The sequence below is a fragment of the Triticum urartu genome, chromosome 6A (assembly GCF_056163025.1).
Source record: "Triticum urartu cultivar PI428250 chromosome 6A, HENAU_Tu73, whole genome shotgun sequence".
Classification (NCBI taxonomy): domain Eukaryota; kingdom Viridiplantae; phylum Streptophyta; class Magnoliopsida; order Poales; family Poaceae; genus Triticum; species Triticum urartu.
The window spans coordinates 111,945,611-112,016,610 of record NC_141878.1 but is presented as its reverse complement, the minus strand read 5'-3'; the positions used below and the strand labels follow the sequence as shown (position 1 = coordinate 112,016,610).

The 71,000-nt window shown below is 46.0% G+C and overlaps 3 protein-coding genes, 1 long non-coding RNA gene, 1 other non-coding gene and 2 pseudogenes across 6 annotated transcripts; 4 read left to right on the top strand and 3 right to left on the bottom strand.

The window, feature by feature from the left end:
* Positions 1-1,906: 1,906 nt before the first annotated feature.
* Positions 1,907-4,171, bottom strand: LOC147964347 (uncharacterized; annotated as a pseudogene).
* Positions 4,172-19,924: 15,753 nt separating this feature from the next.
* Positions 19,925-36,197, top strand: LOC125517257 (RNA helicase, ATP-dependent, SK12/DOB1 protein). Of its 2 annotated transcripts, none has more exons than XM_048682436.2 (22): positions 19,925-20,273; positions 20,369-20,893; positions 21,001-21,078; positions 21,162-21,246; positions 21,701-21,903; positions 22,056-22,163; positions 23,115-23,216; positions 23,574-23,774; positions 24,049-24,159; positions 25,772-25,839; positions 26,855-27,221; positions 27,473-27,628; positions 27,704-27,814; positions 29,205-29,258; positions 30,074-30,331; positions 31,507-31,616; positions 32,579-32,732; positions 33,520-33,979; positions 34,482-34,696; positions 35,195-35,433; positions 35,616-35,742; positions 35,831-36,197. In XM_048682436.2, exons 1-22 carry the CDS (start codon positions 20,148-20,150, stop codon positions 36,041-36,043), a joined length of 4,071 nt encoding a protein of 1,356 aa, XP_048538393.2. In that variant the 5' UTR covers positions 19,925-20,147; the 3' UTR covers positions 36,044-36,197. The 2 variants fall into 2 exon arrangements, with proteins under 2 accessions (XP_048538393.2, XP_048538392.2); XM_048682435.2 differs by having other exon boundaries at positions 21,162-21,309.
* A 79-nt stretch (positions 36,198-36,276) lies between these two features.
* On the bottom strand, positions 36,277-38,136 carry LOC125517258 (protein SUPPRESSOR OF K(+) TRANSPORT GROWTH DEFECT 1-like). The gene is made up of 7 exons (XM_087526870.1): positions 38,003-38,136; positions 37,572-37,770; positions 37,272-37,340; positions 37,070-37,144; positions 36,861-36,959; positions 36,605-36,766; positions 36,277-36,512 (listed from the first exon to the last, which is right to left on the bottom strand). The coding sequence occupies exons 2-7, from the start codon at positions 37,698-37,700 to the stop codon at positions 36,387-36,389; spliced, it is 660 nt and encodes a 219-aa protein (XP_087382996.1). The 5' UTR covers positions 37,701-37,770; positions 38,003-38,136; the 3' UTR covers positions 36,277-36,386.
* Positions 38,137-38,490: 354 nt separating this feature from the next.
* Positions 38,491-39,461, bottom strand: LOC147964346 (vacuolar protein sorting-associated protein). Its single transcript, XM_087526871.1, is given in 3 exon segments — positions 38,491-38,626; positions 38,716-38,918; positions 38,920-39,461. Coding segments are annotated over 3 exon segments (483 nt in total). The 5' UTR covers positions 39,177-39,461; the 3' UTR covers positions 38,491-38,603.
* An 80-nt stretch (positions 39,462-39,541) lies between these two features.
* On the top strand, positions 39,542-39,737 carry LOC125517832 (U2 spliceosomal RNA). The gene has a single exon (XR_007287833.2). It is a non-coding gene; the product is annotated as a U2 spliceosomal RNA (small nuclear RNA).
* A 4,552-nt stretch (positions 39,738-44,289) lies between these two features.
* On the top strand, positions 44,290-44,474 carry LOC125517845 (U2 spliceosomal RNA; annotated as a pseudogene).
* Positions 44,475-53,510: 9,036 nt separating this feature from the next.
* LOC147964345 (uncharacterized) lies at positions 53,511-62,419 on the top strand. The gene is made up of 2 exons (XR_015607527.1): positions 53,511-60,857; positions 62,133-62,419. It is a non-coding gene; the product is annotated as an uncharacterized LOC147964345 (long non-coding RNA).
* Positions 62,420-71,000: the final 8,581 nt, after the last annotated feature.

Sequence of the window (71,000 nt, the reverse complement as noted above, 5' to 3'; positions counted from 1 at the left end):
CGATGGAGACAGCGTGCCAAGTTGCGAATGTACATAAAGTTATCATGGATGGTCCTCTTCTTGATAAAAGCACTTTGCGTGTTGGAGACGAGCGCTGACATGTGGGGGGCAAGGCGAGCCGCCATCATCTTCGCGATGATATTTGCAACCGCATGGATGAGACTAATGGGGCGAAAGTCCGATATGTCCTCCGCCCCATCTTTTTTTGGGATGAGCGCAATGTTGGCCGAGTTTAGCCAGTGAAGGTTGGAAACATGCAGAGTTGAAAAACTGTTGATCGCATTCATCATCTCTGGCTTGATGATGTCCCAACATTCCTTGAAGAAAACGCCAGTGAAACCATCGGGTCTCGGAGCTTTATCGCCAGGAAGATCATGGATGGCAGCCCGGACTTCCTCCTCAGTGAACAAGGTTCCTAAGTCTGATAGATCTCTAGTCGACGGCGGTATGCAATCCCAGTTGAAGTCCTTGGAACACGGAGGGGCCTTTCCAATGGCCCTCGAGAAGTGACTCTTGATGATCTCTTCCTTGTGATCATGATTGGTGACCCACCCATTGTTATGTTTAAGGCGGTGAATGAAATTCTTCCTGCGGCGATGGTTTATTCCGAGGTGGAAGAAGCGAGTATTTGCATCCCCCTCTTTGAGGACGGTAATTCGCGAACTTTGCCTCTTTCTTGCCCGCTCGAGGATTGCCAAGGCCACCACTTTTCTTTTAAGCTCCTTTCTGAGGTTCCATTCACTCGGGCTGAGCTGTCTTTGCTCTTGCGCGACATCAAGCCGGAGGATGATTTCGAGGGCCATGTGTAGCTGGACTTTATGGTTAGAGAAGATAGCCTTGCTCCGGGTCCATAGGCGTTGGCTCGTTCTTTTTAGCTTGTGGAAAAGCACTTGGTAGGCTTAGTGTGCGTCATTTCTTCACCCCAGGCATCTTGGACAGTCTTCTTAAAGTTAGGCATCTTGATCCAAAAGTTTTCAAAATGGAAAGTTTTTGGCCGTTTGGGTCCCTTATCACATGTCAGGAGAAGGGGGCAATGATCTGAGAGCGAGGACGAAAGAGCATGTAGAATGTGTGAACCAAAGTCAACATCCCAATCCTCATTGCAGAAAAAAATTATCTAGCTTGCTCAAGGTTGGGTTGACCTGCTCATTGCTCCAAGTAAATTTCCTATTCTGAAGATGGATCTCTTTTAGCTCACATGTGCTTAGAGTGTTTCGGAAGTGCACGAGGCGGCTACGGTCAACATTTGTGCGGTTCTTGTCCCTAGCGCGGAATACTTGGTTGAAGTCCCCAGTGACCAGCCATCTTGTACCCTGATGTGGTTTCAGGTTTACAAGTTCTTGGAAAAAGGCTTCTTTCAGGTTGCTTCGAGTCGGTCCATACACAGTTGTCAGCTGGAAGGAGGTGGTGGTATTGATCAGGGTGATGCTGACAGAGAGACTGAAAGTTCCAACGACAATATTGTCCACCTTGATCGAATTTTCATTCCATAGGAGAAGGATTCCTCCCTTTGTACCATCAGTCGGCTTCTCTGCAAAGCTTTTCAACCTCTGGCCTCCAAGGAAGGCAGCCAGGAAAGGGTCAATTGCAGCTAGCTTTGTTTCCTGAAGACAAACAAGGTTGCACGGGGTCGCAGCGATTGTCTCATGAACGGCGGCTCGACGGTTTGGACAATTTAGACCTTGGACATTCCAATTTAGGATGGTAAGAGAATTTTCATTCATTGCAAACAGTTGCTACATCAGTGCTATCACGAAGCACAAATAGGAGCCTTGCCAAGGCAACAACTTCAGTTAGCCGTAGAGCTAAGCTACAAACAAGCATAGGTAAAGCAGAGGACAATACATCATGAAAGAGGCAGCTAGACATGGGCAACAAGGCTACATCAACAGCAGAGGTTGTATCTTCAAACAGATGCAGTGGCATCCACACCGTCTTGGCTTTGAAGCTCCGGGCCAGCATCACCCCCGTGGTCCAGCAGTGCGTCCTCAACAGCAGAGGCAAGGTCGCAGTCGAGCCTGAACAAAGCGCGAAGAGCAGCAACAGCAATGTCAGGCAGTTGGCCATTGAAGAGGGCCACAAACTTGGAGATGGCCGCTTCAGTGACCTTCTCTCCTTCTTCAATGACGCCCATGCGCTGGCAAAGTAACCTTTCAGCTAGGAGCGCAAAGGGCATGTCCCTGTTTTTAGCTTGAAGTCTAGGACTGTTGCGGATCAAGTTCAGTCCTATAGCTCCCGCAAGCGTCTTCCTCCTAGCAGCGGGTGGCCTTGGCGGTGTGGAGTTGGGCGTTGGCAGGATCGCGCAAGGTCGAGGCACAAAGAGAGGAGTGTCAGACACAGCAGCAGTTGCATCACTCCTCACAAGCAAGTCTTCAGCCATCACAGGAGCAGGCTGATGGAGAGGTGTGCGGGGGCTTGGCGGTTGGGGGCTTGCACCTATCAGCAAGGCAGCCCGGGAGCCCTCAATCCAACCTGGAGGTGCATCAGGGGACACCTGTGAGCCCAGGCATGGGGCGAAGCGACGCAGCCATTCTGGGACCGCCGATGTTGGTTGCAGCTCAATGACATCGCGAGAAGTGGTGCGGGGAGAGGGTGGTGGGGATCTTCCGCGGTTGTCTTCTGTCCTCGGGATGATGACCGCCTCACATGAGCGTGAGCGCCGCTCTGGAGCGGCCTCACGATGTCGAGCCCTTCTGCCAGATGCAGGGATCACCGCACCACCAGGGAGGCATTGCACCTTTGAGTCATCAATCTTCCTAGCATCAGGAGCCATGGAAGCCGAACAGCGGCGCCTGCCGTCATCGCGGCGGCCACGAGAGTCTTGATCATCATGCCTCCGATCATCACGTGAGTTGCTGCCGCGTTCCTCATCTCGATGGGGCACCCGTGAGCGGCTTCTAAATAGCCGGTCACGCCAAGAAGCTGATCGGCGGTCGCCCCGCCTACCTTGTCCATCTTGGTCATCATCTCTGTCTCGGTCATCATCACGCCTTCTGTGGTCATCTCGGTCACTGCGATGATCATCCACGTCTTGGCGAGCACGTGAGCGGGCCTCGCCATCCACCACCCCCAGGCGCCAGTGGAAGGGAGGATGCGTGCGCGGGCGCCGAGGGATCCTGCCTTCAGCATCCGGAGCGAAGTCTTCTATCAGGTCCAGATGGACCAGCACCCGGCGCTTGAGTCCCTGCCGTCCCACCACCGGATTAGGGGCGTTGCCCGCCGGCGGCTGGTTGCAGGTGAAGGTAACCTGCTGCACCTTTGGAATCTTGCTTGTGTCTGCTGACCACACCCACATGTTGAGGGTTGCGGCGTCTTCACACTGGACAGAGGCAATGTCGAAGTAGTGGAGGAAGGTGTCGGGCCCCAGCACCTGAGCTGCGACGGCGTCATTCCAGGCGTTGAGCGGCACGTTCTCCAGGCATAGGTGGACATGGTAGTCGGCCTGCACCGCGTCGGCGTGAGCGTTGAGGCGCCACTTGGCAATGTGGATGTCCAGGTTGCCGTAGTCTGGGCTGTAGTAGGAGAACCTGCCTGGGGCAGCCGTCGCCATGTCTCAGTGGTGTTGGTAGTCGAACCTGACGAGAAAGTCTTCTGGGTAGAAGGGCACCACTCTGATGTGCTTGCGGTCAACACCGGCGGTCGCAGCGACAGCCTCTCTGATAACAGAGGCACTGACAGCCGGGCGGTTGCCTCCAAGCCAGGCCACCGCCGCTAGGTTGGCGAGGCTGGCAGCCTGAGCATCCATCTCCGGCATGGAGACCACCACCACATGGCCCTCCGCCGGCCGCAGCGACGGATCACCAACGCGAGGCATGCCCAATCCGGGCTGCAGAGGAGCAACACCGCGGGGGTTTGGAGGAGCAGGCGGGGTAGTCTGGAGCGGTGGTGGAGGCTGAGGACGGTCTTGCGGTGGAGGAGGGGGCGAGTTGGAGCACTGGCGCGCACAGCGACCACTTTGTCTGCAAATCAGGCACTTGTAAGGATCTCTACAGTCGATCTTGCAATGCCCCTTCTCCAGGCACTTATGGCAGATTCTTCGGCGACGCTTGACAAAAGCTCTGCCCGTTGGAGGGGAAAATAAAGGCGCGGCCCGGCGTCTTGAATGCCGGTGGTTGGGCGACGCAACTCTCCACCAGTACGGAGCCTTAACCACATGCCACTCCTCCTCCGAGCTGGACTCCATCTCCACCGGTACCCTTGAAGGCGCCCGCAGCAGCGCAGGGCTCGAGGGAGCGGAGAGCCGCGCCTCCTGCTGTGCAGCAATGAAGACCGAGTTGGGCGCCGTCTTGATGCATGGCCTTGGAACGCCATGAATGAGGGGCAGAGGCCTTGGGCGCTGCAAATCTTCCGTAGCAGCAAAGCAAACCTTGCGGATGGGACCTGTCAAGGCCGGAGCAATAATAGCTGGAGGATCCTCCGGCTGCGAATCCGGAACACAGGAGGAGCCAGAGGAGACAGCCAGCCGCACCGGGGATTCGAGATCTAGATCGGTCTCGGCCAGCTGCGGGAACAGAGCCGGAACCAGACTCCGACGCGCGACCCACGGGGTGGAGAAGCCCGGCGGGAACCGCGGTGAGGGAGGGGAGCAGCTGGGCCGGGGGGGGGGGGAGGCAGAGCAGCGGCGGCGGCGGCGGTGGCTGCGGGCGCCGGAGCAGCGCGTCGCGGGAGCGTGGGCGGAGGCATTTTTACACACGAACATGTCATTTTCTGAAAATTGCATTTATAACCTATTTCACATCCAAGTATTGCACATGTGAACAACTAGTAATGGGGCGAAGAGCTAGTAAGAGATACTTTTCTAACAATAGATGTGAAATAGAATTCTGAACATTCCCTTAGTTGTTGAATCGATGGAAGACTTTGTTGCCCGGAACAACACAGAAACTAGGTCTTTTTAGTTCGTTCAGCTTATACCACGGAATGATAGTTTCAACATTGTCATAAGCTTGGACCAACAATGGTTAATCAACCTCCAAAATAAGACCTGCGTGGAGCAAAGTTCGGTCGTCGAGAGTAGGCCCCAAAGTAAAAAAAACTTTTCTTGGAGACTTATGGAAAACAACATTGTTGTATCGTTCTTGCCAATTGACATATCTAGAGCACTAGCTCATGTCTGTTTTGTAAAATCCATTGTGAAGATACACAGCATGCCTTCTTTTAATATCCTAAAGTGGTAGAAATCTGCCACTATTTCTGGTCTTTCTGGAGCTGTCTGCCGAGCCGTTGGACCCAATGACACGGGTTAATTTTTTTTTTTGAGTCACTTTTGGATTAAGAAAAATCGAAATCGCACCTTTTTGGCGACGTGAATTAGTTGCCAACACCCCATGGTACTTGTGGTGGGAGAGACGTCATGCAGTCCATGGCAAAAATATCAAGAAGCCAGTGCGCTTGGGCCGATCCATTCCTGCATTAGCTCTAAATTATTGAAAAGTTGCAAAAAATTGTCTATACCTAGGACGGTTGGCTGGATGAAGCCAATGACGGGATTGACCAAATTAAATGTTGATTTTTGCGTTCTCTATTGATGTAGGTACGAAATCCAAATAACCAGTAGTTCGAGATGAGCATGGTTCATTTCCTGCGGCGAGTTTTCACCCAACCATGATGTGACGTGCTCTCGACAGAAGATACAACTCTTCATGATGATTGCATCCTGGTCGGACAGATAAACTACAACCGTATAGTTGTTAACAATGATTGCCTTGACCTTATCAATGTAGTGCAAGATGGAGGAAACTCTATTGAAGCTACCGCGACTACATATGAACATTGTAGTAGCTTAGTTAAGGAGAAGTGAGGACAGCACTCCAGCCCCGTGTCCCCCCCCCCCCCCCCCCCCCCCCCGCGGGCGACTCGGGCGCCCAACCCTACCCGCCGCCGAACCCAACCCCCACCTCCTTCCTCTCCTCCCGCCGCCGCCGGGCAAAGCCCACGCGGTGCCGGCGGCGGCGGGATCTTGTTTGACCTTGTCTGGAACAGGGGCCGCGGGGGGCTGCTTCTTCAGGCACGGAGGCGGAGCTCGGCGGCCGGCGCGTCGGGTGGCGCGTGCTGGTGGTCGGTGCAAGGCGGCGCGGCCTGCTGTCCGGTGGCGGCACGTCACGGTGGAGCGCGCGGGCCGGTGGCGGCGCAGTGTTCTTCGCGGCGGTGCTTGTTCTGGTCAGATCCGCGCCGGCTGATCTGAGGCGGCGGCCTCGCTAGGGCGGACGGCGCTCCTCCGGCGGCGGGGAGTGCTTGTCGGTGAGGTAGACCTGATCTCCTCGGCTGTGCGGGCAGCGAGGTCCCGGTGGGCGCTGGTCATGGCGCGGGGAGGCCCCGGGCTCCCCTCGTCAGATCGGAGGCGATCTGGTCCGCTCGTGTTGCATGACCTCCGGCCAGCCTGGATCTCCGGCGTGCACGCGCCTGCTGATGTTGTGTCTGGTTCGGAGGTGGCGGCAGGGTGCTTGGCCGGGGGAAACCCTTGGCCGCCGGTGGCGGTCACGGCGTCGATGGCGTCCCGGACGCCATTCCCTCCTTGGTGGCGGCGCCGAGGCTAAACCTCCCTTGCCTCTCCCCTTCCCCTGCGCCCGGGTGAAAACCCTAGCCCCGGTGGCTAAGCGGCGGCGGCGCCGACTTGGGTATGGGGATGCTGGGTGTGCATGACGAGCTTTATCTGGTTCCTGGTGGCGGCTTGTCTGATCTACCGCGTCGCTGCTCCGGGCATGTCTCGTGACTGCGATGCTTATCTTCCAGCCGTGTTTTCGATGGCGACCTCGCCCTTCCTCACCTTGTACTTGCCGTGGTGGAGCGATTCTTCATCTCACTCATTGATGGCGGCGGAGATCGGCGGCATGGCGCTGTCGAGGCTCGGCGTCCGATGCGCGGAGATGGACTCGCGCAGGAGGAGGTAGCTGTCTGGCGTCATGGTGACGTCGATGGCAGAAGTGGCCTTCACAAAGTAGAAGACTCAATATAATCTGAAGACGGGCTTGTGGAAGATGGCGGCGACGACACAAGAGTGTGTCTGACCGGATTGTGCCCTAGACCCGGTATGTGGCTCGGCTGGGGCTTCCGGCTTTTGATATTAGGTTTAGATGAGTGGTTTGGGTAGTGGCCCCGATAGCATCCCTTCATCATATGGATAAAAGTAGCGGCATGTGTTGCCAGGATGGTGGATTCAGGTATATTGTTTGTAATACTTTGTAAGGTCCTCGAGAATAATTAATAAAGTGACCGTATGCATCTCCCAGATGCAGAGGCCGGAGGTCATCCTTCTTTTCTGGAAAAAAAAAGTTAAGGAGAAGTGCATCGATGGCTGCAGCGGCATCTGAACCCACCCCATCGATGGCGCGCGTGTCTTCACGATTCGGGACATGATAGTTGGCTAGTTAGAGTATATGCCGGGGGAGTGAGTGGGGGTACCGTTTTAGTAGCGTATATAGGTATACGAAGCACACACACTTACATGAGACCCTGACACAAATGCAAGAACACACTTCATTTCTCAGTACCAAGCCGACCATTTGTCACTGGGCATTCTAGTCTTTTTTACCATGTCTAATTAGGATCGCGTAACAATACAGCGCTCGACACCATCACACCAGGCGCCATGTTTGAGTTTGCTCGCGGTCGTTTGTCTTTCTCATCCCAAAAAGCAGCGTGCCGAGATGTCTTGGAGTTTGTCCTCTTCTCACCGTGTTCAGTCACATCTTTACCATTTGCTGCTCGTCCTGTGTTCAAGATGCCCCTAAACACGGCGTCGCTTGGAGAAGGACCACTGCCACTCAAACAACAACCGACATCACTGCTCAAACAACCTGAATCACTTCATGCTCGGGGACAAGGGGCAAATTCTCAGATGTGCCGGCATGCAATCCAGCTCCCGAACAGCGAACGACGGCGGACGAATCTGACAACACCATGGAAAAAGAATAGTACCAAACCGAAAGGAGGAGACGAGGGAGGGATTCACTCGCCCGTCAGCCATGGTGGTTGTCGCCCCCTCTCCAATCACCGGAACAAGCTCCGTTTGGGACTTGGTATTGCGTGTCTGCAAGTCGAGCTCTCCTACGGTACCCTGAAATTAACATGGACCCTTCATTTGTCCTAATCCAGTGGTTAAGATTGGATGGTACTCCAATACGTGTACCCAGGAGTACCATCACTAATTACCCGGGAGTACCATAAGTTGAGGGGCAAAAGTGTCACAGAATAACTTTCTGAAAGAACAATATATCGCGTCGTGTATTTCGGCTCGGATGAATCGCCCGCTGCTCGCCGGACCGGCCATAGCTGCGATGCGCCAGTGCGACGTTGGAAAGGGCCAACTTGGGTGGAGAACTGTAGCCTGAGGCGAGAGGCCATGAAGCAAGAACATGTGGAGATGCAGAATACTTTTTGACCTGGATTTGGATGCAAGGTAGTATCGTACCGAACAAAATCTCCTCCCGCAAGATCTGAATGCAAAGGTAGCAAGTATCAAAGGTCGAAAGAATTAATGGACGTATGAATAAACGGGATAGGAGTCGACTATCCCTAAGGTCAATTTGATAGATCGTGTCGCCGTAGATTTCTAGAACAGACCAACCCGTAATTCACATATTCCCTTGCACATGCGCTGCTAATGCCTCCAGCGATGTAGACCATGGCCGAACTTGGGTGAGATTCGCGGAGTAAAACATGTATCCTTGTTTGGTAGGAAGAAGACGATGGCGGACGGCGGCGTGCGCGTCAACGGGGTCGATCTAATCTGAGAAATTATATTACGATCAAACACCAATTAATTAGCACGGTGAAAAGACTAAAGTAACCCTATAGATGAGCGGCCAGATTTTCTAGGTACTCCGAGCTTGCTCTATGGAGTATCAGGGTACCATAAAAACTCTCCTGCAAGTCAGTCTTTGACTTTGAATCGCTCTATGACCCGTGGGGGCGGACGTGTAGACCCACACATAAGGTACACGCCACCCCCTCATGTAGCAGAGAGAGATTACTATGAGTAATGAATACCATATTACACTTTACATAGTTTGTGAACCATTCTTCTCTACCAAGACAGGCACCTTGTATGCCCTGGACCTGTATTATCGCTTGTATCTTGAATAAATACTAGACCAACAATGCATAACTCGCATATCACCGTGAAAAAATGTGTGGTCAAATTGCAACGTCTAGATGCCGCTGTTGGGGAACGCAGTAATTTCAAAAATTTCCTACGCACACGCAAGATCATGGTGATGCATAGCAACGAGAGGGGAGAGTATCGTCTACGTACCCTCGTAGATCGTAAGCGGAAGCGTTATGAGAACGCGGTTGATGTAGTCGTACGTCTTCACGATCCGACAGATCCAAGTACCGAACGTACGACACCTCCGAGTTCAGCACACGTTCAGCTCGGTGATGTCCCACGAACTCACGATCCAGCAGAGCTTCGCGGGAGAGTTCCGTCAGCACAACGGCGTGATGACGGTGATGATGATGCTACCGACGCAGGGCTTCGCCTAAGCACCGCTACGATATGACCGAGATGGATTATGGTGGAGGGGGGCACCGCACACGGCTGAAAGATCAACTAATCAACTTGTGTCCTAGGGTGCCCCCTCCCCACGTATATAAAAGAGGGAGGAGAGGTCGGCCGGCCTCTCTAAGCGCGCCAAACGGGGGGGAATCCTACTCCTAGTACTCCTTTCCTAATCCTACTAGGAGGGAGAAGGAAGTAGAAGGGGAGGAGAAGGAAAGAGGGGGCGCAGCCCCTCCCCTAGTCTAATTCGGACTAGGCCCATGGGGGACGCGCGACCAGCCCTCGTGGCTTCTCCTCTTTTTCCCTTAAAACCCACTAAGGCCCATATGTACTCCTGTATTCCCGTAACTCCCCTGGTACTCCGAAAAATACCCTGATCGCTCGGAACCTTTCCGATGTCCGAATATAGCATTCCAATATATCGATCTTTACAACTCAATCATTTCGAGACTCCTCGTCATGTCTGTGATCTCATCCGGGACTCCGAACAACCTTCGGTACATCAAATCACATAAACTCATAATATCAATCATCACCGAATGTTAAGCGTGCGGACCCTACGAGTTCGAGAACTATGTAGACATGACCGAGACATGTCTCCTGTCAATAACCAATAGAGGAACCTGGATGCTCATATTGGCTCCTACATATTCTATGAAGATATTTATCGGTCAAACCGCATAACGGTATACGTTGTTTCCTTTGTCATCGGTATGTTACTTACCCGAGATTTGATCGTCGGTATCTCAATACCTAGTTCAATCTCGTTACCGACAAGTCTCTTTACTCGTTCTGTAATGCTACATCCCGTAACTAACTCATTAGCTCTATTGCTTGCAAGGCTTATAGTGATGTACATTACCGAAAGGGCCCAGAGATACCTCTCCGACAATCGGAGTGACAAATCCTAATCTTGATCCATGCCAACTCAACAAACACCATCGGAGACACCTGTAGAGCACCTTTATAATCACCCAGTTACGTTGTGATGTTTGGTAGCACACAAAGTGTTCCTCCGGTATTCGAGAGTTGCATGATCTCATAGTCATAGGAACATGTATAGTTATGGAGGAAGCAATAGCAACAAACTAAACGATCATCGTGCTAAGCTAACGGATGGGTCAAGTCAATCACATCATTCTCTAATGATGTGATCTCGTTAATCAAATAACAACTCATGTCTATGGTTAGAAAACATAACCATCATTGATTCAACGAGCTAGTCAAGTAGAGGCAAACTAGTGACACTCTGTTTCTCTATGTATTCACACATGTACTAAGTTTCCGGTTAATACAATTCTAGCATGAATAATAAACATTTATCATGATACAAGGAAATATAAATAACAACTTTATTATTGCCTCTAGGGCATATTTCCTACAGTCTCCCACTTGCACTAAAGTCAATAATCTAGTTCATATCGTCATGTGATTTAACACCAATAGTTCACATCTTTATGTGATTAGTCCACATCTCCATGTGACTAAGCCCCAAAGGGTTTACTAGAGTCAATAATCTAGTTCACATCGCTATGTGATTAACACCCAAAGAGTGATCATGTTTTGCTTGTGAGAGAAATTTAGTCAATGGGTCTGCCACATTCAGAGCCATATGTATTTTGCAAATTTTCTATGTCTACAATGCTTTGCACGGAGCTACTCTAGCTAATTGCTCCCACTTTTAATATGTATCTAGATCGAGACTTAGAATCATCCAGATCGGTGTCAAAGCTTGCATCGACATAACTCTTTATGACGAACTCTTTGTCACCTCCATAACCGAGAAACATTTCCTTATTCCACTGGGGATATTTTTGACCGCTGTCCAGTGATCCACTCCTGGATCGCTATTGTATCCTCTTGCCAAACTTATGGTGAGGTACACAATAGGTCTGGTACACAGCATAGCATACTTTATAGAACCTATGACTGAGGTATAGGGAATGACTTTTCATTCTTTTTATACTTTCTGCTTTGGTCGGGTTTTGAGTCTTTACTCAACTTCACACCTTGCAACACAGGCAAGAACTCCTTCTTTGACCGTTCCATTTTGAACTACTTCAAAATCTTGTCAAGGTACGTACTCATTGAAAATATATCAAGCGTCTTGATCTATCTCTATAGATCTTGATGCTCAATATGTAAGTAGCTTCACCGAGGTCTTTCTTTGAAAAACTCCTTTCAAACACTCCTTTATGCTTTCCAGAAAATTTTATATTATTTTCGATCAACAATATGTCATTCACATATACTTATTAGAAATGATGTAGTGCTCCCACTCACTTTCTTGTAAATACAGACTTCACCGCAAGTCTGTATAAAACCATATGCTTTGATCACTTTATCAAAGCATATATTCCAACTCTGAGATGCTTGCACCAGTCCATAGATGAATCGCTGGAGCTTGCTCACTTTGTTAGTACCTTTAGGATTGACAAAACCTTATGGTTGCATCATATACAAATCCATTAAGAAATGCAATTTTGACATCCATTTGCTAGATTTCATAAAATGCGGCAATTGCTAACATGATCCGGACAGACTTTTAAGCATCGATACGAGTGAGAAAATCTCATCGTAGTCAACACCTTGAACTTGTCGAAAACATTTTGTGACAATTTGAGCTTTGTAGATAGTAACACTACTATCAGCGTCTGTCTTCCTCTCGAAGATCCATTTATTCTTAATGACTCACCGATCATCGGGCAAGACAATCAAAGTCCATACTTTGTTCTCATACATGGATCTCATCTCAGATTTCATGGCCTCAAGCCATTTCGCGGAATCTGGGCTCATCATCGCTTCCTCATAGTTCGTAGATTCGTCATGGTCAAGTAACATGACATCCAGAACAGGATTACCGTACCACTCTGGTGCGGATCTCACTCTGGTTGACCTATGAGGTTCGGTAGTAACTTGATCTGAAGTTACATGATCATCATCATTAGCTTCCTCACTAATTGGTGTAGGAGTCACAGAAACAGATTTCTGCGATGAACTACTTTCCAATAAGGGAGCAGGTACAGTTATCTCATCAAGTTCTACTTTCCTCCCACTCACTTCTTTCAAGATAAACTCCTTCTCTAGAAAGGATCCATTTTTAGCAACGAATGTCTTGCCTTCGGATCTGTGATAGAAAGTGTACCCAACCGTTTCCTTTGAGTATCCTATGAAGACACATTTCTCCGATTTGGGTTTGAGCTTATCAAGATGAAACTTTTTCACATAAACATCGCAACCCCAAACTTTAAGAGACAACAACTTTGGTTTCCTGCCAAACCACACTTCATATGGCGTCGTCTCAACGGATTTAGATGGTGCCCTATTTAACGTGAATGCAGCTGTCTCTAATGCATAATCCAAAACGATAGTGGTAATCGGTAAGAGACATCATATAGATTGCACCATATCTAATAAAGTACGGTTACGATGTTCGGACACACCATTACGTTGTGGTGTTCCACGTGGCGTGAGTTGCGAAACTATTCCGCATTGTTTCAAATGAAGACCAAACTCGTAACTCAAATATTTTCCTCCATGATCAGATCGTAGAAACTTTATTTTCTTATTACGATGATTTTCCACTTCACTCTGAAATTATTTGAACTTTTCAAATATTTCTGATTTATATTTTATCAAGAAGATATACCCATATCTTACTCAAATCATCTCTGAAGGTCAGAAAATAACATACCCGCCGCGAGCCTCAACACTTATCAGACTGCATACATCAGTATGTATTATTTCCAACAAGTCTGTTGCTCGCTCCATTGTTTCGGAAAACGGAGTCTTAGTCATCTTGCCCATGAGGCATGGTTCGCAAGCATCAACTAATTCATAATCAAGTGATTCCAAAAGCCCGTCAGCATGGATTTTCTTCATGCGCTTTACACCAATATGACCTAAACGGCAGTGCCACAAATAAGTTGCACTATCATTATTAACTTTGCATCTTTTGGCTTCAATATTATGAATATGTTTATCACTATGATCGAGATTCAATAAACCATTCACCTTGGGTGTATGACCATTGAAGGTTTTATTCATGTAAACAGAACAACAATTATTCTCTAACTTTAAATGAATAATTGTATTGCAATAAACATGATCAAATCATATTCATGCTTAACGCAAACACCAAATAACATTTATTTAGGTTCAACACCAATCCCGAAGGTGTAGGGAGTGTACGATGATGATCATATCAATCTTGGAACCACTTCCAACACACATCGTCACTTCACCCTTAACTAGTCTATGTTCATTCTGCAACTCCCGTTTCGAGTTACTAATCTCAGCAACTAAACTAGTATCAAATACCGAGGGGTTGCTATAAAAACTACTAAGTACACATCAATAACATGTATATCAAATATACCTTTGTTCACTTTGCCATCCTTCTTATCCGCCAAATACTTGGGGCAGTTCTGCTTCCAGTGACCAGTCTCTTTGCAGTAGAAGCACTTAGTTTCAGGCTTAGGTCTAAACTTAGGCTTCTCCACTTGAGCAGCAAATTGCTTACCGTTCTTTTTGAAGTTCCCCTTCTTCCCTTTGCCCTTTTCTTGAAACTAGTGGTCTTGTCAACCATCAACACTTGATGCTTTTCTTGATTTCTACCTTCGTCGATTTAAGCATCACGAAGAGCTTGGGAATCGTTTCCGTTATCCCTTGCATATTATAGTTCATCACGAAGTTCCAGTAAGTTGGTGATAGTTGTTGGGTTTCGTAGTAATTTTAAAAAAATTCCTACGCACACGCAAGATCATGGTGATGCATAGCAACGAGAGGGGAGAGTGTGATCTACGTACCCTTGTAGATCGACAACGGAAGCGTTTGGTTGATGTAGTCGTACGTCTCCACGGCCCGACCGATCAAGCGCCGAAACTACGGCACCTCCGAGTTCTAGCACACGTTCAGCTTGATGACGATCCCCGGACTCCGATCCAGCAAAGTGTCGGGGAAGAGTTCCGTTAGCACGACGGCGTGGTGACGATCTTGATGCACTACCATCGCAGGGCTTCGCCTAAGCACCGCTACAATATTATCGAGGACTATGATGGAAGGGGGCACCGCACACGGCTAAGAATATGATCACGTGGATCAACTTGTGTCTATGGGGTGCCTCTTGCCTCCGTATATAAAGGATCCAAGGGGGGGTGCGGCCGGCCCTAGTAGTAGGCGCGCAGGAGGAGTCCTACTCCTATCGGGAGTAGGACTCCCCTCCCTTTCCTTGTCCAAGTAGGAGAGGGGGAAGGAAGGGAGAGAGGAGAGGGGGGCGCCGCCCCTCCCTCCTTGTCCAATTCGGACTAGGGGGAGAGGGGGCGCGCGGCCTGCCCTGGCCGCCCCTCCTCTTCTCCACTTTAGGCCCATGAGGCCCATTAACCCCCCGGGGGGTTCCGGTAACCCCCCGGTACTCCAGTTTTATCCGAAACTTTCCCAGAACACTTTCGGTGTCCGAATATAGTCGTCCAATATATCAATATTTATGCCTCGACCATTTCAAGACTCCTCGTCATGTCCGTGATCACATCCGGGACTCCGAACTAACTTCGGTACATCAAAACTCATAAACTCATAATATAACTGTCATCGAAACCTTAAGCGTGCGGACCCTACGGGTTCGAGAACAATGTAGACATGACCGAGACACGTCTCCGGTCAATAACCAATAGCGGAACCTAGATGCTCATATTGGCTCCTACATATTCTACGAAGATCTTTATCGGTCAGACCGCATAACAACATACGTTGTTCCCTTTGTCATCGGTATGTTACTTGCCCGAGATTCGATCGTCGGTACCTCAATACCTAGTTCAATCTCGTTACCGGCAAGTCTCTTTACTCGTTCCTTAATACATCATCTCGCAACTAACTCATTAGTTGCAATGCTTGCAAGGCTTATGTGATGTGTATTACCGAGAGGGCCCAGAGATACCTCTCCGACAATCGGAGTGACAAATCATAATCTCGAAATACGCCAACCCAACATGTACCTCTGGAGACACCTGTAGAGTACCTTTATAATCACCCATTTACGTTGTGACGTTTGGTAGCACACAAAGTGTTCCTCCGGCAAACGGGAGTTGCATAATCTCATAGTCATAGGAACATGTATAAGTCATGAAGAAAGCAATAGCAACATACTAAACGATCGGGTGCTAAGCTAATGGAATGGGTCATGTCAATCAGATCATTCACCTAATGATGTGATCCCGTTAATCAAATAACAACTCTTTGTTCATGGTTAGGAAACATAACCATCTTTGATCAACGAGCTAGTCAAGTAGAGGCATACTAGTGACACTCTGTTTGTCTATGTATTCACACATGTATTATGTTTCCGGTTAATACAATTCTAGCATGAATAATAAACATTTATCATGATATAAGGAAATAAATAATAACTTTATTATTGCCTCTAGGGCATATTTCCTTCAATAGTGACTAGAGAACTCTGTCAATCACTATCTTATCTGGAAGATTAACTCCCACTTGATTTAAGTGATTGTAGTACTCAGACATTCTGAGCACATGCTCACTAGCTGAGCTATTCTCCTCCATCTTGTAGGCAAAGTGCTTGTCAAAGGTCTCATACCTTTCGAAATTGGCATGAGTTTGAAATACTAATTTTAACTCTTGGAACAGCTCATATGCTCTGTGGTGTTCAAAATATCTTTGAAGCCCCGATTCCAAACCGTAAATCATGGTGCACTAAACTATCACATAGTCATCATATCGAGCTTGCCAAACGTTTATAACATCTGCATCTGCTCCTACAATCGGTCTGTCACCTAGCGGTGCATCAAGGACATAATTCTTCTGTGCAGCAATGAGGATAATCCTCACATCACGGATCCAATCCGCATCATTGCTACTAACATCTTTCAACTTAGTTTTTCTCTAGGAACATATCAAAATAAACGGGGAGCTACATCGCGAGCTATTGATCTACAACATAGTTATGCAAATACTATCAAGACTAAGTTCATGATAAATTAAAGTTTAATTAATCATATTACTTAAGAACTCCCACTTAGATAGACATCCCTCTACTCATCTAAGTGATCACGTGATCCATATCAACTAAACCATGCCCGATCATCACGTGAGATGGAGTAGTTTTCAATGGTGAACATCACTATGTTGATCATATCTACTATATGATTCACGCTCGACCTTTCGGTCTCAGTGTTCCGAGGCCATATCTGCATATGCTAGGCTCGTCAAGTTTAACCCGAGTATTTCTGCGTGTGCAAAACTGGCTTGCACCCGTTGTATATGAACATAGAGCTTATCACACCCGATCATCACGTGGTGTCTCGGCACGACGAACTTTGGCAACGATGCATACTCAGGAAGAACACTTGTACCTTGAAATTTAGTGAGAGATCATCTTATAATGCTACCGCCGAACTAAGCAAAATAAGATGCATAAAGGATAAACATCACATGCAATCAAAATATGTGACATGATATGGCCATGATCATCTTGCGCCTTTGATCTCCATCTCCAAAGTACCGTCATGATCTCTATCATCACCGACATGACACCATGATCTCCATCATCTTGATCTCTATCAACGTGTCGTCACATGGTCGTCTCGCCAACTATTGCTCTTGCAACTATTGCCATCGCATAGCGATAAAGTAAAGCAATTATTTGGCGCTTGCATCTTATGCAATAGAGAGACAACCATAAGGCTTCTGCCAGTTGCCGATAACTTCAACAAAACATGATCATCTCATACAACAATTTATATCTCATAATGTCTTGACCATATCACATCACAACATGCCCTGCAAAAACAAGTTAGACGTCCTCTACTTTGTTGTTGCAAGTTTTACGTGGCTGCTACGGGCTGAGCAAGAATCGTTCTTACCTACGCATCAAAAACCACAACGCGGTATAGTGATTGCTTTTTGATCTTCAGAAAGAACCCTGTTCATTGAATCCGATTCAACTAAAGTTGGAGAAACAGACACCCACTAGCCACCTGTGTGCGAAGCACGTTGGTAGAACCAGTCTCGCGTAAGCGTACGCGTAATGTCGGTCTGAGCCGCTTCATCCAATAATGCCGCTGAATCGAGAATCAACTAGTGACGGCAAGCAATATGTATATACCCACGCCCACAACTCTTTTGTGTTCTACTTGTGCATATAACATCTACGCATAAACCTGGCTCGGATACCACTGTTGGGGAATGCAGTAATTTTAAAAAATTCCTACGCACACGCAAGATCATGGTGATGCATAGCAACGAGAGGGGAAAGTATTGTCTACGTACCCTCGTAGACCGTAAGCGGAAGCGTTATGAGAACGTGGTTGATGTAGTCGTACGTCTTCACGATCCGATCGATCCAATTACCGAACGTACGTCACCTCCGAGTTCAGCTCACGTTTAGCTCGGTGACATCCCACGAACTTACGATCCAGCAGAGTTTCGCGGGAGAGTTCCGTCAGCACGACGGCGTGATGACGGTGATGATGATACTACCGACACAGGGCTTCACCTAAGCACCACTACGATATGACCGAGGTGGATTATGGTGGAGGGGGCACCGCACACGGCTAAAAGATCAACTGATCAACTTGTGTCCTAGGGTGCCCCCTCCCCACGTATATAAAGGAGGGAGGGGAGGCCGGCCGGCCTCTCTAAACGCGCCAAAGGGGGGAGGAATCCTCCTCCTAGTAGGAGTAGGATTCCTCCTTTCCTAGTCCTACTAGGAGGGGGAAGGAAGGAGAAGGGGAGGAGAAGGAAAGAGGGGGCGCAGCCCCTCCCCTAGTCCAATTCGGACTAGGCCCATGGGGGCGCGCGGCCAGCCCTCGTGGCTTCTCCTATTTTCCCCTTAAAGCCCACTAAGGCCCATATGTACTCCCGCATTCCCGTAACTCCCCCGGTACTCCGAAAAATACCCGAATCATTCGGAACCTTTCCGATGTCCGAATATAGCATTCCAATATATCAATCTTTACGGCTCGATCATTTAGAGACTCCTCGTCATGTCCGTGATCTCATCCGGGACTCCGAACAACCTTCGGTACATCAAATCACATAAACTCATAATACCAATCATCACCGAACGTTAAGCATGCGGACGCTACGGGTTCGAGAACTATGTAGACATAACCGAGACATGTCTCCGGTTAATAACCAATAGAGGAACCTGGATGCTCATATTGGCTCCTACATATTTTGCGAAAATCTTTATCGGTCAAACCGCATAACGGTATACGTTGTTTCCTTTGTCATCGGTATGTTACTTGCCCGAGATTCGATTGTCGGTATCTCAATACCTAGTTCAATCTCGTTACCGGCAAGTCTCTTTACTCGTTCCGTAATGCTACACCCCGCAACTAACTCATTAGCTCTATTGCTTGCAAGTCTTATAGTGATGTACATTACCGAGAGGGCACAGAGATACCTCTCCGACAATCGGAGTGACAAATCATAATCTTGATTCATTCCAACTCAACAAACACCATCGGAGACACCTGTAGAGCACCTTTATAATTACCCATTTACGTTGTGATGTTTGGTAGCACACAAAGTGTTCCTCCAGTATTCGGGAGTTGCATGATCTCATAGTCATAGGGACATGTATAATTATGGAGAAAGCAATAACAACAAACTAAATGATCATCGTGCTAAGCTAACGGATGGGTCAAGTCAATCACATCATTCTCTAATGATGTGATCCCGTTAATCAAATGACAACTCATGTCTATGGTTAGGAAACATAACCATCATTGATTCAACGAGCTAGTTAAGTAGAGGCAAACTAGTGACACTCTGTTTGTCTATGTATTCACACATGTACTAAGTTTCCGGTTAATACAATTATAGCATGAATAATAAACATTTATCATGATATAAGGAAATATAAATAACAACTTTATTATTGCCTTTAGGGCATAATTCCTTCAGCCGCTGCGTCCAGGACGTCTGCATTCCTTAGTTAAGGACGTTCAGGACGTCCATACTCCTTAGTTAAGGGCTTTGCTGAAATTAAAGCAATGCCATGGCTTACTCTGTTGTTTGGCATGAGTAGCCCCCTGATTATCTTGTAATCTCCCTTGCAAATGATGTACGGTTTTTTTAATGATCAATAAAGTTTGTTTTGACATGATAATTAATAATGTTGTTGCGCATAAGCTAGCTAAGATAGGGTTAGGGGAAGAACTTCGTAAGGTCTGGTTCGGTGTTCCTCCAGATTGCATTCTGGATGTTATTTCGGACGAGATTTCAAACTTCGTTGATTAAATATAAAGCGGCAATATTAACACTCAAAAAATAAAATAAAAATAAAATTGCCATGTGGTTTTCCCTAAGAAAAACGCAGTCTTCCCTCAAAAAAGAAAAAAGAAAAAAAAGGAAAACGTAGTCATATCGCGCCGGTTGGACATGCTCTAATCTGGTCGAGTCGCACCGCGTAGCCGAGCGGGCGAAGCGAGACGACTAGCCAGAGTGACCCGACGCATCGGAGTATGCGAGCAGCCGAGCCGACGCCATCCCCACCCCCCATCTCCGGCGCCGCCCCGTGGCCCCAACTCCGGCCGCCGCTTAGCTCCGCCCGCGCCCTATTAAGCTTGTGAAGAAGCAGAGTTCAGTGGAGAGATTAACGGACCGCCTCGTCGCGGGGGTCTCGATGGACGACCTCACCCCATCGCCGGCGAGCGAGGTGCCGTTCCGCATCAGCTTCTCCGGCCACGGCGGCCACCTCCGCCTCGACCCTACCCCCCACCCGCCCAGCCCCGTGCCCGACTTCGTCCTGGTACGCGACCCCCCAAACTCCGTCCCGCACTGCACGTTTTTACTCAGTGCGAAGTCTGAACCCTAAACCCACCGATGCTGTAATGGCAACCGCAGCCGCCGGCTTACCCGCCCGAGAGTCCCAGCAGCGTGAAGGAGTACCTCGAGGCCAATTACCTCAACCCCGAGCTCTATGTCCCTACCGCGGCCAATGACGGCAGGGTGTGGGATGTGGACTGGTTCGACCTCGCCAGGCCGCCTCTGGAGCCCTCTGCCCCGCGCACCATGCTCGTCCCCGCCTGGGAGCCACCTTTTCGTCGACGATCGTTGTCGTCGTCTGAGCAGCAAGTTTGGGACCCTGAGTCTGTGCAGATGGAGATGAGCCAAGTGTTTGACTCGGGGACTGGGGGGATGGTGCCACGAATGCCAGGCCCGGCGAAGGACTTTGTGAGGGGTAGAGTCAACAGCCGGCCATTCCGCCCGGGAGGCCTGCAGGACGATGCAGCTGAGGCGGCAGCATTGGAGAAGGCATTTCCAGAGGGTGCGCGGAATGGTGATTGGGTGCGTGAGCTTATGAGTAGTGGCCCTGCTCTAAATGCTCCGCCAGGGTTCCCCAAGGGATTGGACTTAGGCCAGTTGAAGGTGCGATCCTTGTTAAATATCAAAGTGTGTGTTTATTTTACTAAGGAATGATATGGGTGTTCTAAACTGGGGCAGTAACAACTAAGAACTCCTGTCTTATGTTATAGGAGTATAACAGCCACTGGAAGTGTTTCCGGGATGGTGAGCATGTCGAGGAACGTGCATCTTCATCAAATGACACAACGGTAACCAGCTTAAATGCTTACGGTTCAACATCCACATCCCTGCAGTTTTGGCATTATATTCTGATTGCCCCATGGTTCTGCAGGATAAGTACTCGGTGCAGTTTGATGATTTGTTCAAGATGGCTTGGGAGGAAGATGATGTCAACATTGTGCCACATGAAGATGATGGTGAGCAATTGGCTGGAGATGAGGGAACCAACGTGATGTACTTCATATGTTCAAGTCACATGAGTATATTCTCTTTTTTTGAATCGCAGCAGTTACTTTCTATACCTACAGATATGCCATTTTGACTTTTCACAGTATCAATGCAATAATTTGAATATGTTTTTTAATACTAGCAAAAGACAAAAGAAATGTATTATGAAAGCATTTCTAAGATAGACCAAAGTTTGAAAATGCAGTCCGCAAGGATCACACAAAAACCTACACTTAGAGATGGAATATGAAGTAATTGATAAAATGCCCGTTACTACTATGTATAGAGTATGGTTTCTTGTGAAAAAAAACATATATAAATTACGGTTACTTAAAGAAAAAACTGTATATAGGCTACATGTGTTTCTCAATGCTATTAAGTCTTATCCGGTTCCGTGTTAATCCTCCCATTTCCCATTTGTAGATGTCAATGAACGAAAGGTTGATAAGTTGCAAGATGCTTCTGAAACTCTTACAATGGCAGACACTGACAAACAGGAAGCTAATGTCAGAGGAGATATTTCTGAAGCTCAAACGGACTTGGATAAAATGTTATCATCTGAAGTGAAAGATACCCGCAGAGAAACAAGTGGATTAGTTGATGATAAGCCAGCACAGGAGGGCACGGTAGGCGCACATTAATAAAAAAAATGCGACTCTTTGCATCTGTTGTGTTTCTTATTCCATTATCTTCATTGGTGCTTGGTGTTGCAGAAGCAGCAACATTTCTGAAGAAAACCGAACCACTGATTGTTATTTGTTTCCATTTCACTCAATAGGATTGGGCACTCGTTGTTGGGGATAATTCTATTGTGACAAACTTCCACAAACTTGTTCCAGATATGGCAATTGAATATCCCTTTGAATTGGATAAGTTCCAGAAGGAGGTAAAATTCTCATTAGCATCTGTACCTTTATCTGAATATTTGAAGTTTCCTATGCTGATGAGCATCTAGTGTGTTATGCTGTTTAAGAGCATGAACCACATTTCTTTTAACATGATGTTCAATAGGCACAACCATGCCACATGCTTGTGTAGTGGTTCATGCACCAGTAAATCGGTGATAGTGTGGTACCATATCTCTGTGCTTTGACCGTCTACACCATTTGCCTTGTCAATTACCATGAACAGAAAACATCCAATTTCAATTTACCTAGCAACTATATGAAAGAATTTTTAAATTTGTATTGGTATTACTTAGGATGGCACAAACTTTCTTTGTGCATGCGAGCTATCAACATTAAGAAACTTGAAGCTGTCGTCTTAACCTTCCCCTTATGCCCTGAAAACTGTGAATAACTATGTGTTTTGAAGTCTCAACCATAGTTCTGACAAAGCTCATTCACATTTTGAAGGGCTTCAGGTTTATGCATGATACAGAATTATGTGCTAAGAACTAATAAATTTGCACTCATATGATTTTACCACCATCTTGTGAAATACTGAGAGGTCGATAGACTAGGAGTCTAGGAATTCAGCATCCCTTCCAAATTCTCTATCCATCACATGCACTCATGCAGACACTTGTGTTCATACTTACGGCTCACACATTGACTACATATGGAAACAAATTATGTATTATGATAGCTGCAAATGGTACATTCCATTTCTATTTGTTCCTTGTCTTTGGCCCTTTTGGGACACAAGACTGCCATATAAATTTCGAACGAAAGGAAACATGAAGCAAGAAGGGGTGTCCCCTTCATATACTTCCTATCAAAGTTATGCATACAAGCAAGAGCAATCCCTAATTGCTATCACCTTATGGTTAGAATAGTATGGTACTTAATGCTTGATACAATTGCTAACCTGTATTCTTTGTATTTACCATAAATAGGCTATATATTATCTTGAGAAGGGGGAATCAGTCTTTGTGGCAGCCCATACATCAGCAGGAAAGACGGTTGTTGCAGAGTATGCCTTTGCTTTAGCATCAAAAGTACGGCTGACTTCACTGATTCTTTTCTGTATATTTTTTCGAAACTGCGGCCTTTCATTCTTCTTATTTACTCTGTTATTTGCGGTTAGCAATGTGCTTGACAGCAATGTGCTTGAGTTAGGAGATCTCTAGCTTACTATTTATTACCTATAGCTGCTTTGAGAAGTACACAGTATTCCTGAATCACGCTCACTTTTACTTTTGTTAGTAGATTTATGTCTAGAGTATTGCATACTTTGTTACACTATTTCTCTATGTACTGTAGCAGTTTATTCAGGCCCTCCCAAACATATTATGACATGTCTCGATAGAAGGAATGTAAGTGTGGACACTATGATAACAGACGTTATTGTGCAGCATTGCACCAGGGCTGTCTATACTGCTCCCATTAAGACTATCAGCAACCAGAAATACCGAGATTTCTGCGGGAAGTTTGATGTGGGACTTCTTACTGGAGATGTTAGCATCAGACCAGAGGCAACTTGCTTAATTATGACAACAGAAATATTGCGCTCAATGCTCTACAGAGGTGCTGATATTATACGGGATATTGAATGGGTATGTCATTGCATTTCTGATTATTTTTTCTTAGTGTAATATGCTCTGTTTTTCACTTTTCACTTCACATTTTTGCAATCTTGTTAAGGGCTTGTTCGGTTAATCCCCACCACAAGGGGATTGGAGAGGATTGGAGGGGTTTGAGGTGGATTTTGACTTGCTGGGGATTTAATTCCTTCCAATCCCCTTCGAACCCCTTGAAATCCTAAGCAACCGAACAAGGCCTAAGGGATCATGCTTCATGTTTCTGATGTGTGATTAATGATTCAATCAGGTAATATTTGATGAAGTGCATTATGTGAATGATGCCGAGAGAGGTGTAGTTTGGGAGGAAGTTATTATAATGCTCCCAAAGCACATTAACATTGTCCTCCTTTCAGCAACGGTATGGATCGAGTGAAAACTGCAATTTTATTACGACTGTTGCAATCAACCAAATATGTTATATATAGTATTGATGTTAACTGTTACCCAGTAATAGTTGAGTCATGCCAATTATGCAAGAATGGCATGTCATTAATTTAGTACTCCCTCCATTCCTAAATATAGTGCATATAAGCTTTTTAGAGATATTCCGCAATGTAGTGTGTATCTCCCTCCCCAAGCGATTTTGGACGAAACTACCCTCCCACCAAACCGAACAGCCAGCGCCCCAGCCCACCGCTTCACTCGCATCTCTCTCTTCCTTATCCCTTCGTCTCGCGGCTTTTCCCACCTGCCTCACCACCGATCTGCCACCTCTGTTGCTGATCCCCACTGATCCCTACCTCCATTGCGACGACACAGTAGATCGAGTTGCTTCTAGGCAAGAGGGCCGAGGTTGACGGACGAGGTGCTGCACAAATCGGCAAGCGGGAGCTCCAGCGCTGCGGCCGTAGTACGCCGCACGGAGGGCGAGCTCCAACACGTGAAGCTCAGTGGCACAGAGCAGGTTCACCAGCCACAGGAGCTCCAGCGTGAGCACGCGCACGCGAGCATCAACGGGGCAGAGCATGTTCTCCACCGACTGGGGGGGGGGGGGGGGAATCACGGCCACCAGCCCGTTCAACACGTGCAGCTGCGCACCGTGTCTGGCAGCAGCGAGAATCGATGGGCGGCGGCAAGATTCGACTAGCAGCTGAAGCAACGCGCCCGTGTCCGGTTTCTGGGCGGCCACCGCGTGCATGTATGGCTGGCGACGGCGACACTGGTTGAAGGATGAAGGAGGGTGAGGGGGAGGAGAGGAGGAAGAAGATGGGGAAGAGCCAAAAAAAGGAGCCGCCTGACGAACGACGGCGCTGGAGGAGGAGCCGCCTAACGAACGGCAGCGCTGGAGGAGGAGACGGCTGACGACGGCACCACCGGAGTCTAGCTAGCATCGGCAACGCTGATGGGTGGAGTACGAACTAGTACTACTACTTGGACCTGGGCTGGGATAGAGATGGAGTGGGGGCTTTCTCGTCCAAAATTTGATGCCAGCACACTCATTGGTATATGGGCTAAAAACTATGCGCACTAGATATTGGAATGGAGGGAGTACATAATAGTTCAGACTTCTCTTCAGAACAGGGAATACTAGTACTATTCAGCTGCCTTTGGATTCTTAATTGATACTGAAGATCTTAAGGTGATTTGGTCGTAGCATTATGGCAAGTATGTGTAAGTTTCATAGTATCGAAGATTGTCTGATTGTGTAAGTTTCATAGCAAGCAAGTATGGTCTTATGATCCAGGAACCTAGATTATGTCATACATGTACAGGAATGCAATTTATTTGCTGGTTATGGTTATGCAAGTTTTTGGCTGCTACAGTATTCAACCACACCTATTACTGGCTGTAGCAACCGCTTAATGATAAGCAATGGTTAATGTGAAAATTTGATTACAAACTAACACATTAAATATATTGGAAAAGTGCGTTTCACTGTTGTGCTACGAAAAATCTGAAGTTTGATATTCCATATTATTTCGTTCATGTTCAGGTTTACTTTAGGCTTGACTTTTTAATTATTCTGCCAGGTTCCGAATACAGTTGAATTTGCTGACTGGATTGGCCGAACAAAACAGAAGAAAATTCGTGTCACATCGTAAGTGTAACGTGCTATAATTTTGAAGCGGGGGAAAAATGTACAGTTTACCCTTGAACCTATTTGATTTTGCTCCTCTAATCTAGTTTTGTTAATTCCAACCAGCCCCTCTACTATAGTATTTTGTGCAATAAAAATCTTGATAACTGTTTCTGTTGGTATAAGCATATAAGCTAATTATGATGATCCTATTAGGCCCTTTTTTTCACATGTATAATAAATTAATAACATGTCATATGACCTATTAATGGTCCACGCCTACTAAAACTTGCTAGCTGTATGGATGAGGAGGTGCACGCTTGGATCCCGGAGAAGTAATCAACATGCACGCACATATGATGATATTACATACACATGCTATGTTAATCACCTTTATGTAGTTTGATTGAGCCAGTAATTTGTTAGAGGGCCTGGCCGCGTGGATCATGGAGATAATTCAGGTGGTAGTGGCTTGCATGATTAGCTGGTTACCTATTTGATTCATCTTTCAGTGGAACAAAATGTGTCATTTGGTGTTAAACATTTTCCTATCGCAAGTGTGTATTTGTCCCTGAGAGGCTGAGAGAGAATGCAAATACACTCAGAGAGATAGAGGGAGGAGTTGAATTACACAGGATGGAGTTGAGTAGCTAGAGGAAACAGTCAGGGTACTGCGTTCCTTTGACATGTTTATAGTGGGAGCTGAGTTCTGCTTCTTGCCCTCTCATTTTTCCCTAAAGTAGGGGTATTTTTGAAACACTCTTCTTACTCTAGTATACGGACAACAATTTGCCCTTCCCCGATATGGGGGGCATAACACAGATACCTTTTTGGCTTGGTTGCACATAATTGGACAGTGTAGGAGCTTCAACAATATTGGGCTCTAGGTGAGGTTAAATAATTCAGCGCCTTACAGTGTAATTTTACATTCTTAACTGCACTTTTGTAATAACATGCTTCCTGTTCTTAAGCTCTTTCAACATATACTTTGTCATATCACAATTTGCATCACCGTATGACCACTATATTTCACCAGGACTAACAAAAGGCCCGTTCCCCTCGAGCATTGCCTGTTCTACTCTGGAGAGGTATACAAAGTATGTGAGAAGGATATATTTCTTACTCAAGGATTTAGAGACGCCAAGGACGCTTTCAAAATGAAAAATGCAAAAAAGTTTGGAGCGAAACCTGGAACAAAATCAGGAACTCCTGCAGTACGTGCTGGAACTCAAGGCAGAAATCCAGACACGTCTAGTAAAGGGAGAGATCAGAAGCACCCAAAGCACCACCAAACCAATTCAGGAGCAGCAGCAATTCAGCAAAGCACCTCAGGGTCAAGGAGATCTGAGTCTTCATTCTGGATGCCGCTTATAAATAACCTTTTGAAGAAATCACTTGTGCCTGTATGTGAGAAAGATTGCTTTTGACATCTCTCCATGTTTTAATTCACGACAAGTTCTTTGGACCTCATGTTCTTCTGCTTTGAAATGTTACTTTTCATTGTGCATTCTGAACCTAATACTCCATTGTAGAATAACAATTTATCTTATCATTTTTTGGTCATGAACATAATTTTCCTTTATCTATTGTACTATTGTATGTTACTTAACATTTGACATGACCTTTTCTGATCATTTCTAGGGTTCTTCTGCAGGTGGTAATTTTTTGCTTCTCAAAGAACAGGTGTGATAGGTCAGCAGATAGCATGTTTGGTGCTGATCTCACCAGTAGTTCTGATAAAAGCGAAATCCGTGTCTTCTGTGATAAGGCCTTTTCGCGCCTCAAAGGATCCGACAGGAACCTTCCTCAGGTTATCCAATAGCAAAGTTTTTGACTGGTTAACTTAACTTTGTTTTAATGCTATAGATTTTGACATCTTTGTTAGGTCGTAGGAATACAAAGCCTTCTGCGAAGAGGAATTGGAGTTCACCATGCTGGGCTTCTTCCTATTGTGAAAGAAGTAGTTGAGATGCTGTTTTGTCGCGGTGTGATCAAGGTTAAGCTTTGAACATCTAACTGATATTTCTTCTTTGGAAAAGGTTCACTGTGGTCCGCAAACCCCTTATAGTATAGTGCCTAGCGCACTTAACATTGTCAACTATAAAACCTGAAATCTGAGGTCTGACCTTCCTAACATTAAAAATTGGTGGAAATAACCCTCTATGGTGGTTTTGCATGGTGGTGTTTTCACGGTTGCAGCGATTTTGAACACATGGAGCTCCAACGTGGATAGGTTAGAATATTGGACAACCACACCATCATGGCCCCGCATGTCATCTTCTTCCTCCTCCCGCCTTCTGTCTCTGTCTCTCCTGGCCTGCCCCCCCCCCCCCCCCCCCCCCCCAAACATCTGCCCTAGCTCCGCCAGTGGCCACCGCCACCTGCTCCTCTTTGTTAGGCATCACCTCCTTACTCGATGGCCGCGTGCTCCTCCATGCCTTCCAGAGCTCGCTACACTCCGCACTGACTCGGAGCAGGATGAAGCTCCCGTGTGCCATGGCATGATGGAACTATCTCCTCAACCTGAGCGCGGATCTGGAGCTGATAATGATTGACCCGTATGCTGCTTGTGTCTCGAGTCCAGTGGTGCAGGTCTGCTGCTCACATGGAGCCGAGCTCATCTCAAATACTGCCAACTAGCATTGTACTCTTCCTCCCAGCTGATTTTCCGATCGTCTCCAATGGTGTCTCTCGCCTGAAGAGAGTGAGTGAAACATGATGCTATGTGTCCATGTGGGGTCCTGACATGGCTGTGCAGTCTTCCTACTTATCTAAGCCGGAGCTCCACCTGTGGAGAGCTATTAGCACAGTTGCAAAACCACCTCGCGAAACCGCTCTAAAGGGTTTTCTGCACTGGTTTTGGAAGCTGGGAAGATCAGATGTCAGGTTTGATAGTTGAGAGGTTTAAGTGCGCCACGTATTATACTTGTGAGGGTAAACTGGACTTCTCTTTTCGTCTTTCAGTTACATGTTAGAAACTGATGTACTAAGCTACCAGGATTTTAACTACTCCATTGTCATCTATCTACTTTTTGTCTTAATAGTTGCACTTCTTGAAGCCTGAAGGGAAACATTCATGGACGGTCCATATGATGTAGGATATTTGCTAGATGTAAACAAAGTATAAAACTATAAATGCTTACTAGTGAGTAGTGGCTACTAGTTGGCAGTTGTGCACTGTGCTCGAATAATCATTGCCGAACCAGTATCATGGGGACAATTTGTTTAGCTTGAGTGAGCTAACAGTGAAATGATTGTTTGGTTCAAACCACAGTGTTGTCAGCTACTAGCTAAACAGTTATATTTTAAAATAGCATGTGCTGCTGCAGTTATATTTTATAAATTAACCGAGTGGGAACCTTTTGACTTGCTTAAACTCGTTGCAGGTACTGTTTTCCACTGAGACATTTGCAATGGGTGTTAATGCTCCTGCAAGAACGGTGAGTTCTTTTTTGTTTCTTCTCTCATACGGAGGGTTTCAGTATTTCTGTATCTTGTGTTCAGACTTCATATTTCTATTATACTTAAACTAAGCATGGTCGACCCACTCGTAGTTTTACTTATATTTGTATATTTGAACTGTGGTAATGAAACCAATCAATTGTCTCCTCATTTTTTGAATTGACTGCAATGTGCTAATGATGCATATCTTATACTTAGTGTAAACTAACATCATTCATTCTGGCTGGTAGCTGCTATACCTTAGCAATTAATTCTAATTGCAGCGAGGTGCTAATGGTCATTTTGTTATGTTTTATAGTTCAGAACCTTGGAAGTCCTTTTTCGATTTATTCATGTGGGAAGCATGAAGTAGTCACCACTTAACACTCACCTCACTGAGATTTGGGATATAACTGTCAATTTTTTGTCTTGGCATGTGTATTGGGAGTTTGGGACAATAATATCTAGTGATTGTATTATGGTTTGCGGTCACTTCTCTTGAATATGCTTTGGACTAGACCAATTTTAATGTATTGTTAGTATCTTGCCAACATTGATTGACAGGTTTCTTTTTCTAAATATATTTTGCAGTTTGCTGTTGACAGTTACACATAATGTCCAGTGTTTAGTTTGTGCAAACATAAATGTAGTCAGGCTGATGCACATAGTGTTTTTTCTTATTTCTGTGCGCCATTTGGAATCAAGCTAATTGTTGCTCATGCTTAGTTTATATGTTTGAGCTTACCATGCCTTTTAAGCCCAAGATTCTGATAAACTGCTCTGTGCCTCCGACTAAACCTTGCAAATTCAACAGGTCGTGTTTGATACTTTAAGGAAGTTTGATGGAAAGGAACATCGAAGGTTACTTCCAGGGGAATATATTCAAATGGCTGGACGAGCTGGTAGGAGAGGACTAGATACCATAGGTACAGTGATAATGATGTGCCGTGATGAAATTCCTGAGGAAAGTGATCTGAAAAATCTTCTTGTTGGAAAACCAACTCGACTGGAATCTCAGTTTCGACTAACATACACTATGATACTACATCTTCTACGTGTGGAGGAACTTAAGGTATACCTCTCACTGTCGACTAGAAAAGTTTCCTGCTCAGCCATGTTATTTGAATAAGTTTTGTAGTTAGATGTGGGTGTATTTCCTGTGGCCAACCATCTTTCAATTTCCCGAGCTCATGGGGCACATGCACATGCTCTGAAATATATATGTTTCAACTTTCAACTCTGGATACTCAAAATTGCAACATAAACTCGACATATATGTCCCTCTTGCTAAACTGCTCAAATCAGCTTATTTCCTCTTATACAATCTTCTTTCTTGAGCTTATCGGCGCTGAAGCACATGCATTGCGAATATATATGTTTGAATTATAGACCAAAAACTGAAATAAGGTAGAAATATATGTTGCTCTTGCTTCTGTTAGACATGTATATATTAGCTGTCTGATATCCCTATTGTTTTAAGGGGTTTAGTGCATTTTTTCTTTGCCTGTATACTGGCTATGGCCTCATGAGAATACAAGTTCCTATTCCTAACAGCTGCACTGCTCAACTCAGGTTATTTACTTGTTAAAACACAGTATATTGTCAATCCATGTTTTGATAAATATGTTGACCAGAGAGTCTGTATTCGGGGGTAACACCTTGTACCTGGCATGGGTTGGTGCCCCCATTATCTCTACCATTGGATGTGCATTGAGATCTGCGCACATTCTCTTACCACAAATATATCGTGAGAGCATGTGCACAAATCTCGAGGTATTGTTTGAATGGCTGACACAGTGGAAGCACCCAGCCATACATACAAGCAGAAAATCGACTCATGTATTCAACTAAATTTCTTGAATTGCAGTCTGCTTAATTTGCATTACTGTTTGATGTGAGGTCGCGGGCAGTTGCAATTGGCACTGGTTCTGAATGAGCATAAGATGGAAGTATAATTGATTGCATTGTCGTTAATGTTATTATCAGCTGGAAATACTCAATACTTGATAAAACTTTGTTAAGTTTAATTTTCTTTTCTCCTAGGCATACTGACTTTACTATCAGTATATATTTTTTGCTTTGGGAGACGCTAGAATGCGTCTTGATGTATTTCATGGAAAGAATAATGCCCAAGGCCAAAAGGCCCTACAGAGGGCGTGACTGTCTTAGATCGATGTGTGCCACTATGCTCTTTTTAAAATGTTCCAGAGGAAACAGGATATCCTTCACAGATGCATTGTCTTGTAGGTGGAGGACATGCTTAAGAGAAGTTTCGCAGAATTCCATGCACAAAAGGATTTGCCTCAGAAGGAAAAGCTGCTTCTGCAAATGCTACGTCAACCTACAAAGACAATCGAGTGAGACATCAACCCTTCTTTACCAAATTGTATTAACACGGTTGGTGCCAATATTTGATATTCTTGCACTAATGTTTAATTTATGGGTTGGGTATCTAATTTGTGGAACTACAACCCTTGGTAGAATAGACCCAGCACAGCTTTAGAGTAATTGGCACTGCAAATATGTGATAGAAAATACTGTAGTTGGCAAATGTGTTGATCTAGTCTCATTTTTTGGATATGCAAAAACGACCATCTATTCCTAGAGGACTAATCTTTGTTCGTCTGTCCAAGTTGGCAAATGAGTAAATACGCAGCAATATCTTATAACCAAATCTTGGAGTAGTCTGTTGGACTTGGTTACAGAAGATAAAAAAGATAAAAAAAACCGTAGTTACAGAAATGCAGACATTTATTTACTTAGTCCTCTACCTCCCAGGCTCCCAGTCATGAACTGTACATCTAGCCCCCAAAAGGATGGGAGTGTGGCAATATAGTCATTTTCTGCAGCACCTTGCAGGACTAGATGTACAGTTGGGTTGATCCAGGGCACATATCATAGAATCAGTGATCTTTGGTTGTCATCAAATGCTAAGCTGATATGTTTGGTGCTTGGTATTTTCTTTTGTATACAGTTAATAAACAAATAAACATACAGCTCAGTAGATAGAGTGTTTGTTTCCTATGCAGAAGGTCGTAGGTTTTACCCCTACTTGGCGCGGTTCAGTTTTTTTCCTCCTTGTTAACAACCTTGTTAACAATCATTCGTTGGGCCTTTTGGGGGCTTTCTTATTTAGTATACATTTTCATCATTTTTTTCGCAGTGTTATCTATATAGCACTATGAAGCATGTAATTCGTTTTTGGTAAAGCACTAACCATATGGTGTAATAATAAAAAAAAGTTGCAAGATCGTATATTACATGCAATAAATTATCCTATCTGCATCATAATTTATTAAATTCATTCTTAAATCATCAGGTGCATAAAAGGAGAGCCTTCTATTGAAGAATATTACGATATGTTTCTAGAAGCCGAAGAACACAGGGAATTTGTCACAGAAGCAATTATGCAGTTGCACACTACTCAGCAGTTCCTTGCGCCTGGAAGATTGGTGGTTGTTAAATCCAAATCTGTATGTATTCATTCTATTGGGTTGCATTTTATGCATGCTTTATTTTTTCTGTTCATCCTTTCAATGATTTTTTTGTTTACTTATCCTGTCACAAATAAGAATTCAATTTTGCGACCTTTTATTAAACAAATAAGGATCCCATACCAAGGGGAGAAATCCTTCAATTCAGGAGACATGGGTATACACACAAGTAGCTTACTGGAGTTGAGCTTGGCCCAAATTCAATCTTGTGTTTGAAATTAAGCTTGATATCTGCATCTTCTTGATTCAAAACTGAACTAAATTTCTGTTGGACCCCAATTAGCTTACCACCTTTGAGCTTCTTTCTCAGCACCTCCAGTTTGAATGATAAGAACTTTGACCAGCCATTTTAAGCAAGCTACATTAACTGTGGACTTCTTGTGGCACTTCTATGTAATTTATTTGATTCGACGCAAGTAAGTCTGTCACTTCTATATAATGAATCGAATTTAGAGGTCATCCAGGGGCTCACTGGTAGCACCATGGTTAGTGGGATATACAGCTTGGGTTCGGTCCTCACTTGTTCCTTAATTAAATCAGTTCTTTGTTCCTTCTAGACGTCACCCATTTAATCTACTTGATTTCATATAGGTTCTAATATTGAAACATCTTTTCTACGCTTCTACCATGGATTCTGATAAACCACAGTAGGCTTGAGGATAAAGCGGTGCTTTGCGCTTGCTTAGTTCTCCTACTTTTATTACAAATGGTTACTGGCACAACAGTGGCATCTTTTCCGCATTATAATGTGTATGTTATATGGCAGGATGATGATCACTTGCTTGGCGTAATTGTGAAAAATCCATCCACTACACTAAAGCAGTATGTTGTTCTTGTACTGACCGGTGATTGCCCTTCATCTGCGCTAGCCCCTAATTTATCCAGTCAAAATGAGAAGGGGCCAGGGGATTCTCAAGGATATTTTATTATCCCGCCGAAAGGAAAACGTGGCATGGATGATGATTTTTTCTCTTCCTCTAGAACACGAAAAAGTTCAGGTGTTATCAATATAAAGCTACCATACACGGGGGACGCATCTGGAATGGGTTTTGAAGTAAGAGCTGTGGAGAATAAAGAGATTATTAGTATATGTACAAGCAAAATAAAGATTGATCAAGTCGGACTCCTTGAAGACATTAGCAAAACAGCTTACGCTAAAACAGTTCAAATGCTTATTAAAGAGCAGACAGATGGAAAGTATCCTCCTGCGCTAGATGCAATAAAAGGTACAGATATTCTGCGATGGCTAAACTGCCATATATAATCTTGTGCTATTCCATTAAAGGTCAAATCAGATTAGAAAAAAGACCTTGTCTGCATGCTGATTATTGTGTTCATCTAGTATGTTCCAATTCGTTTATAGTCAATCTTGTAAGTAGAATAAGTTACAGGGCTATGGTGTATGTGTTCTCATGGCGTATACTTCCCTCAACTCCTAAGGTGTTTGTGCTAAAAAGACTTGAGCAAGAATTATTGAAGTTGCAACTAGGATAAGGCAAAAAAAATGTGATCATATAACTCTTAATTTTCACTATCTTATTAGTACAGTAGAACTTATCTTGAGTTCCCTGATGTAACATCAGCATTTGATGATTTACCTAACCTTTGTGAATTTATTTAGGCGTTTCTTTTGATTGGAAAGAGCTCAATAATCTTTTAATGCTCTGTTCCACTTCCTGCACTTGATTTATCAACTGTTTTGACTTGTTTATTTTCGATGCAATGCAGACCTAAAAATGAAAGACATGGATCAAGTTAAAAGATACCATGCACATAACAACCTACTGGAAGTAATGTCTAAAAACAAGTGCCATGGTTGTATAAAATTGAAGGAACATAAGTCAATGATGAAGGATCAAAAGGTGCACAAGGATGAGCTGGATCAACTGAAATACCAAATGTCAGATGAGGCACTTCAGCAGATGCCACAGTTTCAAGGCAGAGTAAGACTTTACATATTTTTTCTTGTTCTTGTGGGTAGATTAGAAAAAAAAAGTAAGTTCCTTAAGCAACCATATCTATTATTTCTGGCACAACAGAATCCAAGGGGATTGGGAAACTTAAAATTTCGTAAGTTCTCCAATCATTTCTGATCTGGGTCTGCACATGAGGTTTTTGGTTTCTATCCTACTGTATTGAAAGTTGAAACAACAGTTTGGTTTTGAGTATAAATCACGAGGCTAGTGTTTTTTCATGGAATGTGTTTATGTAGGCTCAGTCCAAACAGAATATCATAATTGGCATGCGGAGTGGTCCAGTTACACATGTTTGTGTTTGGGAACTGTCATAGTTGATTAGTTACCGTGGATTGCTCAAAAGGCCACAACCAGGATACCAAGAGGGAAATATCATTTCTTGGAGTGTGGACCACATGCACCTCAATTAATATTTTGACCCTTTAAGATTTCTGTTATAACAATTTTATTTTTCCATGTGTGCAGATCGATGTACTAAAGGAGATCCATTACATCGATTCCGATCTTGTTGTGCAACTTAAGGGCCGAGTGGCATGTGAAATGAACTCTGGTGAAGAGTTAATATCAACAGAGTGTTTATTTGAAAATCAGTTGGATGAATTAGAACCCGAAGAAGCTGTGGCTATTATGTCTGCATTTGTTTTCCAACAACGGAACGCGTCAGAACCATCTCTCACTCCGAAACTGGCTGATGCCAAAAGGAGGTTAGTTTCTTTTTGTTGCCTTCTTCTAGTGCTTATCTCTCCAGCACACCTTGTGTCTTGGACCCGGTAACGTTGCTAAGTACGTACTACCTCTGTTTCTTACATTAATGAACAGAGGGTGTAATTGCTTACATGATACATACCTCAAGTACCTTTTGTTCTTCTCTCTGTCTCCGTATTAGGCTCTATGACACGGCAATCAGCTTAGGACAGCTCCAAAAGAGGCACGAGGTGCCTGTGGATCCTGAGGAGTATGCACGTGATAATCTCAAGTTTGGTCTTGTTGAGGTTGTCTACGAATGGGCAAAGGTATTACCACTACACACATCTTGGTAGGAACTCTTTCTGTGGGATGGGTGTAAAATTCTAACTCTTTTTCTGCCGCGTCGATGTGCAGGGAACGCCTTTTGCGGACATATGTGAGCTGACAGATGTATCTGAAGGGCTGATTGTAAGAACAATTGTGCGGTTGGATGAAACATGTAGGGAGTTCAGGAATGCGGCTTCCATAATGGGTAACTCTGCTTTGTACAAGAAAATGGAGATCGCGTCCAACGCCATCAAGCGTGACATTGTCTTTGCAGCAAGTTTGTATGTCACAGGAATATGATGCATGTAGGCTCGGTGTAGCCTAAACCTAACGGTGTTTGTAAGTAGAGAAATTGATGTTCTGGATGTCTAATTTCTTCACAAGCCCAATCTTAACAAGCGCTCAACTGTAAAGATGTTTTTAGTGACAGTACCATCTGACACCGTTGACACCAGGTGCTCATGAGTGAGTAGAATCAACAAAATCTACCGCATTGTCTAATCAATTTCTGATGTTTCTAACCAACAAACATGTACAAGAAGAATTGCTATGACTTCACAAAGCTATACAGGCCTATAAATGTTCAAGTCAGTAATCATATGGCAACATTTACAGAACGTAAAATCTTGGGTGTACGTATAATTCAGCCCTCCTCCCCAAACTCTCTGGTGAACCTTGTATACACTCCCAGCTCCGCCTTGCTCACCGTCGGTCTCTGCCACGCAAGGACCTTGTCGAAGTCTGTCCTGGAGATCGGAGGCGGGGTAATCTACATAGCCATAGGAAAAACCACCTGAGCAAAAGATGAACCGAGGCAAGAGAGAGGTAGAATAACACGCTGCTGCAGTTTATAGTGTTTACCTGGTCAGCCATGCCTTCCGCCGCGAGCTCCTCCATGGTGGTCTGCACGGCCCCCGGTTGCTTTGGCCCGCACGGCGTCCATGTGCCGCCGCCGTCCTCTGACCTGAAGAAGAACATGGCGTCCTGTGTCTTGCGTATGGGCTCAAACAGCACGTCCTTCACCTGTCAAAAGCGCGCGAGGGAGAAGTATCAGTGTCTCGACACCACATATGTTTATTGTGTGCAAGAAAAGGCTGGGGGGAGTATGGTGGCATACGCAGACGGCGATATCCGAGCCGGAGAAGCCATCTGTCCGGTGAGCCACACTCTCGAAATCGCTCTTGGTCAGGCTGTGGGGGGTGTCGCCGAGATGGACCTGCGAAGGTGAAGTCTGAGTTAACTGAACCTTGTAGGGGTGACTGAAGTTGGTAGCAATGTCAAGGTGGGGTAGAGTTGACTGAAGTTTTCTTTTGGTCAGCTCATTACCTTGAGCATGCGTTGTCTAGCTTTAAGGTCAGGCAGTGGAATGTAGATGCGCTTGTCGAAACGTCGCCTCACGGCCTGGGGCACAAGTATGACAGGTTCAGTACTATAAGGATAACACACCACACAGATGTGCAGTGCATTCTTTTTTCCCGCAGAAAATATGCACATTGTAATTATATGAATATTTGATAGATGTGTCTACCTGATCCAGAGCATATGGAGTGTTTGTAGCAGCAAGAACAAGGACCTTGTCATCGTTATGGCCAACACCCTGCAATATTACAAGCATGGCAAAAAAATGTGTTTAGTTACTGCTGAAGAAACCGTGATCGATGGCAGTTACTTTGCAAATTCTAAATTTATAGACAGACATATGCATGCGGTTGCTTTTCTGACAACAATCTGAGCCACTGCATTCTACTTGATTGAAGGACAACGATCCTGCTAGTTTCTTGTAAAAAGAAGACAGTGACAAGTGTTCTACAATGTCTGAAGAAGTCACCTGCATTTGGACGAGCAGCTCCGTCTTAACCCTCCTAGAAGACTCACTTTCATTACCTTCTCCACGTTGGCCACACAAAGAATCAATTTCATCGATGAAGATGATGGAGGGGGCATTTTCACGAGCCATTTCGAACAGGTTTGCGACCAGCTTTTAGCTTTCTCCCATCCACTTCGAAAGAAGATCCGACGAAGATATACTACAGTTAGTTCAACACTGAGCATTAGTCCATAAGTGGCAGGATGGTGATGATATGCATTAGCACCAAGGAATCCCAAAATAATTCAACCCTTGGCTCCAAACATCGGCGTTGCAACAAAAAATAATGTGACATGTTTGGTCTGGAACATAATTGTCAATCAATGTGTGATGTGTCTCTGTTGTTGGAGCACATGATTGGAACTGCAAGATAAGTGAATCACAGCAATCACCTGAAGAAGGTGGAGTCGGCCTCCGTCGCGACGGCTTTGGCCAAGTAGGACTTCCCCGTCCCCGGCGGCCCGTACAGGAGGAACGCCCTCCACGTAGGGCTGGACCAAAAACTCGTAGCTCGCGAGCTTAATAAACGCTCGATAGTTTGGCTCGTTAAGCTCGTAGCTCGCTTCTTAATGAACAGAGCCAATCATTGATTTTAGCTCGTTAAGCTTAATGAGCTTAACGAGCGAGCTAATGAGTTTCACGAGTAGCTCGTTAAGCTCGTTAGTAACAGCACAACGCATATTTTCATTTTACATGACAATTTTTTTTTAGCACCTCAGCCCATCTATTTAATCTAATCGACATATGAGGCAACAAACTACTTCATTTCTTTTTGTCATCATATTTCATCTTGAAAACCATACCTCCACACTCATCATGTATATCATAACACATTATAGTCTGTTAACGAGTGCCCGCGAGCGCTCACGAGCTTAACGAGTTTCAAACGAGCCGAGCCGAGCAGAGTTTTCTGCTCGTTAATCTTAACGAGCTTAACGAGCCGAGCCTTAACGAGCACGAGCTTAACGAGCCGAGCTGCTCGTTAGTCCACCCCTACCTCCACGGCCTCCGCTTGCCTGCAATTAATTGTGAACTGTCACAAACAGGCGCTTCCTCCGAATTGAGGCGAAATCGACGAAGAATCTTGTGGCACCTGATCACGTACCGGTGAAGAACTGCGGGAACCTGACGGGGAGCACGACGGCCTCCTGCAGCGCCTGCTTGGCGCCGTCGAGCCCGGCGACGTCGCTCCACCGCACGTCGGGCTTCTCGGAGACGATCGCCGAGTGGAGCCCCGCGCGGAGCTTGGCCCGCTCCGAGGCGCGCTCGTCCTCCTCGTCCCCGCCGCCGCGGGGGTCCTTCTTCCTGGTCGCCGCCGCCGGGCCCGCAGGGGGCGGGGCTGCCGTCGAGGAGCGCGCGGATCTCCTCGGCGCGGGCGACGTACCCCGGGAGCCTGGCGGCGATGGCGTCACGGACCCTGGGGTTGTGCTCGTACCTGAGGTGCGCCGCGAAGTAGTCGAGCGCCTGCACGTAGTGCCGCAGCGCGGCCGCGTAGTCGCCGGCGTCGTCCTCCTGCACCGCCCGCCGGACCAGCGCGACCGCCTGGTCCTTCATGGCGCCGTACATCGTCGGCAGCCTCGATCGATCGCTACGCCCACGCGGGGTTGCGGTTGGAGAAGGGAGAGGAGGAACTTGAGCGCGACGGACTCGTGCGGTGCGGTCTGGTCACCTTTGGGCTAGCCCATCCCCACACGTCAGAGAGACAGCGAGCAGGGAAAAAAGGGAAGCCGTAGCAGTGGGCCGTGAAAGGATGCTGCCGTGGTGTTCTTATTGGGCCCGTTGAAGCCCAAACGAACGGGAGGCTGGCTTGGCTGGTCGCCCGAGCACAGCAGGGTTCTCTCTGCTCTTTCGATTAGTACCACCTCGCTTGCGGAGAGGGGAGAGGCGGTCGAGTGAGCTATAAAAGGAGGGGGAGGGCAGCAGGAGAACTCATACCTTTCTCGGCCTTTTGGCTAAGATCAAGTGTAGTATCTGTTCTTATCAGTTTAATATCTGATATGTGGGCCATGTGTCCACAACGATATTAAATTTATTTTTTGTGAGGGAGGGTCCATCACAGTGGCTTGCCATTGGGGCCCTCAGGTGTCGCTTGGGTGTTGCACTACAGCCCAGGCAGGCGCACCCCAACCAAAACTAACTTAAATATTTTGAGTTCCTTCAAAATCAAAGTTCAAATGTTTCCAAGTTTATGAAAATCTGCCTGGGCCTCTCTTACTGCACGGTTCAGATTTTGCTGTGTCAAACTTGCTGCCGTTCTGAACTTTCTTTCAGTTTCTAGCGGCCACAAAGCAAAGCTGATCTGCTGTGTCAAACTTGCTGCCGTTCTGAACTTGTTTCAGTTATGTGTTCTCAAGGTCTCGCCTAATGGTCTGAAAATCCAGCAGCGGCAGCAGGAACTGTCACGCTGCTCGGTCAGGACTCTGCAGCGGCAACATGCCATGCTGATTTCTGCGTCGAATTTGGCCTGTTGGAACCTGTTTATTTGGTAGTACTTGCTGACGCTGTGATGGGTAAAATGAAAACACAACCACATTCTGAACTTGTTGCAGCTATGAAGGAGAACATACAAGTCGAGAAATCCCATCATTTTGTTTTCTCAAGCGCTTCCTTTATCCATGTGTTGAGCCATCAACTGAATGATGTCTGTGCTGCCCAACTTGAAGGAAGTCTGTTTACCATTCTGTAAGTGCACGAGTATAGCACTTATATATCAGTAATGTTGAGGAACAGAGATTTGTATTCTATTATGTGTTTAACTACTCTTTTTTTTGAATAGTTTGGATTTTGCTTACTACTCTTGTTTAACATTTCACATGTGCATGCTTAGAAATAAAGAGGGGGGGGGGGGGGGGGGGGGGGGGGTTAAACAATATAATACATCGGTTTACATGAAAGTGTGATCCGCATAAAAGGATGCTACCATCTCCTTGTTTGTCTGCTTATGCCTGTTATGAATTTCTCATGTAGTACATCCTTTTCCCTGACCAGTCTTTTCTAGAGTCGGAGAACAGAGCAAGTAAGTATTCTGAAGCAAGAACCATCAGCATCCACTTCAGCCATCGGTGGGCCATTCAAGCTTCCGAGCCATAACTGAAACTCACGACCGAAAAGGATTTGATTTCTTGGTGAAACAGACTCTACTATACAACCACTGGAAAGCTTCTTCCTGGAAAACAACGAAGCCGTAATCCGAGGATGCTGAACATCACATACCATACTAGCTAGTATCTGCATAACCCTACTTACTGCAACTACAAAATAAAGGAAGAATACATATCACTTTAAACAGGAAAAGACTGCCGCAAGCAGTCAGAGAAATGACAATAGATTTAAAGCACTCCCAGCGCTGATACTGGAAGGCACTTTAATCAACTAGAGTGGGTTTTTACTACCTCTGTCCGGATTTATTAAGCCCCCTGGTATTTTGAGCCAAACTTTGACCATTCATATGACTAATAAAATACAGAATATATGCTACACTCTGACGACAAGAACTGTTGATTGCCTCGGAATTGATCCCCCAATTAATGTGCTCACTTTCACTTTGGAAATCCAGGACAGCAATAATACCCCCGAGCGTTTTTGAAATATCTGAAACAATAACTGAATTGTGAAAGGCCAGGTACAAACTGAACGAATAAGATTTCTGTTCACTGTAATACGTCAGGAACCTACCGCCATCTCTGATAACAATAACATCACATCACCCTTTTCTTTCTGCATGCATGATCCAACAGATATTTGCTCAGTAATCTGTGACAAAAACATATCACTTGTCCAGAACTCCAGATGATCGTCAGAAGATGGGAAACTCATCACCGAAGAGGAATTCTTGGGGAAATGGACTCTGCTATATTTTGGATTCACACTGCCCTGACATTTGTCCAAAACTCCAGATGATCTTCAGAAGATGGCTGCAGCAACCGATAAAACCAACAAGTCAAGCTGATTTCGATGCTTTTATATGTATCCGATCACCTTTGGTACTTCATTCTTGTCATATACTACCAACTTAAGTATTTAGAACTGTGAGATACTACTAAGAATAAAATGTACATTGAAGATTATTTTTTCTTTATTTAACTGAACCTAGTGAAGTTTCCGCTTTCTACCGAAAGTCGCTTTTGGTTGAGCAACACACATGCTCTCCTAGAGATTGCAACCTACTTTGAACATAATTTACTATTCCCAGCTTCCTGTATTTTGTCCTGGTGCCGTGTATTGCTTTCAGAGAAAAATAACCCAAACATGGTAATCGTACCAGTAGCCATCACAGTTTATCAGAGACAATGCCGAGCTACGTCAATGGTACGTTCTCCATGCACTTTACATGGCTTGATGATTGATCTCTACAGCTCTCTCTGACATTCATACGGTTTCCCATCCCTTGAAATTTCTCGTATCTCGTCCCAGACTCACGCAGTGCTGTAGTCGCCAACGTCGTCCTTCAAGCTCGGCTCGTCCCCACATGTCAGAGACAGCGAGCGGAACGAACAGGGATAAACCGGAAGCCATAGTACTGGGCCGTGGTGTTCTTGTCGGGCCTGTTGAAGCCCAAACGAACGAGAGGCAAACGCATAGGCTGCTTGGCTGGTCGCCCAAGGCAGCAGGTTTCCTGCTCTTTGGTTTCGTTTCGTTTCCTTTAGTACCACCTCGCTTGCGGAGGAGGGAGAGGCGGTCAAGATAGCTATAAAACGAGGGGGGAGGGCTCAGCCTGCGCGTTTAGTTTATTTGGTTTACATGGTTTGGTTTATACGGTTTTTTGGTTTGTACGGTATTAATACTTCAATAAATATGGTATGAAATTAAAATACGGTTCGGTTTTGTTTTGGTATATATCAAATTATTTCGGTATGGTTTCGGTATATACCATAAAAACCAAAGTTGACAGTTGACGCGAATTTGAAAATGACGTAATAATAATTTGCAAATTTATGACTCAAAACACATACTATTTTACACATAGTATATGACTATATATATAAGTATATATGCATGCATTAATTCATCTGTTGATGGTTCTGGACGTGCTTAGCATTTTAAAAAGAGAAAAATGACTATGTTACAAGAAAATTTTACATGCTTATTAGTGAATTTGACTCATGTACAAGAAAAATGACAACTTGTATGGTTCATCTCAAGAAATACAAATTTATTTTTACTTCGGTTTATTCGGTTAACCGTTTGGTTTTTCGGTATATACCATAAAAACCAAAGTTTAAATCGGTATGAAAAGTTCATACCATACCGAAACCAGAAACCATAAAAACCACAAAATCGGTTCGGTTTGGTTTATTTTCGGTATGGTTTTTCGGTTCGGTTTTGAAATGCACAGGGTGAGGGAGCACTAGTAGAAAAAGGGCTTTCAGTCCCGGTTCATAAGGGCACGGCCATGTGGAGCTCCACCTTTAGTCCCGGTTGGTAACACTAACCGGGACTAAAGGAAATTTTTATGATTTTTTTTTGAAATTTTGTTTGATTTTCAAATTTCTGAATTATTTTAACCTCTAGTCTGTAATCACCACCCCTCATCACTTCTCAATTTATCCTCTAATCACCCCTCATCATTCCAAATTATCTAACTTCCCGGACGGTCACCCATCCTCCCACTCTCCCAGCCTGAGCACACTTAACTTCCGGGTTCTATTCTCCCTCGCTCCAAGTCTGCACTTGTTGTTTTCCTGACAATACTAAGATGTCAATCCTATTAACCTTCAGGAATTTTGCTTGAGCATGAAGTGACACATTTCATAGTTTTATTTTGAAACTATTGTTTTAAAAAACAATAATTATTTAGTAATACTAATATTTCTTGAATAAGTAGTTTGACCATTGTTTGACCATAGTTTGACCATAGTTTGACCAGATTTGACCAAAATTCAAAAAAACTGAAATAATTATTTAATAACACTAATATTCTTGAATAATTATTTAGTAACACTAATACTTCTTGAATAAGTAGTTTGACCATAGTTTGACCAGATTTAATGAAAATTTAAAAAAAAAACTGAAATTTGAGCATAACTTTTTTTCCTTTTGGAATTTGAGAATTCTACAAATTTGCAAACAAGCCATAGGTGGTCTCCATCGGATGTAACTTTTCAAGTAGATGATTTTTCATATAAAAAACTTTTTCATCCGAGTTAGTATGCAAAAGTTATGCCCATTTTTACAAATTTTAGAGAGATTTTGCAAATAAAGTCAAAATTCACATTTGCAAATTTTCCCAACAACTAGACCATATATCACATGGAAAACTTATTTTCTTTTATTTTTTTGACATTTCCATCATTTTGTTTTATTTTTTTTTAAACTGAAAAGGCGATCCACGGGGGGGGGGGGGGGGGGTAGAGTTTGAAAATTGGACCTTTAGTACCGGTTCGTGCCTCAAACCGGGACTAAAGGTGTAATCTTTAGTCCCAGTTTGAGGCACGAACCGGGACCAATGGTTGTGGGCCAGGAGCGAGGCCCATTGGTCCCGGTTCATCCCACCAACCGGGACCAAAATGTCCAGATGAACCGGGACCAATGACCCACGTGGCCCGGCCGGCCCCCTGGGCTCACGAACCGGGACCAATGCCCTCATTGGTTCCGGTTCTGGACTGAACCGGGACTAATGGGCTGACCCGGCCTGGACCAAAGCCCTATTTTCTACTAGTGGAGGGCAGCAGGACAACTCATACCTTTCTCGGCCTTTTGGCTAAGATCAAGTGTAGTATCTGTTCTTATCAGTTTAATATCTGATATGTGGGCCATGTGCCCACAACGATATTAAATTTATTTTTTCTGGGGGACGGTCCATCACAGTGGCTTGCCATTGGGGCCCTCAGGTGTTGCACTACGGACCAGGCAGGCGCACCCCAATCAAAACCAAGTTAAAATTTTAAATTCCGTCAAAATCAAAGTTATAATTATATTCCCTTGACCCCTCCTTTGTAGGGAGGGGTTCTTAACGCGCAGGTGCGCTCTGAACTTCGTAGATTTAGCAGCGGTTTGGACTGTCGCTCTGGAGATTGCATGCTAAAGTCTACTGGTGTATGATTATGTGCTGATTGCTGGTTTGTAGGACCCAGTTTATGTGCTGATTGCTGGTTTGTAGGACCCTGTTTATGTGGAGATTGCATGCTAAAGCCCTCTGAACAAGTTTATGTGCTGATTGCTGGTTTGTAGGACCCTGTTTATTTGGAATTCATTGCAGCAGGAAAACGAAAACACCACCATCCTGAACTTGTTGCAGCTATGATGGAGCAAAGCTAAGATTAAGAACATTGATGTATCGTTTACTCTCACCCCTTTTTCTAGTGGTTAATTGCCACCCAAACAAACAAGTCAAGGAATCCCAGCAGCATTTGTTTTTTCAATCGCTTCTATCATCCATGTGATGTGTTGAGCCACGATGAGTAATGTCTGTGCCTGCCCAACTTCAGGAACTTGTTCACATAAACTTGTTTACCCGTTTGTAAGTGCACGAGAACAAGACTAATGTGTCAGTAATGAAGAAGAATAGATATCTCTGCTTACTGTAACCCTACTTACTGTAACTATAAAATAAAGTACAGTAATAATGAATTTCTCTTTTAAGATAAAAAAGACTGCCCGCAATCACCTAGAGAAATGACGATATATTAAATTGTTGACTGGTCTAGTTGTTAGACTGTATATAAGTAGCCTCTGTATATCTGTATTGTAACATTGTATTATATCCCTTGGGTTCCTCTATATAATGAGATAGCCACACCTCAGATTAGGGGTGTCGAGCAGTTCCCAAATCATATGTTTAACATGGTATCAGTTTAGGTTACGATGTCTTCCGCTGCCGCCGCCACCGTCGCCGTCGCACCGATGTTGGTTCCTCCCGCCGCCGCCGCGGTGCCGGCTCTCGCTACTGCCTCGTCGTTTCTTGCCTCGCAGCCTCTCGCGATGGCCCATGGTGTCTCGTCGTCGCCTCGCTCCCCGATCGGATCGGGAGACCGCGGCGCCACCCCAATCGGTGCTCCCTCTGGCGCTGCTCCTCCTGCGGGCGGCCTTCCTGCGATCCATGGTGGGCCGCCGTCGCCGTCGTCTTGGCCGGCGCTGCCCCAACCCTATGGCGCGCCGCCCCTGCAGCAGCCCTACGGTGCCCCGCCACCTCACTCCTACTACGGCGCGCCGCCGCCGCAACCCTACTTGGCGCCCGCGCCGCCTCAACCCTACCTGGCTGTAACGTCCTCGATGCGGCTATAGCTCCCACGTGTCGAGGCACGACTTAGAGACATAACCGCATTGAAAGCAATGTCGCAAGTTAGGCAATCTTCACAACATCCCATGTAATATAAATAATAAAAGGGGAGATACATAGTTGGCTTACACTCGCCACGTCAATCAAAGTACATAAATAGCATTACATCAATCAAACACTCATGGCCCGACTACGGCACCAAAATAAAAGATAACCCAACATGCGACATGGTCCCGATCACCCCAACTGGGCACCCCTACTGATCATCAGGGAAAGACACGTGATAACGGCGTGAGTCCTCGTCGAACTCCCACTTGAGCTCAAGCGCGTCATCTGGAATGGAGTCATCAGGGCCTGCATCTGGTTTGGAAGTAATCTGTGAGCCACAGGGACTCAGTAATCTCGCACCCTCGCGATCAAGACTATTTAAGCTTAAAGGTAAGGCAAGGTAAAATATGTGGAGCTGCAGCAAGCAACTAGCATATATGGTGGCTATCCTGTTCGCAAAAGAGAGCGAGAAGAGGAGGCAAAGCGCGAACGAGTAACTAGAGAACATCCTGCGGCAAGCATTACTCCAACACGTGTTCACTTCCCGGACTCCGCCGAGAAGAGACCATCACGGTAACTCACACTGTTGATTCATTTTAATTAAGTTAAGGTTCAAGTTGTCTACAACCGGACATTAACAAATTTCCATCTGCCCATAACCGCGGGCACGGCTTTCGAAAGTTCAAATCCCTGCAGGGGAGTCCCAACTTAGCCCATGACAAGCTCTCACGGTCAACGAAGGAATAGACCTCCTCCCGAGACATTCCGATCAGACTCGGTATCCCGGTTCTTCAAGAAACTTCGACAAGTTAAAACAAATCCAGCAACACCGTCCGAATGTGCCGACAAATCCCGATAGGAGCTGCACATATCTCGTTCTCAGGGCATACTCAAATGAGCCAGACGTCGGGTAGGCCAGTCCAGAGTTGCCCCTGGTAGCCCCGGACATCGCTCGGTTGGACCAACACTCAGAGGAGCACTGGCCCGGGGGGGGGGTTTAAAATAAGATGACCCTCGGGCTTCGGAAACCCAAGGGAAAAGAGGCTAGGTGGCAAATGATAAAACCAAGGTTGGGCATTGCTGGAAAAGCTTTAATCAAGGCGAACTATCAAGGGGTTCCCATTATCACCCAACCGCGTAAGGAACGCAAAATCCGGGAACATAACACCGATATGATGGAAACTAGGGCGGCAAGAGTGGAACAAAACACTAGGCGAGAGGCCGAGCCTTCCACCCTTTACCAAGTATATAGATGCATTAAGATAACAAGGCAATATAATGATATCCCAACAAGTAAATAATATTCCAACAAGGAACGGTCTCCAATCTTCACCTGCAACTAGCAACGCTATAAGAGGGGGCTGAGCAAAGCGGTAACATAGCCAATCAACGGTTTGCTAGGACATGGTGGGTTAGAGGTTTGACATGGCAATTTGGGAGGCATGATAAGCAAGTGGTAGGCATCGTAGCATAGGCATAGCAAAAGAGCGAGCATCTAGCAAAGCAAAGATAGTAGTGATTTCGAGGGTATGATCATCTTGCCTGCAAAGTTGTCAGAGTTGACTGGATCCTCGAAAGCAAACTCAACGGGCTCCTCGTTAGTGAACTCGTCTCCCGGCTCTACCCAAACAAGACAAACAAGCAACAAGGACACAATCAACCACGTGCAAAACTCCAACAATATGATGCAATCATGGTATGCTATGCGGGATGCAATATGTGATGCATATGCAAGATTTGACAAGGAATGCATAAACCTGGCCTCAACTTGGAAATTCAAGTGTGCCACTGGAAAGATGAGATGAAATCGCTTGAAAACATATAAAGAACGTCGGAATCGGAGTTACGGTTTGGAAATGGCAAGCAATTCAAATATGCCCACGTTCTGCGATTTACAGCAAGTAGCCAACTAGATGCAACAAGATGAACATGCTACAGCACCCAAACATGGCATCAAAATACATGACAGGGATCCATTCATGATGCTTAACAAAAGAGGAACACTGAGCTACGGCCAATTCATCCATTAACAGGTTCAAACAAGCATGGCAAAAATGCATTTGGTAAACAGATTTCAGACTTAGTGAAATTAACATTTGTCTGGAATTTCAGATCAGATAGTACACTTTGGAGCATGAAAACTATATGCTACAGGACCCAAACATGGCAAAGTAAAGCATGGCATGGAGCTACGCAAAGAGCTTAAAAAAAGTTCCTTAGTGACCTTGAGCTAAAAGGGATCAGAAAATACATTTGCAAGCATGTGAACATGGCAAAAACATAATCAGTTCTCAGACTTAGTGAAAACTGGAGCATGCTGAAACAGATATCAAGTAGGCATGTTTACGAGCTCGATGCACTCACTACAGAGTAAGTCATGACAAACTAAGCATACACCCATCAAGAATACACAAAATACAAGCTATACATGGCAAGAACAATAACATAGCATGCACGGATCAACTACAACATCCTCGGTAAAATTGCTAACAAGTAGACAATCTGCCCAGATTCACGAAATGACAAAAGTAGAGCTCGATTGACTCAAGATAGGGTGCTCCATAATTGCAAACAAAGACATGGATGGATAGAGCACTACAAGATTAACAAAACATCCTTACTGATCATCCTCAAAAAAGGCACGGATCACTAGGAAACAACAAAAACATATGGCAGATTGAGATAAACAGATCAATGACTTAGTGGAAATGCTAAGTCCCTGAAATCAGCATTAACGAATGCACCACTTTGTAAGCTTGTGCTAGTCACCACACACATCACAAAAATACATGGATTGCACCTCTGGATAGATGGCAAAACATATAACAAAACTCATGTAGAGCTCAGGGGCATATCATGCACAAATTAATCATCGCAAAAATGACAAATGTCTAATTGGAGCAGCAGATCTGACAATTATCTCAAATAGCACTCTTCTAACAGCATTTAGGGCATCAAGATGAACTCAAATGACAATGATGCAATGAGATGAAATGATGTGCTCTCTGAGGCGAACATTTTGATATGCTATATGCCTAAAACGGAGCTACGGATGCAAAGTTACGATGCGATGAACATAGCCAAAATATTAGGGTTTCGGGCAAAAAGTCAACCTGAGACAAATCCCAGATCTAGATCCGGCCGGCACGCTTTACGAGGATGGCCGGGATGCACTGTTCGCCGGAGACGGAGGAGAAGCGGGGGCCGGCCTTGACGTCGGGGATCGCCGGAGAGGCGGGGAGGCGACGGGACGGCGGCCTCGGGCTCTCCTGGCCACGGCGGACGTCGGCGGCGAGAAGCCGGGCGGCGGAAGGAGGCGAGGCGACCTCCCGCTCCGGCGAGGTCGCGCGGTGGACGGAGCAGATGCGGCGGAGGGCGGCGGGCGGCTCGACGTGAGGAGGCGGGCGGCGCTGCGGAGAAGAAGAGGCGGCGGGGCGCGGCGGATCTGGCCCGCGCGGTCGGCGGGGAGGGCCGGCCTCGGGCCCTCGCGGGCCGGCGGCGGGAGGCGGTGAAGTGGGCGCTGCCGGGCCACGTGGCGCGCGCGGATAGGTCGGCGGAGGCAGCGGACGCGTCCGGCGCCGTCCGGACGTGTCCGGCGGCGGCAGAGGTGATGTTTTTTAGGGTTTGGACGGGGGAGATCCGGATTTTCAAGGAGGGATCTTTATATAGAGGTAGAGGGAGCTAGGAGTGTCCAAATGAGGTGCGGTTTTCAGCCACGCGATCGTGATCGAATGCTCTAGATGATGGAGAGGGTTTTGGGCCAAATTGGAGGGGTGTTGGGCTGCAACACACACGAGGCCTTTTTGGTCCCTCGGTTAACCGTTGGAGTATCAAACGAAGTCCAAATGGTACGAAACTTGACAGGCGGTCTACCGGTAGTAAACCAAGGCCGCTTGGAAAGTCTCGGTCCAATCGGGAAATGTTTAATCCCCACACACGAAAGAAAGGTAGAATTGACCACCGGAGGAGAACGGAGCGCTGGAATGCAAAACAGACAACGGGGAAAATGCTCGAATGCATGAGATGAACATGTATGCAAATGCAATGCACATGATGACATGATATGAGATGCATGACAACGACAACAACACACGGAGACAAAAACCCGAACCCGAGAAAATAAAATAACTTAACGCCGGAAACGGCAAGAGTTGGAGTACATATTGGGAAAATCATATCCGGGGTGTTACAACACTCCACCACTACGAAAGGATCTCGTCCCGAGATCTAGGACTGAAAGAACGCCGGGTATTCAGAACGGAGATGATCCTCGCGTTCCCAGGTAGCTTCACGGTCGGAATGGTGTGACCACTTGACTTTGAGGAATTTGATTGACTTGTTGCGAGTCTTGCGTTCAGTCTCTTCAAGAATAGCAACGGGGTGCTCACGATAAGAGAGATCTTCTTGGAGCTCAATGTCTTCGAAGTTGATGGTGCGGTCAGGAGTCTTGAAGCACTTCAAAAGCTGAGAGACATGGAACACGTCATGCACATTTGCAAAGTTTGAAGGAAGCTCGAGTTGATAGGCGAGATCGCCTCTCTTGCTGACGATCTTGAAAGGTCCCACGTATCTAGGGGCAAGCTTCCCTTTGATACCGAAGCGACGAGTACCTTGCATTGGAGAGACGCGGAGGTAAACATGATCTCCGATCTCGAAAGCCAAATCACGGTGCTTACTTGTAACGCCCCGAGACCGATGTGCCAGTTGTCGTCCAGTTATTCGCCGTCCTTGCCATGTCATTCGCTTGCGTGTTGCTTCTTGTCATGTCATCATGTGCATTGCATCATCATGTTTTCAAAACTTGCATGCGTCCCGGCCTCCTCGTTCTCTCCGTTGTCCGTTCTGAGCCCAGACACACTTGCACGCGCCCGTGACATGTCCGAGATAGTATTTTATAAGTGGCCGGAAAATGTTCTTGGATTGGGATGAGAGTTGGCATGCGGTCTGGTTATGGTGTAGGTAGACCGCCTGCCAAGTTTCATCGCAATCGGAGTTCGTTTGATGCCCCAACGATTAACTATAGCGGCAATATAGCCGGTCTAACGTCGGACGTTTTCGGTCTCCGAAAATAGTCGCTGGGCCTCCCTCTCTTCTCTTTCTCTCAGCTCGAGACCGTCTACACAGCTCACTACCTACCGCCAGGTCCAACCTAACCTCTCTCGTCAGCCCGCACCCCCCCTCGCGCACGTTCGAAAATTGTCCCGGACCCGACCCGAGCAGTCGTCACCGTTGGATCCGGATCATCCCCAAACATCTACAAAACATCTCCATTTTGTTAATTGGACTCCCTAGCTATTTTATCCGCGATCATCCGATTGCGATCGTAGGGTCGAGATAGCCCTAACCTAATGCGTGATGTATGTATATTTACAGTCCACCCCTAGTCTAATTTCAGACCAATCTCTAATTTCTAGGGATCCTCCTAGCCGCCGCCGCTCCTCTAGTCTTTTCTTCCTTGGGATCCTCCCAGATCCCCATCGGTCAACCACCACCGATCCATCTCTCCGCCTCTCAAGCAGCGTCCTCAAGCCCCATGGAACTTGGCCTCTTCCTGTCGCCTTCGACCACAGGCACCGCCTCCTCCTCGTCGCGTTCGAGGAGACGAACGCCTTGCTAGCCTCAAAGCTCGATCGAGCGTCACTGCTCCTCCCTCCTGCTTGTGCTCGAGGGGCTTGCCTCAGATGCTGCCGCTAACAGCAGCAGATCCAGCGCCGCCGTGCCCGGACGCCTCTGGCAAAGCTCCGGCGAGCCAACTGCGCCTGTTCTTCCCTCTGTTTTCTCGTTTTCTTCTCTGTATCTCTCCTCTATGAAACTCTCTCGATTTCATGTACATGCCTACAGGAGTACATCCGCTGCTGCCGATCGAGCGCCATGCGCCAAGTCCCCGGCGCCTTGGATCCCGGCGACCCCAGTTCGCCGTCATCGCCGCCATCTTGCTACCCTCGCCGGAGAGCACTGCGCCGCTCGAGTTGCGCCCAAGCCCCATCGCGCAGCGCCTGCCCAGCCTCTGCTTCGAGCAGAGGAGGAAGCTGCCTCGTTCAACGTTAGTTGACCGCGCCCCTCCACCTCGTTCGATCCTGCCAGCGTGGACAGGCGCCAAGGCCCAGCACCGCCCATCCGCTTCATCCCCGTCGTCCCACCGGAGTTCCCCGCCTCGCCGCTGACCAGCAGCGCCATCGCCTTGTTTTTCCCTGCATCGAACGAGGAGACCTGCTACCGCGTTGACCCCGTCCTCCACCGCGCTGGCCAGTTGCGTGGCCTGCCAGGCGCGCTAGGCCCAGCTCCCACGCCGGCCCAGCCGCTCCTTTTACTGGCGCGCCTCCTCCCCGCTGACCGGGCCAGGCCCAATGTGAGCTCCGCCCAGCCCTTTTGACTGTGCACAATTGGGCCAGCCACTTTTGGCCCAACTTCTATTTTTTTTATCAGGTGATCTGTCTATTTATCCAGAGATTTACCAGTTTGCAGAAAAGTCCCTCTAGATCATGCATATAATAACTCACAAACCGTGCATCGGTTTAAAACAAACTTAATATGAAACTTGCTTAGTTTTTCATCTAGTTTAATAATATGTCATTTTCATCCATGTTTAAAATGTTTAAAATATTGTTTGATTAATTTTTGCTCTATGTCATGCTAAAATGATTTATTTCATAACTAAATAACCGTAACTCCGAATTAAATAATCTTTATATGTAAATGGGGTAGAATTTTGCCTAGTTTAACATGGTGGCCTTATTTTTCATGCTTAACAACTCTAAAATTATGTTTAGGGCAGAACAGTACCAAACCTAATATATGCGCATGGGGAGTTTCCGGCCTTGTTGGTTGTTGTTTCCGGCCTCATTTAAACTTGGCTAGATAGGTAGTTTTACTTTGCTTCACCCTCTTGCCATGTTTTAACAACATTTAATATTGTTGGGTACATAAACAAGATCGAAACTAAATAACTTGAATGTGGTGTTTCGTCAATATGCAACTCGTTGCATATTGAGCTCCACTTAACTTGTAGTGTTGTTTGTGCACTTTGCCATGCCATGCATATTTAAACCGGACATGCATCATAATTGTTTTGTGCATCATGCCATGTTATGTGATGGTTGTTTACCATGATTGCTTGCTTCTTTCCGGTGTTGCTTCTTCGGGTTGGTTCCGATAACATCGTGTTGTGAGGATTCGTTCGTCTACGTCCGTTTGTCTTCTCCATGGACTCGTTCTTCTTCCTTGCGGGATTTCAGGCAAGATGATCATACCCTCGAAATCACTTCTATCTTTGCTTGCTTAGTTGCTCGCTCTTTTGCTATGCCTATGCTGCGATACCTACCACTTGCTTATCATGCCTCCTATATTGTTGAACCAAGCCTCTAACCCACCTTGTCCTAGCAAACCGTTGATTGGCTATGTTACCGCTTTGCTCAGCCCCTCTCATAGCATCGTTAGTTGCAGGTGAAGATTGAAGTTTGTTCCTTGTTGGAACACGGAGATGTTGTTCCTTGTTGGAACATGTTTACTTGTTGGGATATCACAATATATCTTATTTAATTAATGCATCTATATACTTGGTAAAGGGTGGAAGGCTCGGCCTTATGCCTGGTGTTTTGTTCCACTCTTGTCACCCTAGTTTCCGTCATATCGGTGTTATGTTCCCGGATTTTGCGTTCCTTACGCGGTTGGGCTATTATGGGAACCCCTTGACAGTTCGCCTTAAGTAAAGCTCTTCCAGCAATGCCCAACATTGGTTTTACCATTTTCCACCTAGCCTTTTATTTTCTCTTGGGAGTCGCGCTCCTGAGGGTCATCATTATTTTACCCCCCCGGGCCAGTGCTCCTCTGAGTGTTGGTCCAAACTAGAGTCCTGTGCAGCACCCCCTCGGGGAAACTCGAGGTTTGGTTTTAGTTGTATGGAGTGCTCATCTGAGTGTGCCCTGAGAAAGAGATATGTGCAGCTCCTACCGGGATTTGTCGGCACATTCGGGCAGTGTTGCTGGTTTAGTTTTACCCTGTCGAAATGTCTTGTTGTACCAGGATACCGAGTCTGATCGAAATGTCTCGGGAGGAGGTCTATTCCTTCGTTGACCGTGAGAGCTTGTGATGGGCTAAGTTGGGACACCCCTGCAGGGATTTGAACTTTCAAAAGCCGTGCCCGCGGTTATGGGCAGATGGGAATTTGTTAATGTTCGGTTGTAGAAAACCTAAACTTGACCTTAATTAAAATGAGTCAACTGCGTGTGTAACCGTGATGGTCTCTTTCCGGCGGAGTCCGGGAAGTGAACACGGTTGTTGGAGTTATGCTTGACGTAGGTTGTTTAGGATCACTTCTTGATCATACTTTTATCGACCGTGCTTTGCCTTCTCTTCTCGCTCTCATTTGCGTATGTTAGCCACCATATATGCTAGTCGCTTGCTGCAGCTCCGCCTCATACCTTTTACCTTACCCATAAGCTTAAATAGTCTTGATCGCAAGGGTGCGAGATTGCTGAGTCCCCGTGGCTCACAGATACTTCCAAAACCAGCTTGCAGGTGCCCATGAGTCCGTGCAGATGACGCAACCAAGCTCAAGGAGGAGCTCTATGAAGATCTTGTCCTTTATGTTGTTTTGTTCTAGTTGTTTAGTAGTGGAGCCCAGTTGGGGTCGATCGGGGACCTTTGTCACATTTGGGGTTCTTCTTTTATTTTGGTTCCGTAGTCGGACCTTGATTGTATTTGGATGTTGTAATGCTTTATTCATGTATTGTGTGAAGTGGCGATTGTAAGCCAACTATGTATCTCTTTCCCTTATGTATTACATGGGTTGTGTGAAGATTACCTCACTTGCGACATTGCTTTCAATGCGGTTATGCCTCTAAGTCATGCTTCGGCACGTGGGAGATATAGCCGCATCGAGGGCGTGACAAGTTGGTAATCAGAGCCTTCCCCGACCTTAGGAGCCCCATTGCTTAATCATTTTTAGCGGCCAAGTTGTGTCTAGAAAAATGTTTTGAGTCTTTAGGAATTATATATCGGAGAGTTTAGGAATTCTTTTTACTTCCCAGTCTCCTCATCGCTCTGGTAAGGCATCCTGACGTAGAGTTTTGACTCTTCTCTTCTCAAATTTCACTAAATTTTTTTTAGGATCACGCGGGTATCTTGGAATCGTTCCGATGGTTTTGTGACGAGAACATTGTCTTGGTGCCTCCTGTCAGGGGTTTTGTGGAAGTGTCCCGGGGAGTTGAGCTTTGAGGTGTTGTCGTCATAATTTTATCGTTGCAGTTCTGGAATACCTGAGTTTAGTACGCCGACATCGAAAATCTCTTTTATGCAGTTCGTTGGTGAGATAACCTCGACGCCACCCAGTACTGGGGCGGGAGTTCGGGAGTATCGCCATAACTTGTATAACGGATGCTTTTCGAAGGTTGAGGTAGATGATTTCCGAAGGTTTCTTGGTTATGTGTTGAAGGATGGATACAGCTGGATGTAGGATTTGTTAGTTTGGGTGAGATATTATGCTTCCCCTGTATCCCCAACACCTGATTGCATAACCGGAAAGGTCCGGGAGTTTCATAGGTGGGAATTCAAATAGCTCTTAGGATATCTTTCCAACAGATGTATGATATGAAATTGGGGTTCGACGTCTAGTGGTCCGCCTATTCACGGTTGGTTTTACAGTGGTCTCGTTGTGTCTTAAAGAGTCCTTGGCTATGCCGACTCGGGGACGCTTCGTATGTCATGTGCACTGCCTTGTACATGATGGTGCTGTACGATCGAGCCCGTGTAGGCCCCACCACGAAAACTTCGGACGAAATCTCTATCATATGTTTGTTCCGGCTTATTTTGCAAGCCAATCCTTTGTTTTGTTTTTGAGTTGTGGTATTCAAGTTGCTTCGAAGTCAAATGTTGATTCCATACCTTCCCCAAATGGTGTTTTCATACTCCGATGTGAATACCAATCCTTCATGATAATCGAGACTGTCATGTCAATCCTTTTCACCGGTGTGTTTCTCTTCAAGTGGATCCGAACATTTCAACATCCGCAAGATCCAATCTTAGCTTTCTCAACGGTGTTCGTTCATCCATCCCAAGTTGTCTTTGTTTTCCCGCCCTCCCTCCCTTGTTTTCTTCAAGGACTCAGATTTCTTAATCGAGTATCCATCTTATTGATGTGAAGCCTCTCCATTCTTTTCCTTCAATGTTCTTATCCGGTGATGCTCATGAAGATTTTAACGAAGTTTCTAGTTCACCATTATTCATTCTTTTTCTTCTCCGGTGGATCTAATTCAAGCTTTCGGTGTTGATCATATTCTTTTCTGTATTTCAAATGCTTTTATCATACCGGTGCACCTCATAATCATCCACTCTTCACTATTCATTTGTTCCGGTGTGTTCAAGATATCTCGAGTCTGTTATCTCATTCAAGTCATTTAATTCAACCGGTGCATTCTCCTTTTCAAGCAATCTTTTCAACGGTGTTTCTTTTGAGTGGGCCCTAACCCACAGGTCTATTCCCAGGATCTTACCTGACTCTTCTTATTTTCCCGGAGGTATTCTCAAATTCCTTTCGAAGTTTGACGTAAGGATGAATTATCATCAGTCAAATGTATTTCTCCAAGATCTTTCAAATTATTTTCATCGTTGGTTCAACCTTTCCAATTTTAATTCCGGAGTACTCAATAATTCTTGGTGGTGTTTCCCGTCATCATTCTCGGGGACTTGTAGACCGAAGAAGATTTTTCTCTCAATCTTGCTCCATTCTCTTCAAGATTCGCGATTCTATCTTGTTGCCATCCTCTCATTTGCGATTGTGAGATATTCTTTTCAAACATCCGGAGTAATTCAGGAGCCTTTTCAGTTTGTTCATCCGGAGCCCATCATCTAAGATTTATTCATTCTCAGCTTTCAGCTATCATTCTCCAATTTTACCGGTGCTTCGTTCAAGTGATCCTTAATCGGCTCGTGATCTCTTCGTTCTCATGTATCTAAATCCTCTCAAGCATCTTCGTTCATTTCACAATTCTTCCTGGTGTTTCTTTATCTTTACTTCGTTCATTTTCAATTCTTACGGTGGTTCGTTCAAGAGTTTTCTTCCTTCGTGTATCATATCCCTTCAGGTATCATGTCTATGCATTCGTGCTTTTCAAATCCTATCGGTGGTGCATTGAAGACCTTCCCAAGTTTGCGCTATATCTATCTTAATCCTTTCGACGAGAATAAGTAGTATGCCAAATCCGTTGCTTGTCATCAATTTAATTGATGAAGGATACACATAACATAGTTCTTATTTTGTTTCATCCAAGTGATTAATTCCTTATTCCGGAGGTTCATCAAAATTCTTGATCTCAATTATTCATCTTTCTTTTACCGGAGTTCCAACCTCTTTCAATTATATCACCACGGAGATTCATCTAAATCATTGCAAGGATTCACCTTGTGTTTCCAACTTTTCTTTCCTTTCCTTTGATCATTCTTTTGTTTACCGGAGTTCTTCAGGAAGGTTATACATGATGGTTCATCAAAGAAATAATTCCTTCTCCAAGTGTTCATTGAGATTCTTTTCAAAGGAGCTCAAGTTTTCTTCTTCTCGCAATCCGGAGTGCATCCTTTCTTTCGTATCATTGGAGGTGGTATTATTTCATTCTTGATAATTTGAGTTCATGTTTCATGATTCACAAGTTGTCCAGAATGACATATTTTAAACCCATCATTTTCAATTCGTTCATGAGTTCCTTGGTAACCCATCTATCTCTTCATTGGAGTTATCTTGGGTTATATTTCACCTAAACCCTTCCCTAAGGATTGTTGCTATTTATGGTGCTCATAAATGATCCAATGTCTTCTTTTATCCTTCCGGTGAAATAAGTTTCTCGTCTCCTTGTTTATTCCAATCTAATTCTTTCCCGTGAGTGGCAGGTTGTCATCTCTTAATTTGGGATGTACTCCACAAGACCATATCAAACTTATTCCTTCGTTGTTGGTTTTCCAACAACTCCATTCTAGCTTTTGTTGTAAGCATGCTACCTCGAGATCTTGTTTTCCTTCGTTCATCCCATTCCATTCTTACTTTTGTTTCGGAGGCATTGCGATGTTGTTTTCTTCAACCATCATCTCGTTTCATCTAAGATCATGTTTTTTTTCCTCTGCTTATCCATCTAACCGGAGTGTTGTGTCCTTTTGCTCAAGTTATTTTCATTTTATCAAGTTTTTTACTTCCGTTTCAACCGGAGTGCTGTCCAAATTTGTTCTTCCTTGTTCCTCTTTCCTAACGGGGTGTTTTCAACTTTGTTCATCTCCTTTGTATTCTTTTCTCGAAATGGCTTAACCTTTTCAAGGTTCTTTGGTCTCACTCGTTTGTCAAAGAAGCAACTTAGTTTTTACCTCTTCTTTTTCTCTTCCATTGTCCCTCTGGTGCCATTCTAGATCTCTGGACGAGATCCTCTCGTAGTGGTGGAGTGTTGTAATGCCCCGAGACTGATGTGCCAGTTGTCGTCCAGTTATTCGCCGTCGTTGCCATGTCATTCGCTTGCGTGTTGCTTCTTGTCATGTCATCATGTGCATTGCATCATCATGTTTTCAAAACTTGCATGCGTCCCGGCCTCCTTGTTCTCTCCGTTGTCCGTTCTGAGCCCAGACACACTTGCACGCACCCGCGACATGTCCGAGATAGTATTTTATAAGTGGCTGGAAAATGTTCTCGGATTGGGATGAGAGTTGGCGTGCGGTCTGGTTATGGTGTAGGTAGACCGCCTGCCAAGTTTCATCGCAATCGGAGTTCGTTTGATGCCCCAACGATTAACTATAGCGGCAATATAGCCGTTCTAACGTCGGACGTTTTCGGTCTCCGAAAACAGTCGCTGGGCCTCCCTCTCTTCTCTTTCTCTCAGCTCGAGACCGTCTACACAGCTCACTACCTACCGCCAGGTCCAACCTAACCTCTCTCGTCAGCCCGCACCCCCCCTCGCGCGCGTCCGAAAATTGTCCCGGACCCGACCCGAGCAGTCATCACCGTTGGATCCGGATCATCCCCAAACATCTACAAAACATCTCCGTTTTGTTGATTGGACTCCCTAGCTATTTTATCCGCGATCATCCGATTGCGATCGTAGGGTCGAGATAGCCCTAACCTAATGCGTGATGTATGTATATTTACAGTCCACCCCTAGTCTAATTTCATACCAATCCCTAATTTCTAGGGATCCTCCTAGCCGCCGCTGCTCCTCTAGTCTTTTCTTCCTTGGGATCCTCCCAGATCCCCATCGGCCAACCACCACGGATTCATCTCTCCGCCTCTCAAGCAGCGTCCTCAAGCCCCATGGAGCCAGGCCTCTTCCTGTCGCCTTCGACCACAGGCACCGCCTCCTCCTCGTCGCGTTCGAGGAGACGAACGCCTCGCTAGCCTCAAAGCTCGATCGAGCGTCACTGCTCCTCCCTCCTGCTTGTGCTCGAGGGGCTTGCCTCGGATGCTGCCGCTAACAGCAGCAGATCCAGCGCCGCCGTGCCAGGACGCCTCTGGCAAAGCTCCGGCGAGCCAACTGCGCCTGTTCTTCCCTCCGTTTTCTCGTTTTCTTCTCTGTATCTCTCCTCTCTGAAACTCTCTCGATTTCATGTACATGCCTACAGGAATACATCCGCTGCTGCCGATCAAGCACCATGCGCAAAGTCCCCGCCACCTCGGATCCCGGCGACCCCAGTTCGCCGTCATCGCCGCCATCTTGCTACCCTCGCCGGAGAGCACTGCGCCGCCCGAGTTGTGCCCAAGCCCCATCGCGCAGCGCCTGCCCAGCCTCTGCTTCGAGCAGAGGAGAAAGCTGCCTCGTTCAACGTCAGTTGACCGCGCCCCTCCACCTCGTTCGATCCTGCCAGCGTGGACAGGCGCCAAGGCCCAGCACCGCCCATCCGCTTCATCCCCGTCGTCCCACCGGAGTTCCCCGCCTCGCCGCTGACCAGCAGCGCCATCGCCTTGTTTTTCCCTGCATCGAACGAGGAGACCTGCTACTGCGTTGACCCCGTCCTCCACCGCGCTGGCCAGTTGCGTGGCCTGCCAGGCGCGCTAGGCCCAGCTCCCACGCCGGCCCAGCCGCTCCTTTTACTGGCGCGCCTCCTCCCCGCTGACCGGGCCAGGCCCAATGTGAGCTCCGCCCAGCCCTTTTGACTGTGCACAGTTGGGCCAGCCACTTTCGGCCCAACTTCTATTTTTTTTATCAGGTGATCTGTCTATTTATCCAGAGATTTACCAGTTTGCAGAAAAGTCCCTCTAGATCATGCATATAATAACTCACAAACCGTGCATCGGTTTAAAACAAACTTAATATGAAACTTGCTTAGTTTTTCATCTAGTTTAATAATATGTCATTTTCATCCATGTTTAAAATGTTTAAAATATTGTTTGATTAATTTTTGCTCTATGTCATGCTAAAATGATTTATTTCATAACTAAATAACCGTAACTCCGAATTAAATAATCTTTATATGTAAATGGGGTAGAATTTTGCCTAGTTTAACATGGTGGCCTTATTTTTCATGCTTAACAACTCTAAAATTATGTTTAGGGAAGAACAGTACCAAACCTAATATATGCGCATGGGGAGTTTCCGGCCTTGTTGGTTGTTGTTTCCGGCCTCATTTAAACTTGGCTAGATAGGTAGTTTTACTTTGCTTCACCCTCTTGCCATGTTTTAACAACATTTAATATTGTTGGGTACATAAACAAGATCGAAACTAAATAACTTGAATGTGGTGTTTCGTCAATATGCAACTCGTTGCATATTGAGCTCCACTTAACTTGTAGTGTTGTTTGTGCACTTTGCCATGCCATGCATATTTAAACCGGACATGCATCATAATTGTTTTGTGCATCATGCCATGTTATGTGATGGTTGTTTACCATGATTGCTTGCTTCTTTCCGGTGTTGCTTCTTCGGGTTGGTTCCGATAACGTCGTGTTGTGAGGATTCGTTCGTCTACGTCCGTTTGTCTTCTCCATGGACTCGTTCTTCTTCCTTGCGGGATTTCAGGCAAGATGATCATACCCTCGAAATCACTTCTATCTTTGCTTGCTTAGTTGCTCGCTCTTTTGCTATGCCTATGCTGCGATACCTACCACTTGCTTATCATGCCTCCTATATTGTTGAACCAAGCCTCTAACCCACCTTGTCCTAGCAAACCGTTGATTGGCTATGTTACCGCTTTGCTCAGCCCCTCTCATAGCGTCGTTAGTTGCAGGTGAAGATTGAAGTTTGTTCCTTGTTGGAACACGGAGATGTTGTTCCTTGTTGGAACATGTTTACTTGTTGGGATATCACAATATATCTTATTTAATTAATGCATCTATATACTTGGTAAAGGGTGGAAGGCTCGGCCTTATGCCTGGTGTTTTGTTCCACTCTTGTCGCCCTAGTTTCCGTCATATCGGTGTTATGTTCCCGGATTTTGCGTTCCTTACGCGGTTGGGCTATTATGGGAACCCCTTGACAGTTCGCCTTAAGTAAAGCTCTTCCAGCAATGCCCAACATTGGTTTTACCATTTTCCACCTAGCCTTTTATTTTCTCTTGGGAGTCGCGCTCCTGAGGGTCATCATTATTTTACCCCCCCGGGCCAGTGCTCCTCTGAGTGTTGGTCCAAACTAGAGTCCTGTGCAGCGCCCCCTCGGGGAAACTCGAGGTTTGGTTTTAGTTGTATGGAGTGCTCATCTGAGTGTGCCCTGAGAAAGAGATATGTGCAGCTCCTATCGGGATTTGTCGGCACATTCGGGCGGTGTTGCTGGTTTAGTTTTACCCTGTCGAAATGTCTTGTTGTACCGGGATACCGAGTCTGATCGGAATGTCTCGGGAGGAGGTCTATTCCTTCGTTGACCGTGAGAGCTTGTGATGGGCTAAGTTGGGACACCCCTGCAGGGATTTGAACTTTCAAAAGCTGTGCCCGCGGTTATGGGCAGATGGGAATTTGTTAATGTCCGGTTGTAGAAAACCTAAACTTGACCTTAATTAAAATGAGTCAACTGCGTGTGTAACCGTGATGGTCTCTTTCCGGCGGAGTTCGGGAAGTGAACACGGTTGTTGGAGTTATGCTTGACGTAGGTTGTTTAGGATCACTTCTTGATCATACTTTTATCGACTGTGCTTTGCCTTCTCTTCTCGCTCTCATTTGCGTATGTTAGCCACCATATATGCTAGTCGCTTGCTGCAGCTCCGCCTCATACCCTTTACCTTACCCATAAGCTTAAATAGTCTTGATCGCGAGGGTGCGAGATTGCTGAGTCCCCGTGGCTCACAGATACTTCCAAAACCAGCTTGCAGGTGCCGATGAGTCCGTGCAGATGACGCAACCAAGCTCAAGGAGGAGCTCTATGAAGATCTTGTCCTTTATGTTGTTTCGTTCTAGTTGTTTAGTAGTGGAGCCCAGTTGGGGTCGATCGGGGACCTTTGTCGCATTTGGGGTTCTTCTTTTATTTTGGTTCCGTAGTCGGACCTTGATTGTATTTGGATGTTGTAATGCTTTATTCATGTATTGTGTGAAGTGGCGATTGTAAGCCAACTATGTATCTCTTTCCCTTATGTATTACATGGGTTGTGTGAAGATTACCTCACTTGCGACATTGCTTTCAATGCGGTTATGCCTCTAAGTCATGCTTCGACACGTGGGAGATATAGCCGCATCGAGGGCGTGACATTACTATCACAGTAGCTCTTCTGGCGGGATTGGGCTGCTTTGAGGTTATCTCGAATGACTTTGCACATTTCCTCTACCTTTGTGATTAAGTCATTTCCCAAAAGCTGACGTTCACCGGTTTCAGACCAGTTGAGAGGGGTACGGCACTTCCTGCCATACAGAATTTCAAATGGGGCCTTGCCCGAACTTGCTTGAAAACTGTTGTTGTAGGAGAATTCAGCATATGGAAGACAATCCTCCCACTTCATGCTGAAGGAGATCACACAAGCCATGAGCATATCTTCAAGAATTTGGTTGACACGCTCAACTTGACCGCTAGTTTGAGGATGGAAAGCTATGCTGAAGCGGATGTTGGTGCCCATGGCCTTCTGAAAAGAATCCCAAAACTTGGAGGTAAAGATGCTGCCACGGTCTGAAGAGATCACTTGTGGAATACCATGCAGAGAGACAATTCAAGAGGTATAGAGCTCCGCCAATTGAGCTACAGTGATAGACTCTTTGATAGACAGAAAATGAGCCACTTTAGTGAGTTTGTCGATGACAACGAATATAGCATCATTGCCACGTTTGGACTTTGGAAACCCAGTCACGAAGTCCATCTCAATGTGGTCAAACTTCCATTATGGAATGGCAAGAGGTTGGAGGAGACCAGCTGGCCTTTGGTGTTCTGCCTTCACTCTTCTGCAGACATCACACTCATTCACGAATTGAGCAATCTCGCGCTTCATTCGAGTCCACCAATAAGCCTGCTTGAGGTCCTGATACATCTTCGTGCTCCCAGGGTGGATGGAGAGGAGAGAATTGTGAGCCTCGTTCATGATCACTTTACGAAGGTCACCTTTGGGCACAACAATACGATCCTCGAAGAAGAGAGTATCCTTGTCATCAAGGCGGTAGCACTTGTACTTGGGTTGACTTTTGGCAATCCCAATCTTCACCTTCTTCACCATAGCATCAAGAAGTTGGGCTTGGCGAATCTGGTCTTCCAAGGTAGGAGATACTTGAAGGTTGGCGAGGAAACCTTGAGGAACAGCTTGCAGATTAAGTTTGCGGAAAGCTTCACAAAGCTCGGGTTGATAAGGCTTGAGAATCAGACTGTTGCAATAAGCCTTCCTGCTCAAAGCGTCAGCAATCACATTGGCCTTGCCTGGAGTGTACTCGATACTTGGATTATACTCTTGAATCATTTTGACCCATCGAGTCTGCCTGAGGTTGAGATTAGGCTGCGTGAAGATGTACTTGAGACTCTTGTGGTCAGTGAAGATGTCCACTTTTCTTCCCAATAAGAGATGTCTCCAAGTCAAAAGAGCATGCACAACTGCCGCCAACTTGAGATCATGAGTGGGGTAGTTCTTCTCGTTGGGCTTCAACTGTCTAGAGGTATAAGCCACAACTTTCTTCTCTTGCATCAACACTGCGCCAAGACCTTGGAGAGAGGCATCGCAAAAGACCTCGTACGGCTTGGATTCATCAGGAGGAGTCAGAACTGGAGCAGTGACCAATTTCTCTTTCAAAGTGTTGAAAGTAATGTCACACTCCAGAGACCAAACATACTTGACGTGCTTCTGGAGAAGATTTGAGAGAGGCTTCGCGATCTTAGAAAAGTTTTCAACGAATCTTCGACAGTAGCTTGCGAGACCGAGGAAGCTACGGAGTTGCTTCACGTTCTGAGGTGGTTCCCAATTCACAATTGCAGACACCTTCTCAGGATTCACCGCAATGCCCTTGGCAGAGATGATATGACCAAGATAAAGAACCTCATCGAGCCAAAATTCGCACTTGGAGAACTTGGCGTAGAACTGGTGTTCCCTAAGCTTATCGAGTACCAAACGCAAGTGCTTGGCATGATCTTCCTTGTTCTTCGAAAAGACCAGAATGTCGTCGAGATAGACCAAAATGAAGTCATTGGTGTAGGCGTTGAAGATGAAGTTCATCATGCGAGAGAACGTCGGAGGAGCGTTGACGAGGCCAAAAGACATGACAGTGTATTCATATGAACCAAAGCTTGTCCTGAAAGCCGTCTTGGGAATATCTTGCTCACGGATTCGAATCTGATGATAACCCATACGGAGATCAAGCTTGGAGAATACTTGGGCACCTTTGAGTTGTTCGAACAGCTCGTTGATGTTGGGAAGTGGGTATTTGTTCTTGATGGTCTTCTTGTTCAATGGACGGTAGTCAACACAAAGTCGGTCCGTTCCATCCTTCTTCTTCACAAAAAGAACACCACAACCCCACGGAGAAGAACTAGGCCGGATGAGACCCATTCTCTCTTGAATATCGAGTTGATTCTTCAGCTCCTTCAACTCTTCAGGTCCGAGCTTGTAAGGACGCTTGCACACAGGTTCCGTGCCAGGCTCAAGATCGATGATGAATTCAACTGGCCGGTGTGGAGGCATTCCTGTAAGCTCTTCTGGAAAGACGTCTTGATATTCACAAACGACTGGAATTTGCGAAATAGCATCCAGTTCACCCTTCTCATTGAGAGAAAACAGATGGATGGTATCATCACGAGCGGCAAAGACAATTACATCCTCAGACGAATGAGTCAATTGAATCTGCCTGGCAGCACAATCAAGATGCGCCTTGTGCTTATAAAGCCAATCCATCCTGAGAATAAGATCAATATCCGAGTTACCAAGAACCACTGGAGAAGAAAGAAACTTGTAGTCGCCCAACGTGATAGTAACATCCAGGGCCATAGCGCTTGCATTCATGAATTTACCCGGAGAAACAACAGATAACTGTCTAGGAAAATCTTGTAAAGGTAACTCATGCTTAGAAACAAATGGTCTTGAGATGAAACAATGCGATGCACCCGTGTCAAAAAGAACTTTTGTAGGAACATCGTTAACAGGAAGGTTACCCATGATGACATCTGACGAGTCCTCTGCCTGAGCTGCATTCAGCAAGTTGACCTTGGCGGACTTGGTGTTATGCTTGACCATAGCTGTACTTGCCGATCTCACAGGAGGAGGAGGAGGGAGACGCCTCTGATTGAAGCATTTGTTGGCATAGTGACCCTTCTGTTGGCACTTGTTGCACGTGACCTCTGAAAGCGGACGGTGATACGGAGCACTCGATCTTGGAGCTTGAGACGAAGTCTTGTTCTGAAAACTAGGGTTGGATGGGTGGGAAGATCCACTGCCACCTTTGCTCTTCTGCTGATACGGCTGACGGAACGGAGGAGGAGGAAGCCAATACTTCTGCTGCTTGGCCACTTGAGTAGAGGAAGAAGGAGTAGCATCTCTGACTCGCTTCTTGGAAGCATCACACCTCAGTTGAGCGGCCTCTTGCTTCAATGCCATGTTGTAGAACTCATCATACCTCAAGGGCTCAAAGAGAACAAGAGCTAGCTGGATTTCTTCCCTGAGACCACCCCTGAACTGGTATATCATGCTCTTCTCGTCGAGGACGTCCTGCTTAGCAAAGCGGGCGAGCTTCTGAAACAACTTGTTGTAGTCATAGACAGACAAAGAGCCTTGCTTCAGGTTGCGGAATTCCTCACGCTTGCTTTCAACCACGCTCTAAGGAATATGATGAGCTTTGAAGTCTTGACGGAATTCATCCCAGGTAATCACATGGCCTCCTCTGGAATCCTTGTACTGCTGGAACCATTCTGCAGCTTGGTCTTTGAGTTGGAAGGAAGCGAACTTGACAAAGTCCTCAGGCCTGACGTTACTGCACTCGAAATGCTTGCACAGATCCACGAGCCAATCGTCAGCATCAGTTGCCTCAACACAATTGCTGAAAGTCTTTGGCCCGTTAGCAAGGAACTGGTTGAGTGTAGCAAAGTGATTCTGGTTGTTGCCTTGGTTGCCTTGGTTCGCTTGATTGCGCTCTTGAAGAATTTGCATGATCAACTGTGTGTTTGCATTGGTTGCGGCCATCACAGCTTTCCATGCCTCCGGAGAAGGTGGAGGTGGTGGCGGATCTTGATTCTGATTCTGATTGGTGCTCTTAGAGGGAGCCATCCTGAAGAGGGTGACACCCGTTAGCACATTGACAGATAAAATGAAGCTGAATCAAACGGGTTGAAATTGCAACATATAGTCTTCACATCCGAACATAAGAACGAATGCATTCCACTTGAAATGGTCACATATCCGTAAATTGAGAAGCCACTTAGAATTTAGGTAGAGGAATAAAACAACAAGGTACGGATCAAGAACGAATACTCGGTAAGAAATCCCAATCTCAAACCTAATATCCGTGGAAGAAGAACTAGAGCTACAAGAATTCCCACCTATGAAACTCCCGAACCTTTCCGGTTATGCAATCAGGTGTTGGGAATACAGGGGAAGCATAATATCTCACCCAAATCTAGCAAATCCTACATTAGCTGTATCCATCCTTCAACACATAACCGAGAAAACTTCGGAAACCATCTACCTCAACCTTCGAAAAGCATCCGTTATACAAGTTATGGCGATACTCCCGAATTCCCGCCCCAGTACTGGGTGGCATCGAGATTATCTCACCAACGAACTGCATAAAAGAGATTTTCGATGTTGGCGAACTAAACTCAGGTATTCTAGAACTGCAACGATAAAATTGTGACGACAACACCTCGGAGCTCAACTCCCCGGGATTCTGCCACAACCCCTAAAGACAGGAGGCACCAAGAACAATGTTCTCGTCACAAAACCATCGGAACGATTCCAAGATACCCGCATGATCCTAATTTTTTTTGTGAAATTTGAGAAGAGAAGAGTCAAAACTCTACATCAGGATGCCTTACCAGAGCGATGAGGAGACTGGGGAGTAAAAAGAATTTCTAAACTCTCCGATATATAATTCCTAAATGACTCAAAACATTTTTCTAGACTCAACTCGGCCGCTAAAAACGATCAAGCAATGGGGGCTCCTAAGGTCGGGGAAGGCTCTGATACCAACTTGTAATGCCCTTGATGCGGCTATAGCTCCCACGTGTCGAGGCACAACTTAGAGACATAACCGCATTGAAAGCAATGTCGCAAGTTAGGCAATCTTCACAACATCCCATCTAATATAGATAATAAAAGGGGAGATACATAGTTGGCTTACACTCGCCACGTTAATCAAAGTACATAAATAGCATTACATCAATTAAACACTCATGGCCCGACTACGGCACCAAAATAAAAGATAACCCAACATGCGACACGGTCCCGATCACCCCAACTGGGCACCACTACTGATCATCAGGGAAAGACACGTAGTAACGGCGTGAGTCCTCGTTGAACTCCCACTTGAGCTCAAGCGCATCATCTGGAATGGAGTCATTAGGCCCTGCATCTGGTTTGGAAGTAATCTGTGAGCCACGGGGACTCAGCAATCTCGCACCCTCGCGATCAAGACTATTTAAGCTTAAAGGTAAGGCAAGGTAAAATATGTGGAGCTGCAGCAAGCGACTAGCATATATGGTGGCTATCCTGTTCGCAAAAGAGAGCGAGAAGAGGAGGCAAAGCGCGAATGAGTAACTAGAGAACATCCTGCGGCAAGCATTACTCCAACACCGTGTTCACTTCCCGGACTCTGCCGAGAAGAGACCATCACGATAACTCACACTGTTGATTCATTTTAATTAAGTTAAGGTTCAAGTTGTCTACAACCGGACATTAACAAATTCCCATCTGCCCATAACCGCGGGCACGGCTTTCGAAAGTTCAAATCCCTGCAGGGGAGTCCCAACTTAGCCCATGACAAGCTCTCACGGTCAACGAAGGAATAGACCTCCTCCCGAGACATTTCGATCAGACTCGGTATCTCGGTTCTTCAAGACACTTCGACAGGTTAAAACAAATCCAGCAACACCGCCCGAATGTGCCGACAAATCCCGATAGGAGCTGCACATATCTCGTTCTTAGGGCACACTCAGATGAGCCAGACGTCGGGTAGGCTAGCCCAGAGTTGCCCCTGGTAGCCCCGGACATCGCTCGGTTGGACCAACACTAAGAGGAGCACTGGCCCGGGGGGGGGGGTTTAAAATAAGATGACCCTCGGGCTCCGGAAACCCAAGGGAAAAGAGGCTAGGTGGCAAATGATAAAACCAAGGTTGGGCATTGCTGGAAAAGCTTTAATCAAGGCGAACTATCAAGGGGTTCCCATTATCACCCAATCGCGTAAGGAACGCAAAATCTGGGAACATAACACCGATATGACGGAAACTAGGGCGGCAAGAGTGGAACAAAACACTAGGCGAGAGGCCGAGCCTTGCACCCTTTACCAAGTATATAGATGCATTAAGATAACAAGGCAATATAATGATATCCCAACAAGTAAATAATGTTCCAACAAGGAACGGTCTCCAATCTTCACCTGCAACTAGCAACGCTATAAGAGGGGGCTGAGCAAAGCGGTAACATAGCCAATCAACGGTTTGCTAGGACATGTGGGTTAGAGGTTTGACATGGCAATTTCGGAGGCATGATAAGAAAGTGGTAGGCATCGTAGCATAGGCATAGCAAAAGAGCGAGCATCTAGCAAAGCAAAGATAGTAGTGATTTCGAGGGTATGATCATCTTGCCTGCAAAGTTGTCAGAGTTGACTGGATCCTCGAAAGCAAACTCAACGGGCTCCTCGTTAGCGAACTCGTCTCCCGGCTCTACCCAAACAAGACAAATAAGAAACAAGGACACAATCAACCACGTGCAAAACTCCAACAATATGATGCAATCATGGTATGCTATGCGGGATGCAATATGTGATGCATATGCAAGATTTGACAAGGAATGCATGAACCTGGCCTCAACTTGGAAATCCAAGTGTGCCACTGGAAAGATGAGATGAAATCGCTTGAAAACAATATAAAGAACGCCAGAATCGGAGTTACGGTTTGGAAATGGCAAGCAATTCAAATATGACCACGTTTTGCGATTTATAGCAAGTAGCCAACTAGATGCAACAAGATGAACATGCTACAGCACCCAAACATGGCATCAAAATACATGACAGGGATCCATTCATGATGCTTAACAAAAGTCTAGCAGTGAGCTACGGCCAATTCATCCATTAACAGGTTCAAACAAGCATGACAAAAATGCATTTGGTAAACAGATTTCAGACTTAGTGAAATTAACACTTGTCTGGAATTTCAGATCAGATAGTACACTTTGGAGCATGAAAACTATATGCTACAGGACCCAAACATGGCAAAGTAAAGCATGGAATGGAGCTACGCAAAGAGCTTAACAAAAGTCCCTTAGTAACCTTGAGCCAAAAGGGATCAGAAAATACATTTGCAAGCATGTGAACATGGAAAAACATAATCAGTTCTCAGACTTAGTGAAAACTGGAGCATGCTGAAACAGATATCAAGTAGGCATGTTTACGAGCTCGATGCACTCACTACAGAGTAAGTCATGACAAACTAAGCATACACCCATCAAGAATACACAAAATACAAGCTATACATGGCAAGAACAATAACATAGCATGCACGGATCAACTACAACATCCTCGGCAAAATTGCTAACAAGTAGACAATCTGCCCAGATTCACGAAATGACGAAAGTAGAGCTCGATTGACTCAAGGTAGGGTGCTCCATAATTGCAAACAAAGACATGGATGGATAGAGCACTACAAGATTAACAAAAAATCCTTACTGATCATCCTCAAAAGAGGCACGGATCACTAGGAAACAACAAGAACATATGGTAGACTAAGATAAACAGATCAATGACTTAGTGGAAATGCTAAGTCCCTGAAATCAGCATTAACGAATGCACCACTTTGCAAGCTTGTGCTAGTCACCACACACATCACAAAAATACATGGATTTCACCTCTGGATAGATGGTAAAACATATAACAAAACTCATGTAGAGCTCAGGGGCATATCATGCACACATTAATCATGGCAAAAATGACAAATGTCTAATTGGAGCAGCAGATCTGACAATTATCTCAAATAGCACTCGTCTAACAGCATTTAGGGCATCAAGATGAACTCAAATGACAATGATGCAATGAGATGAAATGATGTGCTCTCTGAGGCGAACATTTTGATATGCTATATGCCCAAAACGGAGCTATTGATACAAAGTTACGATGCGATGAACATAGCCAAAATATTAGGGTTTCGGGCAAAAAGTCAACCCGAGACAAATCCCAAATCTAGATCCGGCCGGCACGCTTTACGAGGATGGCCGGGATGCACTGTTCACCGGAGACGGAGGAGAAGCGGGGGCCGGCCTTGACGTCGGGGATCGCTGGAGAGGCGAGGAGGCGACGGGACGACGACCTCGGGCTCTCCTGGCCACGGCGGACGTCGGCGGCAAGAAGCCGGGCGGCGGAAGGAGGCGAGGCGACCTCCCGCTCCGGCGAGGTTGCGCGGTGGTCGGAGCAGATGCGGCGGAGGGCGGCGGGCGGCTTGGCGTGAGGAGGCGGGCGGCGCTGCGGAGAAGAAGAGGCGGTGGGGCGCGGCGGATTTGGCCCGCGCGGTCGGCGGGGAGGGCCGGCCTCGGGCCCTCGCGGGCCGGCGGCGGGAAGCGGTGAAGTGGGCGCT

What these genes read in the sequence shown, in the direction of transcription:
- LOC125517258 (XM_087526870.1), bottom strand. Translation starts at nt 37,700, where the DNA reads ATGGCTCGTGAAAATGCCCCCTCCATCATCTTCATCGATGAAATTGAT. An exon ending in AGCTGCTCGTCCAAATGCAG is followed by an intron (nt 37,341 to 37,571) that starts GTGACTTCTTCA and finishes GTAATATTGCAG; the next exon opens with GGTGTTGGCCATAACGATGA. An exon ending in GCTCGGATATCGCCGTCTGC is followed by an intron (nt 36,767 to 36,860) that starts GTATGCCACCAT and finishes CGCTTTTGACAG; the next exon opens with GTGAAGGACGTGCTGTTTGA.
- LOC125517257 (XM_048682435.2), top strand. Translation starts at nt 20,148, where the DNA reads ATGGACGACCTCACCCCATCGCCGGCGAGCGAGGTGCCGTTCCGCATC. An exon ending in TTATACGGGATATTGAATGG is followed by an intron (nt 23,775 to 24,048) that starts GTATGTCATTGC and finishes TGATTCAATCAG; the next exon opens with GTAATATTTGATGAAGTGCA. An exon ending in TGCGCTAGATGCAATAAAAG is followed by an intron (nt 33,980 to 34,481) that starts GTACAGATATTC and finishes GATGCAATGCAG; the next exon opens with ACCTAAAAATGAAAGACATG.